General features: G+C 42.5%; 5 protein-coding genes across 6 annotated transcripts; all 5 read right to left on the reverse strand.

Annotated features, from left to right (window-relative positions):
- Positions 1-5,618: 5,618 nt before the first annotated feature.
- Positions 5,619-11,246, reverse strand: LOC123592810 (olfactory receptor 2S2-like). 2 transcript variants are annotated; one of them, XM_045468186.1, is made up of 2 exons: positions 11,237-11,246; positions 5,619-6,568 (listed from the first exon to the last, which is right to left on the reverse strand). In XM_045468186.1, the coding sequence occupies exons 1-2, from the start codon at positions 11,244-11,246 to the stop codon at positions 5,619-5,621; spliced, it is 960 nt and encodes a 319-aa protein (XP_045324142.1). The 2 variants fall into 2 exon arrangements, with proteins under 2 accessions (XP_045324142.1, XP_045324141.1); XM_045468185.1 differs by lacking the exon at positions 11,237-11,246 and having other exon boundaries at positions 5,619-6,578.
- An 8,998-nt stretch (positions 11,247-20,244) lies between these two features.
- On the reverse strand, positions 20,245-21,204 carry LOC123592837 (olfactory receptor 13C7-like). Its single transcript, XM_045468226.1, has one exon. The coding sequence runs from the start codon at positions 21,202-21,204 to the stop codon at positions 20,245-20,247; it is 960 nt and encodes a 319-aa protein (XP_045324182.1).
- Positions 21,205-29,614: 8,410 nt separating this feature from the next.
- On the reverse strand, positions 29,615-30,574 carry LOC123592830 (olfactory receptor 13C7). Its single transcript, XM_045468218.1, has one exon. The coding sequence runs from the start codon at positions 30,572-30,574 to the stop codon at positions 29,615-29,617; it is 960 nt and encodes a 319-aa protein (XP_045324174.1).
- A 12,314-nt stretch (positions 30,575-42,888) lies between these two features.
- Positions 42,889-43,922, reverse strand: LOC123592825 (olfactory receptor 13C7-like). Its single transcript, XM_045468202.1, has one exon. It carries the CDS (start codon positions 43,920-43,922, stop codon positions 42,969-42,971), a length of 954 nt encoding a protein of 317 aa, XP_045324158.1. The 3' UTR covers positions 42,889-42,968.
- A 5,591-nt stretch (positions 43,923-49,513) lies between these two features.
- Positions 49,514-50,568, reverse strand: LOC123592809 (olfactory receptor 13C7-like). The gene has a single exon (XM_045468184.1). It carries the CDS (start codon positions 50,468-50,470, stop codon positions 49,514-49,516), a length of 957 nt encoding a protein of 318 aa, XP_045324140.1. The 5' UTR covers positions 50,471-50,568.
- Positions 50,569-50,810: the final 242 nt, after the last annotated feature.

Genomic DNA, 50,810 nt, shown 5'->3' on the forward strand with positions numbered 1-50,810 from the left:
TTTAACACAATTCTCAATAACCATGCTGACTACAGTCATCAGACAGCAGGTTATGTGGCATTGACTTCTAATCCCAGCTCATTAGAATCTTGGTGACATTCTTAGCCAGGGGTGACTACGGAATGTTTTTTCTTTGTCCTTTTATGTTTATACTTTATTCTTGGGTAATATTCTGGCTCTCTGCCTCCATTCTTGTGTTCTACACAAGCAGCTAGCTTATAGGAAGACCTGTCTGCCTTTGTATACAGGATTTCCAGGCTCTCAGCTGCAATTGCCCAGACTCTATATTCAGAATCCTCATTCATAATATTTCTATAGCTCTTTCTTAATTGCAATGGTGCGTGTGTGTGTGTGCGTGTGAGCGTGTGTGTGTGTGTGTGTGTGTGTGTGTGTGTGTGTGTGTGTAAGCTGCTTCACCATGGAATTCTGCCCCAGCTTATCTCCCACTCCTCCCAGTGGCTCTCCCAGCCCTTCCAGAAAATGAAAAGTAAACATTACAGTTGGTGCCACAAGCAGGATTCCATAGTGACAAGGATATGCTGTGATTTCAGAGGCCAAGGGCAGTGGCTTCTGTTAGAGAAGCCATCCTGTCTACACCCACGAGCCGGGGCTGTGCACACAGAAGCGTCTGCCCGTGAACGATGTGCTGTGGCCACGAGTGCTGCACGGGATTTGCCCCGTGTGAGAGCTGCAGCCATGGAAGTCCTAGTGCCCAGCATGGAGCAGTGCTGAATGAAAGCTGGTTCAATTGGAGTGAACAGAACGACTAGGAAGATCTTGTGCACTGAGCCCAGAGCTCTGGGACCTGCCCCTGCCCGTGACATGGGTGTTCTGGGTGACTGGAGCAAGTCCCTAAGCCTGTTTCCCATGTGCATCATGAAAAGGCTGAACAGGTGCTCCCCAGAGTGTCCCAACTCTGTCAGACTTTGGTGAAGGTGACTGCCTGCTCCTTTGCATGTGTGGTATGGGTTGTGTGTGTGTGTGTGTGTGTGCTCATGCGCACACATGGTGGGGAGATCTGAATGCTTGGTCTCCCATCAAGATATGGCCAGCTGGAAATAGGGCTGTATCAGGCTTTGGAGGAGAGTTGGGATGGAAGAAAACCAGGAGCTCTGACACCTACAGCCCCAACTGGGCAGATGTCCACCTGGGAGAGCGAGGAAGGGAAGGGAACACGAGGTAGTTAGGAGCCTATAAACCGTCATACTGCCTCTATACACTGTTCTATGGCCTCTCTGGAGAGCAGTTTGCCTAGAAAAAGGAAAAACCTGGAAAGCCCACATAACTCAGCAGTTCCACCCCTGGGAGAAAGTTCTAATGATTCAATGAGTGGAGGGCCAGTATCTCTCAATAAAGGCATTTATCACAGCCATCTTTGTGAATGAACATAGGAAACAAAATAACTGTCTACCAATAAATACCTAATGATACCGCTTCATATAATGGAATGTTAGACATTAAAGTTACATTTATAATTTTTACACTATTACATTATTACATTACAACAATAAATTCAAAGGGAGAATACAAAATTGTACACACTGTTATGATCTCAATTAGGTGAACAATATGTATTGATAAAAGTGACTCACAAGAAATTATAGAAGAATCACTAGGGGGAGGGGGTTCCTCTTTTACATCTTCAGTATTATCCAATTTTCTAATATTATGGGCACAAATTGTATTTGGGGAAAAAATTCTCAGTACAGTAGTACCCCCCCCCCCCCACCCTGTCTTACTTACCGACATTTTGCATTCAGAAGTTTCACTTCCTGCCCCACCACCACCTCCAGGTGTGGTCTGGAAGCAGAAGATGGTCTTTCTGAGTATGGTGAGGTCAGTAGTAGCCTCACAACACCTAGGTCACTCACCTCACCTCATCTCATCGTGTGGGCATTTTATCATCTTGCATCATCGCAAGAAGAATGGGGGGGGGCAGTGTGCAGCATAATAAGATATTTTGAGAGAAAGACCACATTCACATAGCTTTTATTATAATAAATTTGTTACAATTGTTCTATTTTATTCCTGGTTATTGTTAATTTCTCACTGTGCCAGATTTATAAATTAAACTTCATCATAGGCATGTGTGTATAGGAAGAAACAGTATACACAGGGTTCAGTACTATCCGCGGTTTCAGGGATCTACTGGGGGTCTTGGGATGTATCCCCTGTGTAAAAGAGGAAACTACTGTATCTATAGGAAGAAAGTGAGAAAAATGGAAAGAACTAGCCACGGAATGGGAATCAGACAGGGTTGGGTCCCAGCTTGCCTGTCTTGCTCACCCTCTGACCCTGAGGAAGGCTCAGTCTTCCGGGAAATCTCAGCAGGATGGGGACGGGAACATGGCTGCCTCTTTCCCTGGGCTCTGGGCTCCTCCCGGGGAGGACTGAGCAGCAGTGTCAAGGCAGGGGCTTGGTCACTGGTGAGCTCTGCAGAGCACAAGGGACTGCCTGGGCTTAGCCTCAGCTGCTCCTCCCCGCTCCAGCATCTGCTGCTCATAGTCAGTTGCAGCTGGAGGTTTCTTAGAGCAGAGGCAGGGTGAGGAGGAAAGTCCATCTTTGGAAAATGCTCGGCAAAAGTCATGGCCACCACCTCTGTCCCCACCACAGCCCAGTGCTCCCTACCTGCATCCTGCTTGCAGCCACTTGTCTGAGTCTCCTGATCCCAGACACAGTTCTCAACTCCCCACTGTGCCCTGGGCCAGACCCTGGATGCCAGAGAAAGACACCAGACACTCCCCTGCTGGATTTCCTTGACCTCTGAGACCCTCTTTCTTCTTCTCTCCGCTAAATCCCTACGGCAATGTTAGCCCCTGCTGGTGTTTCTCTCCCATCCTTCCTCCTAGCCGTGCAGGCTGACCGTGTGTCTCAGCTAAGGACTCTTTGTGGAGAACACATGTCATCCTGGTCTGAGACACAGAAATCCCAATGGTACCTCTTCCCCAGCAGTGAAAGGAGTCCTCGGGCAGCAGCTGTGAACTCTACAGGGACCCTGTTAGTCCCAGAAGCAATTTAAAGTTTGGAATGTCAAATGTGCACGGGGTACAGGCCCTAAGCATACCTGGGGCCTCCAGGGACCACACACCCTGTCCCAGTTAGAGGTAACGACTGGGACACGGTCAAGGGGAGATGGACAAGAGCATACAGCAGATGCTGGCTTCCTCCAGAGCTTTCCCTGGGGTCTCAGAGAAGCCAGTGCTCGATTCGGGGACGGCGTACTTTGTCCCTATGTCGAAGTCCTAGATATCCAGAATGGGGAAGCAGGATAAATGTCTAACAGCAGTAGCAGGATTGGCTGCGTTCGTTGAGCGGCTCCCTTGTGCCCGTCACTGTGACGAACGCTTCACAAACACTGGTTTTAAGACGTTCTCCACTTCCTCTCCAGCACGTGCCTTTTCTTGTCTTTTTGATCCTAGGCATTCTGACAGGTGTGAGGTGGTATCTCATGGTGGGTTTAATTTGCATTGCCCTGATGATGAGTGATGTTGAGCATCGTTTCATGTGTCCGTTAGCCATCTGTAGGCCATCTTTGGAGAAATGTCTATTCAGGTCCTCTGCCCACTTTTAATCCAATTATTTGTGGGGTTTTTTTTTTGATGTTGAGTTATATTTTTTGCAAATATTTTCTCCCATACAGTTGGTTGCCTTTATGTTTAGCTTATGGTTTCCTTTGCTGTGCAAAAGCTTTTTAGTTTGCTGTAGTTCCAAGAGTTTATTTTTGCTTTTGTTTCCCTTGTCTGAGTAAACATATCCAGAACAATGTTGCTAAAGCCAATATTCAAGAAGTTTTCTTTAGGAGGTTTATGATTTCAGGTCTTTAATCCATTTTTATTTTATTTTTGTGTATGCTAAAAGAAAGTGGTCCAGTGTCATTTTTTTTTTTTTTGCATGTAACTCTCCACTTTTCTCAACGCCATTTTATTTTATTTTATTTTATTTTTAATTTTTTTAAAATTTACATCCAAAATAGTTAGCATATAGTGAAACAATGATTTCAGGAATAGATTCCTTACCATTTATTTTTTTTTATGTCTATTTATTTATTTTGAGAAAGTGAGCATGTGCGAGTAGGCAAGGACAGAGAGACAGGGAGAGAGCGAATCCCAAGCTAGCTCCTCTCTGTCAGTGGAGAGCCCATCAGGGGGCTCTATCTCACCAGCCATGAGATCACGACCTGAACTGAGTCGGACGCTTAACCAACTGAGAAACCCAGGAGTCCTGACTTTCTGTATTCTTTTTAAATAAGTCTGTCAGTGTGCAAAGAATTTAGTATAACTTGGCCTAAAACTGCTTCTATCCATCTACCACCATCTCTGAAACTCTCATTCATCTTCTGTCTATTGGTCTAGAAAGGAACAATGTCTGGCTCATTTCCACATGGTACACAGCACTGTGCAGCATTCATGGTACTACCACTACCATCTGTAGTTCTATTGCGTTTACCATAAAAAAGTACTCATTTATATAGTATCTTATCTAATTTGTCTAAAATCAAATGGTTAGGTTTTAAATATGAAGAAATAGACTGAGAAAGATTAAGCAACCTGCCCAAGGTCATAGGTAAGAAAATGCTTCCCAGTGTTTATTGTGCTGAGCGATGGAGGCTCAGAAATGCTACAGATTTTACATCTCTTGGACATTCACGGTGTATTTTAACATATTAAAGACTTTGAGAAGTTCTGGAACAAAGAAATGTGTCAAATTTCACCCCACTAAACTCTTCAAATAATTTTAGCCTCTATTTATCTGTCTCCTTCCTTCCTCCCTCCTTCCCTCCCTCCGTTCCTTCCTCCCTTCCTCCCTTCCTCCCTCCCTTCCTTCCTTCCTTCCTTCCTTCTTTCCTTCCTTCCTTCTTTCCTTCCTTCCTCTCCTCTCCTCTCCTCTCCTCTCCTCTCCTCTCCTCTCCTCTCCTCTCCCTCCCCCTCTCTCTCTCTCTCTCTTCCAGAATCTGAGTTATTATCTAACAGAAAACTAGCTTTTCTGTTGGGAATTGTATAAGTGGTAAACATCAAATTCAAACTCTATACTCCTTGAATTTAACTTAGAAGAAGTGTTTCATAACGTGAAATGCATTGAGAAAAAATAAGCCTCAATTTTCTCATAGCTGAAAAGCAATTCAGTTCATCAGGCTAGATTATTTCCACTCAAAAGCCCTCTGTGTGGAGACCTTGTCTTTGTCTCCTCTTAGTATTTCAGGCAAACTGAGTCTAATAATGAAAATGTCCACTTCCTCCTTGTTCCTGGCTGTCCTGGGAGTCCAGTAGGGATGAAAAAGTTGCTGTGAGAGCCGTCTCACCTGTGTGTACTGACTGTGTAGCTCAGACACAGCATGGGCTATTCGGCTTGCTCTAACGGTCCCTTTCTCCTCGGTTTTAGGATGTGTTCAGAATGTCTTTGTACATTACATTAGCGATTCATTGCCTGGCATCTGTTGAAGCTCTCAGATATTTAGCTAAAACTCAGAAGACACAATCTGAAAGGTTACACAATCCCTGAAAATGAACTAGAGGGCAAGCGATCATTTCAGTTAACATCACCTGGCTTTTGAGTGGCAGCTGCAATGATCAAAACCCTTGCTCCCTTGGAGGTAGGAACCACAGAGGACCCCTCCTCCATCACTGGGTGAAGTATTTCCGAGCCACCAGGTTCCTCACAGCAGCCTTCACGTCCTTGTTCCTGAGGCTGTAGATGACGGGGTTGAGCATGGGGGTCACCACCCCATAGAAGAGAGGGATGAGCTTATCTGAAAGGTCCTCTTTGTCTGCCCCCAGGGGATCCTTAGACTTGGGCTTCCTGTACATGAAAAATAAGGTCCCATAGAAGATGACCACCACAGTGAGGTGGGCAGAGCAGGTAGAAAAGGCCTTTTTCCTCCCCTCAGCTGAAGGGATCCTCAGGATGGTAGCAATGATGAAGACATAAGAGACGGAGATGAACAGAACTGGGACCCCCAGGAAGATCACATTTGTCACTCCCATGCTGATCACATTGATGGAGATGTCAACACAGGCCAACTTCAGGACAGCCAGGATCTCACAGGCAAGGTGGTTGATGACGTTGTTCCCGCAGAAAGGCAGCTGAATCGTCAGGGATGTGTGTACCACAGAAGCAGCCCCGCCAATTGCCCAGGAGCTGACAGCCATGGATACATAGACAGACCTGCTCATGACCACAGGGTATCTCAGGGGGTTACAGATGGCCACATAGCGATCAAACGCCATCATGCCCAGGAGCACACACTCTGTGGCTCCCATGGCAAAGGAGAGGAACATCTGCATGGCACAGCCTGAGAAGGAGATGGTTTTCCTGGGAGTGAGGAAGCCATCCAGGACTAGAGGGATGGAAGAGGTTGTGTAGCAGATGTCCAGGAAGGAGAGGTTCCCCAGGAAGAAGTACATGGGCGTGTGCAGGCGGGAGTCAAGGATGGTCACCAGGATGAGGACCCCATTGCCCAGCAGGATCACCAGATACATAGACAGGATGAGCACAAAGAATGTTTTCTCCAGCCTTGGGTGGGCTGAGAGTCCCAGGAGAATGAACCCCACCACGGGGGAGGACCAGTTGGCTTTTTCCATGTGATATCCCTTCTGTCATCAGCAAAGTACAAAAGCAGCACATCAGGCTTTCTTGAGAAGAGTCTCAGGCATCTAGTATGCCATCAAGTCTCTGCTACATAAGAGGAGAGCATGCGTGTGTAAGAGAAAAATGGCAGTAAGAGACAGTAAGTGGGAGTGTCCTTAGCTTTTAGATGAGAGAGGGTCGGGGGTAGAGCACAACAGAGCTTAGAGTAGGCTAGCACCAAGGAAAAGCCTCAAATGTTCCAGCCGACCGTGTGCGAGGGGTTTTTCTGATGTTTCATCCTCTCATGGCCCGAAAAAGCAACTGAGGCCCAGAGAGGGGTGTGACCTGTCTGAGTCTTCTGAGCAAGTTGCTGATAGAGGCGGGACTGGAGCCCAGTAGAGCTAATCCCCAGTCAAGGAGGACTTTTCCTCTGTTTTATGATCAACAGCTGGAAAATGATGTAAATTATTTCTTTCTATAGAAATTTCACCTAATCTGGGCTCTCTTAGATTCTCAGAGAGGAGAATCCCCAAGCTGATCCAATTCTTAGAATGGGCAAAGTTTTAAGCTTCTGTAAACTTTATTAACGTTTGGAAGCAACTTGTATAAAAGTGTTAACCCACATCCAGACGGAATGAAGCCCAGGTAAAGGCTCAGCCATAACGAGGATTGCTTCCTCAGCCTACCCAGCCTCAGCAACACAGACTTGACTGTCATCTGAACTGGGATCTGCCTATTTTCACACACACTAATAGAAATTGGGGGGAGGTTCCTTAGGGGGCAGAACTTTATGAAGCCAACACAAGGATTGACTGGAGTGATGGAACCCACACTATGGAATGGCAACTTGCAGCTCACTGGCCAGTTAACACAATTCTCTTTTTAAATTTTTTTTTTCAACGTTTATTTATTTTTGGGACAGAGAGAGACAGAGCATGAACGGGGGAGGGGCAGAGAGAGAGGGAGACACAGAATCGTTCTCTTTTTAAATTTTTTTTTTTTAACACAATTCTCAATAACCATGCTGACTACAGTCATCAGACAGCAGGTTATGTGGCATTGACTTCTAATCCCAGCTCATTAGAATCTTGGTGACATTCTTAGCCAGGGGTGACTACGGAATGTTTTTTCTTTGTCCTTTTATGTTTATACTTTATTCTTGGGTAATATTCTGGCTCTCTGCCTCCATTCTTGTGTTCTACACAAGCAGCTAGCTTATAGGAAGACCTGTCTGCCTTTGTATACAGGATTTCCAGGCTCTCAGCTGCAATTGCCCAGACTCTATATTCAGAATCCTCATTCATAATATTTCTATAGCTCTTTCTTAATTGCAATGGTGCGTGTGTGTGTGTGCGTGTGAGCGTGTGTGTGTGTGTGTGTGTGTGTGTGTGTGTGTGTGTGTGTAAGCTGCTTCACCATGGAATTCTGCCCCAGCTTATCTCCCACTCCTCCCAGTGGCTCTCCCAGCCCTTCCAGAAAATGAAAAGTAAACATTACAGTTGGTGCCACAAGCAGGATTCCATAGTGACAAGGATATGCTGTGATTTCAGAGGCCAAGGGCAGTGGCTTCTGTTAGAGAAGCCATCCTGTCTACACCCACGAGCCGGGGCTGTGCACACAGAAGCGTCTGCCCGTGAACGATGTGCTGTGGCCACGAGTGCTGCACGGGATTTGCCCCGTGTGAGAGCTGCAGCCATGGAAGTCCTAGTGCCCAGCATGGAGCAGTGCTGAATGAAAGCTGGTTCAATTGGAGTGAACAGAACGACTAGGAAGATCTTGTGCACTGAGCCCAGAGCTCTGGGACCTGCCCCTGCCCGTGACATGGGTGTTCTGGGTGACTGGAGCAAGTCCCTAAGCCTGTTTCCCATGTGCATCATGAAAAGGCTGAACAGGTGCTCCCCAGAGTGTCCCAACTCTGTCAGACTTTGGTGAAGGTGACTGCCTGCTCCTTTGCATGTGTGGTATGGGTTGTGTGTGTGTGTGTGTGTGTGCTCATGCGCACACATGGTGGGGAGATCTGAATGCTTGGTCTCCCATCAAGATATGGCCAGCTGGAAATAGGGCTGTATCAGGCTTTGGAGGAGAGTTGGGATGGAAGAAAACCAGGAGCTCTGACACCTACAGCCCCAACTGGGCAGATGTCCACCTGGGAGAGCGAGGAAGGGAAGGGAACACGAGGTAGTTAGGAGCCTATAAACCGTCATACTGCCTCTATACACTGTTCTATGGCCTCTCTGGAGAGCAGTTTGCCTAGAAAAAGGAAAAACCTGGAAAGCCCACATAACTCAGCAGTTCCACCCCTGGGAGAAAGTTCTAATGATTCAATGAGTGGAGGGCCAGTATCTCTCAATAAAGGCATTTATCACAGCCATCTTTGTGAATGAACATAGGAAACAAAATAACTGTCTACCAATAAATACCTAATGATACCGCTTCATATAATGGAATGTTAGACATTAAAGTTACATTTATAATTTTTACACTATTACATTATTACATTACAACAATAAATTCAAAGGGAGAATACAAAATTGTACACACTGTTATGATCTCAATTAGGTGAACAATATGTATTGATAAAAGTGACTCACAAGAAATTATAGAAGAATCACTAGGGGGAGGGGGTTCCTCTTTTACATCTTCAGTATTATCCAATTTTCTAATATTATGGGCACAAATTGTATTTGGGGAAAAAATTCTCAGTACAGTAATACCCCCCCCCCCCGTCTTACTTACCGACATTTTGCATTCAGAAGTTTCACTTCCTGCCCCACCACCACCTCCAGGTGTGGTCTGGAAGCAGAAGATGGTCTTTCTGAGTATGGTGAGGTCAGTAGTAGCCTCACAACACCTAGGTCACTCACCTCACCTCATCTCATCGTGTGGGCATTTTATCATCTTGCATCATCGCAAGAAGAATGGGGGGGGCAGTGTGCAGCATAATAAGATATTTTGAGAGAAAGACCACATTCACATAGCTTTTATTATAATAAATTTGTTACAATTGTTCTATTTTATTCCTGGTTATTGTTAATTTCTCACTGTGCCAGATTTATAAATTAAATTTCATCATAGGCATGTGTGTATAGGAAGAAACAGTATACACAGGGTTCAGTACTATCCGCGGTTTCAGGGATCTACTGGGGGTCTTGGGATGTATCCCCTGTGTAAAAGAGGAAACTACTGTATCTATAGGAAGAAAGTGAGAAAAATGGAAAGAACTAGCCACGGAATGGGAATCAGACAGGGTTGGGTCCCAGCTTGCCTGTCTTGCTCACCCTCTGACCCTGAGGAAGGCTCAGTCTTCCGGGAAATCTCAGCAGGATGGGGATGGGAACATGGCTGCCTCTTTCCCTGGGCTCTGGGCTCCTCCCGGAGAGGACTGAGCAGCAGTGTCAAGGCAGGGGCTTGGTCACTGGTGAGCTCTGCAGAGCACAAGGGACTGCCTGGGCTTAGCCTCAGCTGCTCCTCCCCGCTCCAGCATCTGCTGCTCATAGTCAGTTGCAGCTGGAGGTTTCTTAGAGCAGAGGCAGGGTGAGGAGGAAAGTCCATCTTTGGAAAATGCTCGGCAAAAGTCATGGCCACCACCTCTGTCCCCACCACAGCCCAGTGCTCCCTACCTGCATCCTGCTTGCAGCCACTTGTCTGAGTCTCCTGATCCCGGACACAGTTCTCAACTCCCCACTGTGCCCTGGGCCAGACCCTGGATGCCAGAGAAAGACACCACACACTCCCCTGCTGGATTTCCTTGACCTCTGAGACCCTCTTTCTTCTTCTCTCCGCTAAATCCCTACGGCAATGTTAGCTCCTGCTGGTGTTTCTCTCCCATCCTTCCTCCTAGCCGTGCAGGCTGACCGCGTGTCTCAGCTACAGACTCTTTGTGGAGAGCACCTGTCATCCTGATGTGAGGCACAGAAATCCCAATGGTACCTCTTCCCCAGCAGTGAAAGGAGTCCTCGGGCAGCAGCTGTGAACTCTACAGGGACCCTGTTAGTCCCAGAAGCAATTTAAAGTTTGGAATGTCAAATGTGCATGGCGTACAGGCCCTAAGCATACCTGGGGCCTCCAGGGACCACACACCCTGTCCCAGTTAGAGGTAATGACTGGGACACGGTCAAGGGGAGATGGACAAGAGCATACAGCAGATGCTGGCTTCCTCCAGAGCTTTCCCTGGGGTCTCAGAGAAGCCAGTGCTCGATTCGGGGACGGCGTACTTTGTCCCTATGTCGAAGTCCTAGATATCCAGAATGGGGAAGCAGGATAAATGTCTAACAGCAGTAGCAGGATTGGCTGCGTTCGTTGAGCGGCTCCCTTGTGCCCGTCACTGTGACGAATGCTTCACAAACACTGGTTTTAAGACGTTCTCCACTTCCTCTCCAGCACGTGCCTTTTCTTGTCTTTTTGATCCTAGGCATTCTGACAGGTGTGAGGTGGTATCTCATGGTGGGTTTAATTTGCATTGCCCTGATGATGAGTGATGTTGAGCATCGTTTCATGTGTCCGTTAGCCATCTGTAGGCCATCTTTGGAGAAATGTCTATTCAGGTCCTCTGCCCACTTTTAATCCAATTATTTGTGGGTTTTTTTTTTTTTTTTGATGTTGAGTTATATGTGTTCTTTATATATTTTGGATATTAACCGAATATATTATCAAATATGTTGTTTGCAAATACTTTCTCCCATAACTTAAAATTTTTAACTTTAAAAAGTTAAACAGTTTAGCAAAGACCACATCTCTTGTAAAATCCAGAGCTAGTATTTCAGTCTCAATACATCTGATTCTCTTTATCATCATTGGATATCCTCCTCCTCCTCTTCCTCATGATTGTCACCACATTAGTAGGCATTACTTGTACCTGAAACAAAATGTAAAAGGTATAGAAGAATGTATAATAAAAATTAAGTCTTTTTCTCGTCACCTAGTTATGTTCCTTTGAGGCAACCAGTATTAGCAATTTCTTGTATGCTTTTTTTTCCCAGAAATATTCTATGGATATTGGTCAGTGAGAAAAGCAAGATATGAAGACAGTGACAAATTTTGCGCAAATATACACTGTTTTAATATCTTGATTTTCTCAGTTAATATATATTGGAGCTATATATCTGGAAAATATATCATTTTTATACATGTTTTATATTTCTTTCTTTCTTCCTTTCTTTCTTCTTTCTTTCTTTCTTTCTCTTTCTTTCTTTTTAATGTTTATTTATTTTTGAGAGAGAGAGATAACATGAGTGGAGGAGGGACAGAGAGAGAGGGAAACAGAGAATCTGTCAGTGCAAAGCAGGGTTCAAACCCACAAACTGTGAGATCATGACCTAGCCAAAGTCAGACACTCAATCAACTGAACCACCCAGGCATCCCTGCCTCATTCTTTTAAATGGCTGTATGTATTCCAGTGTTAAGAATGTGTCATCATTTAATTAACCAATCTTATATTGATAGACTTTTAGATCTTCCAGTTTCCCCCCATCTTATGCTATTACAGTCAATGTTACAACAAATATCTTTGCATATTCATAATTTAGCACATGTGGTAAAAACATATCTGTTTATGTACATTTGTAATATTGACAAGTTTACAAATTCCTATCATCAGCTTATGAGAATGTCTGTTTTCCACCCTCTGATAACATATTACTTTGCTCTCTCAAGAACTTCTTTTGGTCTTTGCTAATTTAGAGATGAGAAGTGATATCACATTGTACTATTTAATACTTTAGATATTTAAAACAATTTAAAATGTGAAATATAGCACACACATGTAAATGCATATGAAGGTATATAAAACACATATTTTTAATTGAAAGAATAAAGGAAAGCAATGATATCCTAATTTAAGGAGTAGGACACTGCCAGTACCTTGGAAGCTCCCTGGGTATTCTTTCCCTGTCCATCCTCCTCCTCTCCTCCCAGAGACAGCCACATTCCAATTTTAGTTATAATCATTTCCTTGTTTTTCATGAGTTTATCATTTGTGTATACATCCTTAAACAGTATAGTTTAAGCTTTCCTCTTTCTAAACTCCATATCAATTCAATTGCTTGTAGGTATTCTTTTTAACTTGCTGCTTCTGTCAATATTATGTTTGTGAGGCTCATTCATATTTACGAGTGTAACTAAATTCATTAATTTATATTGCTAAATTCCATTATATGAATGTAGCACAGCTAATTATACATTCTACTTCAAAGGATAATTGGGTTGCCTCCTAGTTGAATGCTACTATAAATATTTTATATACTTCTCCTTGGTACACATATGTCCAATTGTCCTGCCTACATCTGTGACCCATCCTTTCTCTAGTGATCTGTAATAGCTTCTCTGTTATACATCAAATGTCCAGACATGAAGGGGTTCATTTCTGGGATCTCTATCCTTTTCCAAATGGCTTACCTGTCTGTTCCTGTGTTGATGCCACACTGCCCTAATTAATATTGCTTTTTAGTATACTTTGATATCTTGCAGGGTGAGTCCCTTTATCCCCACCCAATACTTCTTCAAATGTGTGATGACTGTTTTTAATTCTTTGTTCTTCTATATAAATTATGGACCCAACTTCTTGAATTCTACAGTAATTATTTTGGGAATGTATAAATTGGTTTTACATTTATTCTATAGATCAATTTGAGGGGAACTAATATCTCCATAATATTGAATTTTCCAACCCATTAAATGGAAATATTTCTCTGTTTTAATATTGTTCAAAACATGTTATAATTTATACTTTTATGCATGAAGGTCTTGGAGATCTTTTGTCAGATTTAACCCTGTATGAGGATATTTATATTTTAACATAAATATATTAATTTTTATATTTAAATATATAAATACATATATATATTTTTTAATTTTTTAAAATGTTTATTTTTGAGAGAGAGAGAGAGAGAGAGAGAGACAGAACATGAGTGGGGGAGGGGCAGAAAGAGAGGGAGACACAGAATCCGAAACAGTCTCCAGGCTCCAACCTGTCAGCACAGATCCCAAAACAGGGCTCGGACCCATGAACCATGAGATCATGACCTGAGCTGAAGTTGGATGCTTAACTGACTGAGCCACCTAGGCACCCCAATACATATATTTATATTTCTTTATGTCTTTAAAAATATTTCATAATCTGTTGGTAGAATATAGAAATACAATATTTGCTTTTGTATATTGATTTAGTGTTGAGGAACCTTGCTAAACTCTTTTAAATATTTATAAAATTCTTTTAATGGTTTTATTTATTTGCTAGAGAGAGACAGAGCCTGAGTGAGGGAGGGGCAGAGAGAGAGGGAGACACAGAATCTGAAGCAGGCTCCAGGCTCTGAGCTGTCAGCAGAGATCCCAGTGTGGGCCTCAAACTCGCAAACTGCGAGATCATGACCTGAGCTGAAGCCAGATGCTTAACTGACTGAGCCACCCAGGCGCCCCAACTCTTTTAAATATTTATAATATATCTTCAAGTTATTTTAGATTTTCTATATAGTAGGCAATAATAACACCAGTGAACAATGAAAGTTTTTTTCTTCCTTCAAAATTGTTAGACTTGTCTCTTGGCCTACTGCACTGGCTGGGACCTCCAATTCAATGTTGAAAGGTTTTTTTTTTTGTTTGTTTGTTTGTTTGTTTGTTTTGTTTTTCACCATGAATGGGCATTGGTTTTTCAAATGCTTTTCCTGTTTCACTCATGTCAGTTTTTTTTTTTTTTTAATTTAGCTTGTTAATACGACAGATTGCATTGACTGATCTTTGCTTATTGAACCAGCCTGTCCTTCCCTGGTGGAGGAGATCCCCCTTGCTGCTAGAGAGGATGAATTTCAGCTCCCCACTAGAGCTCTGCTGATTGATTCCTTCCTGGCTGGCAGGGGCAAGGGTATATAGTTACTACTCCCATGTCCTCCACTGACACCATAAGAAGGGTGGCCTCATTACCATAGGCACCAGTTCTGACTCTCCTTTAGACCCTCTCTGATACCACCCAAGTGGGAAGGAAAAGGGGCACCTCATTATGCAGGGTTGGGGATGAAAGTCTAGGCTTCCCACATGCTCTCCACTGACACTGCAAAGTGGAGATTTTTTTTACAACTTAACGGAGATAAAAGTCCCATGTCTCTGGGGCGCCTGGGTGGCTCAGTTGGTTAAGCGTCCGACTTTGGCTCGGTCATGATCTTGCAGTTTGTGAGTTTGAGCCCCACGTCGGGCCTGTGCCGACAGCTCAGAGCGCCTGCTTTGGATTCGGTGTCTGCCTCTCTCTCTGCCCCTCCTGTGCTCACGCTCTCTCTCTGTCTCTCAAAAATAAATGTTTAAAAAAAAAAAGTCCCATGTCCTTGCTCAGTCTCCTCTGATGCCACATTCAATTTAGGATTTTGCATCTATGTTCATGGATAGTATAGGCCTGAAAGGAGTTTATTCCTTTTCTTTTATTTGAAAAAGAGCCTGGGATTTGACCAAGACTGGTTTGCAGTTTCTTGTATCTCAACTGAGAATGACCTACCATGTTATATAAATGTAGAATTGCAGATGGAGAATGCAGTGGTCAGCAAGAGAGGGAGACCATATAAAGATGCTTTTCTCTGGGCTTTGTAATTGTTAAGACTTCCTAGGCTGCTAGACAGAAAACTTATTCCAACCGGCTTAATCCCAAAAAGAACTTTAATGTTCATACAACTGAGAAGTTCAAGGGTGGATTCAGTCTCAGGCATAGCTGGAATTAGGGACTCTACATGTCATTAGGACCCTGGGTCTCTCCATCTGTTTCTTATCTCTACTTGTTTTTTCCTGGCTTCATTTTAAACGCTGGTGGACAGATTTCCTCATGTGATAGGGAAGAGAGTTGTCAAGAGCCTAATTCACAGTCTTCTGTTTGAGTCTCCAGGTGAGAACCGAGCCCTGGCCAACACCTACACAGCAGCCTTGTGGAGGACTTGGTTGAACTCCTGACTTACAAAACCGCAAGATTATAAATGTGTATTGTTTTAAGCCACTAAGTTAGTGATGATCCTCCATGCAGCATAGAGAGCTAATACAAGACCCTTTCTCTGCATGCTCCAATTAGAAATTTCCTGAGGAATGGCTCTGGTTAGTTTGACTTAGGTTACATGACTTCCATTAGACCCGATTGCTGTGCCAAGAGCTGGTGTACTATGATTGGCAGCCTCATTAGAATCACATAAGAGTGAGAGCGAGCAGTTCCCCCCAACACCCAAAATAATAGGTGCACAGTACAGGATATAGCTGACCTCTGTGATGGCATTCTTAGGGGGTTCAGGTGTGTCTTATGAGTGCTTATAGTGGACATTGCAAATTTGCAACCTTTAGCCAAATCTGGGTATAGATCAAATTTTGTTTGACCCTCATAATACTTATCTTGATACCATTAAAGAATTTTGAGGGACACTCAGTTCAACTCTGCAAACACCAGAGGTAAGCATGGAACCTGCAGCTGGGACAGCATCTCTGCAACCCCTCCCCCACTCCTACATTCCTTCCTGGCATTCTGTTGGAAGAAGCAGTCAGGTCCTGCTTCCACACTTGGTCCTTTCCTGCAGTCCAGCATCTGAAATGCTCTGATTTAAGCTATTTGGGTGATTACATTCTTGACCTGTTATCTGTGATTATCTGTGTTGCTTGATTTAATCATGTTTGTAATAAATTTCATTGGCTGCTGTAATCTCTTGAAGATTTAAGACATCATCCTAACCTGAGATAAATGGTCACTGATTGTAATGAGGTGGAAATTAATCAGCACATAAGCAGAGCTCTGAAAACCTCCATTTGTCAGTGGTCTGTTCTAGACTCCTTGGTTATCTCCAAAAGCAAGGGATGAATAGAGGCTGGTTTTCTTTGCTTCTGTAACCTTTAGGTCAGTGAGCCTTCACCTTTGCCTCCAAGCCCTGAGCTTGAACCTTCTTTCCCAACTAACAGCATGTGCTTGCTCTAAGGATGGGAAAGTGAATGGAGCATGGCTCATCCCAACCTGTTGGCAAGGGGGAGAAAGGCTTTGAATGAGAGCACTTGGAGGATAGTTAAATGTCCTAAATCTTACATTCAGGGCACTTCCTTCCTCCAAAATGAAACTGTTTCTTTATTTCTTCTGTTCGTGTGTGATTATAAATACATGATATTCATATAGTTCTTTTATTCTTCTTTATATATTTTCCCAAGGTATTTAAAAATTTTTGTGACTGCTGTGAATTATGTACAACCACTCTAGTGTACTTTCCTACTACTTCTAGTAGCTTTGACATTTGATTAAAATTTTTGTAGTTGAACAACATCTGTGAATAGTTTTCTTTTTTTTTTCTTCTTCTTTTCATTATTTTTGTCCTTTATTTTTCTGGTCTCATCTAATTAGTTAGACTCTGCAGAATGATGTAGACATTGAAAGCAGGTGTTCTAATCCAAGTTGTAGACATGCTACAGGCCGACGTTCTGATATTTTCTTTCATGTCAGGGATGGTTTCCTCTATTCAAGTCTGCTACTTTTAAAAAGTCAGAAATAAATATTAAATGTTATCAAATGACTTCTCAACATTTGTCAATGAGATCACTTTTTCTGCTTGAATCTATTAATAAAACGGTTGCAATAGATCTAACATTCCTAATGTTACAAACCCTGAAACTCCTTTAAAAACTGGGTAATGGGGGCGCCTGGGTGGCGCAGTCGGTTGAGCGTCCGACTTCAGCCAGGTCACGATCTCGCGGTCCGTGAGTTCGAGCCCCGCGTCGGGCCCTGGGCTGATGGCTCGGAGCCTGGAGCCTGTTTCCGATTCTGTGTCTCCCTCTCTCTCTGCCCCTCCCCCGTTCATGCTCTGTCTCTCTCTGTCCCAAAAATAAATAAACGTTGAAAAAAAAATTAAAAAAACAAACAAACAAAAACTGGGTAATGTGTATCATTTGTTTAATATACAATGATTTTAATCTACTCAGATTCAATAAATGACTTTTTTTTTCATTTGATCAACTTTTTTTGTTCATTCACAATCCTCTAATTCTTTCAAAAGTCTTCATCCTAATGCTTTTCTACTCGTCTTGTCTCTTAAAATTTCAACAAGCATATTAAGACTTGTATTTCAGTATCAATGCAGTGAATTATACTTATAAGATCCCCCTTCCTGATACATCCTTCATAAGATGAAACCTTAAATGGGTTGTATCTTTACTTCTCTTTCTTAATTTCTCAGCTTAATAAAGTCATCTAGAATTGTAACTGGAGTTATACCATTGCTTTGTTATCAGTGTTTCCCTCTATGTGTTTTCTAATAATTCATATATTTGTCTTGGCAAATTTGGTATCAAGAGTTCATTAGACTTTATTATTCTTTTTTTTTTTTAATTTTTTTTCAATGTTTATTTATTTTTGGGACAGAGAGAGACAGAGCATGAACGGGGGAGGGGCAGAGAGAGAGGGAGACACAGAATCGGAAACAGGCTCCAGGCTCTGAGCCATCAGCCCAGAGCCTGACGCGGGGCTCGAACTCCCGGACCGCGAGATCGTGACCTGGCTGAAGTCGGACGCTTAACCGACTGCGCCACCCAGGCGCCCCAAGACTTTATTATTCTTAAGCATTCGATCATTAGCGTCTTACATACCATATCTGTCACATTCGTTCAATTATTTATTTTAAACTATTTGTTGGGAGAACTTTATAAATAAAACTTCTTTTTCAGAAAGAGATTATAGGGGTACGTGCTTTCTGTGTGTGCACGTGCCAAAAATGTCTTTTCAAGTCTTACATTTGTGCAATGGTCAGGGTGCATAGAATTCAGGACTCACAGCCCATTTCTGTCAGAACTCAGAAAACCTTGTTCCACTGGCATCTACATTTAGGGTAACGGAAAAACAGGCCAATGGCAGCCAGATTCCTATCCCTTGTTAGAAAATATGCTTTTCTTCTGTGGAAAAGTCTATAGAATTATTTTAACATAGATGAGAATCAAAAATTATCCTTGTATCGACTGTATATAGGTGTGTCTTTTGCTACAATTCTTACCTGGTGATTCATGAAACTTTTGTGAATGAAACTTTTATCTGTTCAGCGGAATGTTTTTTCTCCTCCTTAATTACTATTTGCTTTTTATCTGCTCTGTTTTCTCCTCAAGAATTACATAATGGATCCCCCTGGTCTATCTTTTATGTCTCTCATCTTTTCTCGAATAACTGAACCCTCCCTTTTTTTTCCCTCTGAAGACTAGGAGAGAAATTTAAGTTATTTTTAATGTAAAAATTCATTTTAAGCATTGTTTTATCTACTTTTAAATACTTTCTACTGAGTTTTATTTGATAAATAATGTGGATTTTTCCCCCTAGGGTCATGTTTTTATCTCCCAGTCACCTTTTCTTTTAGCTTCTCTTTGGCAAACTGCTTTTGTTTTATTGACTCCGTAGCCTCCCGAGTTCCACTGAGACTTTTCTTCACTGCGCTTAACTATCTTTTTGCAATAACTCTTTGTCAGCAAAGGCTGTTTGTTTTATGGTTAGTTTATTTCCTCCCTATTGGATTAAAAGTTCATGTCAGCTAACAGAAGTTTTCTATTCCACTCATTCTTTTAGCTGGACTTCTAGATTGATGACTATTGGGAACTGGCTTGGAATTCCTCACCAATCATGCGGATGACTCTTAGATGTCTCCTGGTGAACATCACCTTCTTCTCCATCTGACTGCCATGTAGTGTCATGCCACGATGGTCACTTGGCTGCATGGTTGGTCAAGCTAGGTCAGGAAATTAATAGAATTCATTTGATTCTCCTAAATACATCTCTGTTTCCAAATCACTCTGATGACCTATGGGAGGCCACTGCTATCCAGGGACAGAAGCCAGGGATGAATAACATCTTCAAAAAGGGGAAAGAAAAAAGGCCAGAGCCTTTGACCCTGGTATCAGTTTTGCCACAACCTACTCACCCTCTTCTTTGCTCCAAAAGCGTGAATGATTTTCTGGTAGGGACTATGATTAAGGATAAGAGGTTAATTATGGAGACATAGGAAGAGAACAATTCAGGAAACAATTTGAGGAATTAATATGAAAATAAGGAGAAAGAAACAATGAGGATAAAGATAAAAATATTACTTTTGTTTAATATGGAGTAAGATGTGTTGAAAGGTAACATGAATCAAGGACCCATCCAAATATGTTCAAAGAAAGAGGCCAAGGAGCAAATGAATTACAGATCTATTGATTAGAGCTTTTTTTTTTTTAATGTTTGCTTATTTATTTTGAGAGAGAGAGAGAGCCCACAAGCTGGGGAGGGGCAGAGAGAGAGGGAGAGAGAATCCCAAGCAGGTTCCACACTGTCAGCAAAGAGCCTGACACAGGGCTCAAACCCACAGACTGTGAGATCATGACTCGAATTGAAATGAAATCAGACAATCGACTAAGCCACCCAGGTACCCCTAGACTAGAGCTTTTTGTCAGTTAAAAATAAAACTGGAAAATTACTTTCCTGGACATCAATAAGTTCAGTAATGCATCACAGAGATAGATAACTATAAGGCTTGACCAATAGCATATACCTTTGTAGAATTGCTTATAGAATGGGGTAGAAAAGTCCTATTAAATACTTCCTATTCATATAAAGCCTTCTGTGTCATTAGTTTTGTCTATGTACCCTTGATGAAATTGGCACTTTTTCTTATCCCCTGAGACACTTAGGTGAGAGAAATTATATAATAGAGATCTATCATGACCCTTCCACCATCACTGGATGAAGTGTTTCTGAAATACCAGGTTCCTCACGGCGGCCTTCACGTCCTTGTTCCTCAGGCTGTAGATGATGGGGTTGAGCATGGGGGTCACCACCCCATAGAAGAGGGAGATGAGCTTATCTGAAAGGTCCTGCTTGTCTCTCCCCAGGGGGTCCTTGGATTTGGGCTTCCCATACATGAAAAGGATAGTCCCATAGAAGACCACCACGACTGTGAGGTGGGCAGAGCAGGTGGAGAAGGCCTTTTTCCTCCCCTCAGCTGAGGGGATCCTCAGGATAGTGGTGAGGATGAAGATGTAGGAGATAAAGATGAACAGAACTGGGACCCCCAGGAAGATCACATTGGCTACTGCCATACTGATCACATTGATGGAGATATCAGCACAGGCCAACTTCAGGACAGCCAAGATCTCACAGGTGAAGTGGTTAATGACGTTGTCACCACAGAAGGGCAACCGCATTGCTAAGGATGTTTGCACCATGGCGGTCGTGCTTCCAGCTGCCCAGGAGCTGGCAGCCATGGGCACGTAGACAGCCTTGCTCATGACCACAGGGTACCTAAGGGGGTTACAAATGGCCACATAGCGATCAAATGCCATCATGCCCAGAAGCACACACTCTGTGGCTCCCATGGCGAAGGAAAGAAACATTTGCACAGCACAGGCTGAGAAGGGTACAGTTTTCCTGGGGGTCAGGAAGCTGTCGAGAATGAGGGGGACTGAGGAGGTTGTATAGCAGATGTCCAGGAAGGAGAGGTTCCCCAGGAAGAAGTACATGGGCGTGTGCAGGCGGGAGACAGACACAGTGACCAGGATGAGGACCCCATTACCCAGCAGGATCACCAGGTACATCAGTAAAATGAGCACAAAGAACGTTTTCTCCAGCTTTGGGTGGGCTGAGAGGCCCAGGAGAATGAACCCCATCACAGGAGAAGTCCAATTGGATCTCTCCATGGTGTATCTTCCCTCAGAAAGCCAACTTCATGATTCTCTGATGCCTAAAGTGGCCAGAAAGCCAGTGAGGAAACTTGCCTTGCTGAGCAGCTGGAGAACAGCCTTGGCAATCTGGGTCTCTTTACATTGTTCTAATAAAATGCAGAGAAATTAGTCAAAATCTACTTTGTGATATTTGGCTACCCATGGAGGTGTTTGACATTTCATAAAATTGGATTTAATTTTCTGAATCACATTTAAGATTAACATCACATGTTTACTTCAGGCTATACCATGTGTGGCTGATCCATTTTAATCAATTTTGTGAGAAGTGCTATACTCCATTTGTATGAATTTTTATTCTTTTGGGACATAAGTCTGGTGGAAATAACAGATCTTCATTCTCAATTGCTGATCCAAGCAATTTTAGATACGAATTTCCTCCTCTTTTTTAGTTCTCTCTCACAGTCCACAGGCCCCTGGGATATTTATTCATGCATTCCTTCACTCACCTGCCAAGCTCTTTGGAGCACTTACCAAAAGAATTGTACTTCACCAGTCACTCAATGCATGGGGATTATCAACTCCCTTTTCCTCTCTGGGCCTCTGTTTTCCTAATATGCTCTTTGGAATGGGATATATTTAGAGATATTCTATCCAGGGACAAAATGATCTCATGAATTCCTCATTCTTCACTTTCTGTCCCACCACTAAGATGTCCTTCTCTCTTTCCTTCAAGTTCACCCCATGCCACTTAGTCACAAGGAATGAAGCCAGGAATTGGGCTGGGCTCGCAAGAGTTTACATATTCTTTTACAAATTCTCCCTTACCTTTTCTGTAAACAGGTCAATAAAGAACACCACTTTTCTGAGGTCTTGGAATAGTCCAGAGGCTGAACATAGCCAATCTGATCTGAAAGTAGCAGACAGAGGAATTAGCACCTGAAATGGATGAGAGCTAAGTTTTCTGGTCTTCGTTCTGGGTTTGGGTAAAATCCACAAAGGACCGTGTATTACGTACATGAAGCCAGTTAAATTCCACCCCGCTACTGGGATTATTCTAGTCCCTGAAGTGATTTAAAGTTTAGAAACTGAAGTGACAAAGTTTAGAAACTTTATACATCTGGGATTATGTCCCCAAGATCCAATTATTTTGAAGTCCCTCCAGAAATACTTTCTTCCCCCTCCTTTCCTTTATACCCATCCTACTGAGCTATTGGAAAACATTAGAGAGGACAGGTCATCCTGGTCCTGCCAGAATTAACATAAACCCCAGTCAGTGAGAGCTCTCAGTAGAACCCATGATAGGTCTAGGAGAGTGTGAAACTCACTACACAGGACAGATCCTTGTAGCTCAATACCACTGGCATTTCCAAATTCAGGATCTTGGGGTTGGAAAGAATCAAGTGACCTAGAAAGTTTCTTCTTGTCTGTGTCCCACCACATAGAGTACGAACTCCTAGCATAGGCTAGGCCTCTACAGGGCATTGGGAGAGTCCTAAATGAATCTGGTCCTAGCTCTTGCCATGAGAGTTTCATAGGTATAGCAGCTGTGTGCCTGAAAAAGTCCACTTGATTGCAGAAGTGATGTCCTGTTGTTTGAAGTCTTTCTTACGATCATGTGTTTTATCTTCTCCAGAGAAGAAATTTTTGTTGGGATCGGTAAGGGACAGTTGGCCAATGTCATGGGATGAGGGAGGGGGTATAGGGACTCTGTTTCTTATACATTTTTTTTTTTTTTGCCTAATCCTCCTGTTTTAGTAGCACCCTTTCACCCCTGGACCTAGAGGATGTGGTGCAATGGCTGCTCAGTGCTGGAGATCTGGTTGCAGTGCAGTGCTCTCCTAGTTTCTGGCTCAGGATGTAGGTCTTTTAGATCTGCAGTGGAAACGACCACATCCACTTTCCAGCCTTCAGGATGTTATCACACTGCTGTCCCCCTTCTTCTTAATCTTGTGGATTTTGTCACTTTAAAAAAATGAAACAAAACCAAAAAAGTTAACTATAGTTTTTGTGGGTTGCAAGAGGGAGCAAAATTAGGTGCATGTGTTCAGTCCTCCTTTATGCCTCAGTTCTGATTCTGTGCAGTTTCCAGCATCCCCTATTATTTTCTTATTTATGTTAGTCATTTATCTTGTCTGTTTCCATCTGCTAGAGTGCAATTTTCACAGAGGCAGGGATTTTTTTCTACACCGTTTACAAACGTATCTGAAGTATAAAAACTGAACCTGGCTTACATTAGGCATTCAATGAATAGCTGCTGAGTAAACTAGTAAATGAATTTGTGACCTACCCTTAACTTCTCCTTTGCTCCATGTTAACCCTTCTTTTTATATTTTTACTTTTATCCCATCTTTTTCAATTTCTATTTTTGTAAACATTTAATAATGTATATAATATCTTGGTACAGGAGAACATTTATGTATTTTATAAATAAATAACAGTGTAAATTATAAGGAAGCATGATTTTAAAACCTAGAGCACCGCTGACCCCAGATACCTAGCTTCTGGCTATGGTTCCACCTTTTCAAATGTTTAACAAACCTGTCTTTTCTAAGTGGCTCTTAAATATTGGAAACATCTATCTTTTTTTTTTTTAATTTTTTTTAACGTTTATTTATTTTTGAGACAGAGAGAGACAGAGCATGAACAGGGGAGGGGCAGAGAGAGAGGAGACACAGAATCTGAAACAGGCTCCAGGCTCTGAGCTGTCAGCACAGAGCCTGACGCAGGGCTTGAACTCACGGACCGTGAGATCATGACCTGACCCGAAGTCGGACGCTTAACCGACCAAGCCACCCAGGCGCCCCTGGAAACATCTATCTTGAGCAGAACCAGCTTGCAGAATTCAGAATTTCTGGCCCTATTCAGAGAGGATCTGCCATCTTACTTGTCTGAACTACATACCTTCCTTTGTTGCGCTCTTCCTGTTTCAGAAAGTCTGAGCTTTGAGATGCCTTGAGGGTCTTGTTTGGAGTCTCTCTCTCTCCCCAAGTTGGATTTCTCCTGCAACTCTTCCACAGACTGTCACCCCTCAGTACGACACATGTGAGCTTGGGTCTCTTGTGGAAAGCTCAGGATCAAGTGGAAGGGCTCATACCATTGCCTCAGCTATTATGATCGGCCCCAATACTGACAGCCACACAGGAATCGGGAAACATATCGCAGGGACAGCCTGACTCACTTCTGCTGTTTACAGGAGCTGTGTCCACATTAGCTCTTAACATTTTATTATGTTGGTATAACTTTGTTGGTGGGTGGACTAGGGATACCTCAGGCTCTGACACAGCCCATCCAAAAGATATTGCTGAGGCCTGTTGGTCTCATCATGAGAAAGAATTCAAGGACAAACAACACGGCAGATGAGCAGCACAAACAAGAGGGTTTATTAAGGTAAAAGTACACTCTTTAGTTGTGAGAGTGGGTGAGCTTAAAGGGGAACTATGCCCACTGGAGTTTGGATTTCCATCTTTAATTGACAGTTGTTAACAAAGGGGTGGAATATTCATTACTTGAAGGTGGAGATTTTCTTGGAAGCAGGGTGGTCTCTTCCAGGAATGTGGGTTATATAACTTTTCTTCCTTACTTGGTCAGGGGTTTTCTGTCATGGCACCCTTAGGGAGGAGACTTTGTCAGCCATTTTGGGCCTGTCTGGTTTGATCTGGTTTCTTATGGCTTTGTTTTGCTGTGCTGCCAGGATAGGCCTTTGACTTTAGCCATGACTTCCTGTTTGGTGGCTTCCAGGCATCCTGTTAGAACCTAACTAATTGCTTTAGCATGCCTGCGTGGCTCATTCGGTGAAGCATCCAACTTCAGCTCAGGTCATGATCTCACGGTTTTTGAGTTTCAGCCCTGGTTCCGGCTTTCTGTTGTCAGCATAGAACCGACCCACTTTGGATCCTCTGTCTCCCTCTCCCACTTACACACCCCTACTCTTGTGTGTGCTCCCTCTCTCTCAAAAATAAATAAAACATTTTTAAAAATAAATGCTTAAGAACCTAACTAACTGCTTCTAACAACTTTAAGCCCTCTCCATACTTTGAATATTAGCTCCATAGTCATTTTCTTTAAGAAATTCTTATTTCTTTCAGTGGGGAATGGTATTTAGAAACTCAATCTGGGTGCCAAGGGTGCTTTTGAGTTTCTCATAGTTTCTAGGCCTTTCAATGGGAACAGATAATATGTGTAAACATAAAATATTTATATGTATATAAAATTCATACTTATAATTTCTACAGAATTTTTGCTTAACCTCATTGATTAAGATTGTCTTCTTATTCCTTCCCATATACATCACCTATGTGATGAATCCTCCAAAAAACCCTCAAAGGTTGGGGTTCAGAGAACTTCTGTGTTGGTAAACATGTGAAGATGGGAGAGAATGGGGAGGGAGTGGAGTCTCTGAACGCTTTCTCATATCTTTCCCTATGCATCTCTTCCATCTGGCTATTCTTGAATTATATCCTTCTATAACATATCAGTGGTCCAGTAAGTAAAATGTTTCTCTGAGTTCTGGGAGCTGGATCTAGCAAATTAAGAGGAAATTAAGAAGGAGAGGGGGAGGGGGAAGCAAGAGGAGCATTGGAGAGGGGAGAGGGAACCAAAGAGTAAAACAAACTAATCATAACGTGTAGTCTTATTTGGATTTTAGTTTAAGTACACACACTGAAATAATTACAGCATTTATAAGACATTTGGAGAAATATATAATCCTAGATAATTGATGATATCAAGGAATTAAGGTTGATTTATATTTTATAAGAGTATTAGTCATTTTTAGAGGTAAATAAAGAAATACTTAAGGATGATATGCTATGGGTATCTGTGATTTGTTTCAAAATAATTCAAGAAAGGGAGAAATAATTCATGGGCATATAGATGAACAAGATTGGTCATGAATGGATCATTGTTGGATCTGGATATGAATTCCTAAGGATTTGTTTTATTATCTTCTCTACTTTTCTCTAGATTTAAATTTTTCCATAAAATTAAAGAGAGAGGAATTCTCTGAGTCTTAGGTCATGTATTATATGATGCTCTTTGAGCATTTTATTTGTCATTTCTCTGCAGACCAGCTTTCTCTTTCTTGCAAGACACATGGCCACGTTAGTCCTATGTTATGTGGTCTCTCAGCTCAAGAGCCCTATGCCAACTAACAAGGGTCTCTATATTCACATTCATATTCCTTGGAGAGAAAATATGATTAGCTTTGTTTTGGTCAAGAATGCAATCATCTGTGCCCAGCAGAAGGGGCATGACTGTCCTCTCATCATATGCTAAGGAAGAAACATGTCTGCCTCTGGCAGAGCTTTCTAGTTAGTATGCCATAGGCTCCAGATATGCCAAGCTGAGTCCCCCTGGGGTCACTAAGCAGAACATGTTGTGACCTAAGTCCCCAGGTTAATTTCCTTCATCATGAGTAGACCCATCCACTTATCCCAGGGTGCCATACAAATTCATTATTTTCTATGTGGTTCATGGCAAATAAAATGGGAATGGGAAACACTGAACTAGGGAGGTGGGCAGGACAGGGGTGGTAAGCCAATTTCAGAGAGGTTAACTACAATATAAAACAAACTTCAGGGGCGCCTGGGTGGCTCAGTCGGTTAGGCGGCCAACTTCGGCTCAGGTCATGATCTCGCGGTCCGTGAGTTCTAGCCCCGTGTGGGGCTCTGTGCTGACAGCTCAGAGCCTGGAGCCTGCTTCATATTCTATGTCTCCCTCTCTCTGACCCTCCCCTGTTCATGCTCTGTCTCTCCCTATCTCAAAAATGAATAAACGTTAAAAAAAAATTAAAAAAAAAATAAAACAAACTTCAAAGTAAGTTGATAAATAGAGGAATTGGAAACTAACTAATATCTGGTTCTAAAGCTTCTGATGCTAACACAGCTGATGCAGTTTGAAGGGGTTCAGAGCTGATGGCCAAGAGAGAATTCTTGAGATGTCTTCGGTGCAAAAAATGTGGTTTTATTAAAGCATGGGGAGGACCCATGGGCAGAAAGAGCTGCACTGGGGTTGCGATGGGTGACTGATTATATACCTTCAAGTTTCAGGGGGGTGGTTAGGAATAGCGTAAGTCTCTAAGGAATTTGGAAGCAAAGTTTCCAGGACCTTGAGGGGCTAGCTGTTGTTAGGATAAGGTCGTTTACTACTCTCTAGTAAAACCTTAGTCATGAGACCCTTTAGATGTGTATCAGTGGCCCATATGTTTGGAGAATGATCACTAACATATATCTTAGGGGGAGTAGAGATAAAGGAAGTTTCCAGAGGAATTTTCATATGCTAAAGAAGACTCACAGGATCCTGAGGGGTTGAGCTAAGATTGCCTTTTTTTCCTCAGCAAAGTGTCAACATGGAGGCAACTGAGATCCTTGAGGAAGGTCACTCTGTTTCAAGGACTTGTCAATGGGCTATAAGCTGTAGGAATATTTAATTTTATCCACATTTCTCTCTGCCTTTGTTTCCCACATCACAACTATTCTACATGAGTTTTGTAATGATTGCCAGCGGGGTAGGGGGGAGGTGGTTGGTCCATAGATTCTGAAGAGAGAATATATGTATTACATAAGCAATGGAGTTTGCATGATGACACGGTTTGGGTTTGCCAGGAAACAGACTCTGGTATGGAGATTGAGGTGCATCATGTTTATTAGGGAGTGCTCTTGGGATCAACACTGGTGGAAGGGAGGGATAGAAAGCCAGATTGGGCAGAGGGAGGAGTTGGCCTGTGATGTAGTCTCAACAAAGGCCTCAGTCAACCCTGTGGGGAACTCTGGCAGTAGGGCCACCTTTCAGAGTTATCCTGAGTGGGGGGGGGGGGGTAAGACATTTATATCTCTTCATCAGTTAATCATTGGATATGGGCTGCCCTGAGGAAGGGGGCATGACCTTATGTGAGTCCACTCTTCAGCTAAGAGCACTCTTTAGCTAATTCCTGAAGAAGACTTCCAGCTGAAAGCTCTCTGATGGCAGCACTTTGGGAAGCTAAGGAGTCCTGTAGAGTCCTATGGAAAGATCTGGGTAGAAACTAGTTACAGTTCTCTTAGTCAAAACTAGTGATATTGAAAAGGAATTTTGCTCTACAAGTATGTTTCATTTTTAGGTCAAGTCTTGACTTACAAAGGTTGGAGTTGATCCCAAGTTGATGTCATCCTCTCTGTAGTGAGCTAAGATGGACATAGATAGGCTCTGTGCTCAATGAAGAAAGGCAAACTCACACCAGAATGAGACAAATAATACCAGGTTTGAAATGGTGAGACAGGAGCAGCCTGAGAGGCTAAGGACTCACATAGGCAGTGACTAGTGTCCACGTTTCTGACCAGTGTGGCCAGGAGAGCACTGTGGGGCCAAAGAGGGTGGCTGGCCACATCCCGGACAGGAGAAGCCCGGGACACCCAAGAAAGGCAAGCAGGGAGAATTTGTTTTCATCAGAAAATTTTGATTCTCAGGAAAAAAAAAAGAGACATCCAGTTACCTCAAGGAAAAAGAGACTTTCAAAGTTCACTTCCTTTTAGTAGCTTTGCTCCTTTTTGTGTCTCTAGTGACTGAGATCATCACACATTACACCTCTGGACCCCTTCTTAGGTGCATGGTAAACTGGCTCTGCCTTTCAGTTTTATCGCTCCACTTCTCCTCAGTCAGCCACCTTGCTCCATCTTCTGCTGGTCACATGATGCTCCTGCTCTGCTCTCCCCCATAGGTCCATCTTCTAACTCTCTGGACTGTAGGGCCAGACTGTGTACTTAAATACCTAAGACTTACTGACAGCAGGAAAATTAAGCTTAAAACCAGATACCAGCTATTAGTACTCCTGGGCTAAGAACTTCCACATGCATTTGCAGGATCCAGCTTACTTGCTGTCAGTGGAAATACTCTACATGGAATCTACATGATCCCAACTCATCTGAGCCTCAGGGGAAAGAAAGAGCCAACTTCATTCTCATCTCCAGTCTCAATCCTGCCACTAAGAAAAACAAAATTGAAAGAGTGCCATTTTATCTCTAATGCTGATAATTTTTTATACTATTCTGCCATGGAGTTTTGCCCCACACTGTCTTCCTTGCCTCCTTTCCAGAGAAGGATCTTGGATATTTATGTAACTCAAAGGTACACTAAGCTGTTTTTCCCAAAACAAATGGGCAAACTTCTCACAAGGGTGAATTCACACGTGCCCAAAAGGGAACCAGCAAAATCATTTGTGTTTTCAGCAGCACCTGCTTCCGACCCTTCAAGTCCCACCCCATCAGGTTTTAGGTTTTATTGTTTTTAGAACTTGGGTCCAGTAACAGCCAAAGTTCTCCATTGCATATGGAATTCTGTTTTCTGGTCATCATTCTTCATATTTATCTTCCTTGGAGGACACATTCTTCTGAGATTCATGGGTGCAGGCAGCCAAGAGCACAGAACTACAGGGACATTTGTCCTCCAGACCTCACTGGGTGAAGCATTTCTGACTCACCAAGTTTCTCACAGCAGCCTTCACGTCCTTGTTCCTCAGGCTGTAGATGATGGGGTTGAGCATGGGGGTCACCACCCCATAGAAGAGGGAGATGAGCTTGTCTGAAAGGTCCTGCTTGTCTGCCCCCAGGGGGTCCTTGGATTTGGGCTTCCCATACATGAAAAGGATAGTCCCATAGAAGACCACCACGACTGTGAGGTGGGCAGAGCAGGTGGAGAAGGCCTTTTTCCTCCCCTCAGCTGAAGGGATCCTCAGGATAGTGGTGAGGATGAAGATGTAGGAAACAAAGATGAACAGAACTGGGACCCCCAGGAAGATCACATTTGTCACTCCCATACTGATCACATTGATGGAGATGTCAGCACAGGCCAACTTCAGGACAGCCAGGATCTCACAGGTAAAGTGGTTGATGATGTTGTTCCCACAGAAGGGAAGTCTCATTGCAAGGGACGTTTGAACCATGGAGGCAGCACTTCCAGCTGCCCAGGAGCTGGCAGCCATGGGCACATAGGCCGCCTTGCTCATGACCACAGGGTACCTAAGGGGGTTACAAATGGCCACATAGCGATCAAATGCCATCATGCCCAGAAGCACACACTCTGTGGCTCCCATGGCGAAGGAAAGAAACATTTGCACAGCACAGGCTGAGAAGGGTACAGTTTTCCTGGGGGTCAGGAAGCTGTCGAGAATGAGGGGGACTGAGGAGGTTGTATAGCAGATGTCCAGGAAGGAGAGGTTCCCCAGGAAGAAGTACATGGGCGTGTGCAGGCGGGAGACAGACACAGTGACCAGGATGAGGACCCCATTGCCCAGCAGGATCACCAAGTACATCAGGAGGATGAGGACAAAGAACGTTTTCTCCAGCTTTGGGTGGGCCGAGAGTCCCAGGAGAATAAACTCCGTCACAGAGGCAGTCTGGTTGACACTTTCCATGGTATGTCTCCTCCTTCAACAGAGGAAAACAGGTATCCAAACTCAATGTTCTTTGCCCTGCATAGGCCGAGGGCATATGATCTAAAGTTCCAGTTAGGCTGGGTGATTGGATAATAGTCTTGAAAGCCCACAGTCTCTATTTATTTCCAAGAAAAAGAAGCAATAAAATCAGAAATTACTTTGGGACCATAGGACATCAAGTTTACAATGTTTAAAATGGTGATTCTAATAATTTAATGAATTTGATCAGAGATAAGACACATAACACATTCAGTTTTTTTTGGTTCTATGTCCATATGGCAGTTCATCTCATTAAACTTTGATCAGAAAAGTGACATTAAGTTTGCTCCATGCTCTCCAACTTTGTGCCCGTTACTAGTGAAATGATTAGTTGTGAATCCACAACTAATTTCCTCTCCAGGTCATTCTCACAGAAAACATACTCTTGTTCCCAAGATCTCCTTTCTCATGGGCAATACTGGCTCCAGGGCTTTCCATCCATCCATCTGTGTCTGAACATCCTTCCACCTACTTTTTGAGCACCCAGTAAGTGGGTATGACAGTTCCTATGAGGAACAGGGGTGCTTCATAACCCAGGCTTAAGTGAGCTCACAACTTAACAGGAAAGGGAGGCAAAAGATTCAGAAGAGACTAGAGTATCCATAAGGGCACCCAGGGTATTGATGGAAATAGGGTCACAGAAAGCTCTTTGGTAATATAAAATCCAGCTGGACTTTTAAGGACAAAAATAGATGGAAAGACAAGTGTGTGTGTTGGGTGGGAGGGAGTCTCAAAGTAACTTTGTGCTCTGGAAATGCTAATACATCCCAAATAGTTTGAATCTGATGTTCCACGAAGCTACAGGACTGGCTCTAAAGATGCAGAGTGAAATCGCAGTTTATGGAAATCTAGTTCTCTTAGATAAGTAGAGCAGTGCTTTTTTTTCTTATCATTCTACTGGGTCACCTTTCCTCTAGGTGAGCATCCATACAGGAATCAGTGGGCATTACTAGTCCTTGAGCCTTTTGACTTATCTGCTAGATATGTCACTCAGACTAATATTCTGTCACTGATTCTGTTCCCCAAGTAATTTAGTCCAACCCTCTCTCCCATTCGAGATAATTTTCTATGCCCCACAGATGCATGGCTTTTTAGTTTCAGCTTGATATCTTCTAAGAATGAAGAGCTCATTACATTCCTAAATGGTGTACTCCATTATTTGCAGAGCTCTAGAGTATTAGAAAATTTTTCTTCACACTGAACCAAGAAGACAGCTTCCTAAGAGTTCCTTATTCATACGGTGGTACTCAGCTTCCTTCTGGAATTGCAGTGAATTTGCAGAAAGTCATCAGGTCTGTAAGCCAGAGATTTGGGCTATATTCTTCTTAACCTTCTAACTTGTTGTTTAGACTTCAGTACTTCCTTCCCTCTCTTACACCCTTAGGTTACCCTATTCTGTGTTGGAATGAAAAGAGATCAATGGTGTTCAAACTTTTTAGTAAAGATAATTTCTTTTTTTAAGGGAAGAGAACTTTTGCTTTCTTAAATTCAGAGCCCTAAAATATAAAGCAGAACTGCTTTTGTTGAAGTGGGGAAGGAGGGCTCAGGAAGTCTGGGCTGCTGAGCCAGTGAGGCTCCTTCAAGGCCAGGCTACAATGATGCACAGCTCCAGATCCCATTTACATCGCAGGCAATATAAATGGTGCCCTCTGGAGCCTAACTCTGGGACAACTCCAGACCTTTCCATGGCTACTATGTGAATAATGCTCCATGGAGATACAGAAGAGGCTCTGAAACCATGGAACCATCTCATTTCCAGGGGTGTCTCTAAAATTAGATGATCACATTAAATGAGACTGAAAAGTTTCAGAGGCTTCCTGCCATCTAGGTTTTTCTAATCCAGGAAGAAGATATTTGTGTGGCCCTCAGTCTTTGCAATACCACTGAAACTACTTCATGTCTTCCCTTTTCAAGTCCCAACCTTTTTGAAAAATCAAGTGAGAAGCTGGAAATGTTACTGTGCTAACGAAAGGTTGAGTATTACTCTGATAAGAACTCTCACTTACCTTTATCAGGAACCTACTGAAAAAGGGTCCCTACAGCTTGGGAATAGTGCATGGGCCAGAAATAGCAACACTATTTTGAAAGGCTCAGGCTGAGATGTCCACCTCTGATTTGAAGAAGGGATGAAAACCATTCATCCCATCTGTCTTGATTCTGTGCTTTAGGCACAATCTACAAAGGAACAACCAGTACATGCAGAAGGCGATTTGAAATCAGTGCTGTAATTGGGACTATTGTGTTCCCTGAAGTGATTAAAAGTTTGGAAATGGAATCATACAAAGTCAGAAAACTTTTTATACTTCTGGGAAAATGTCCCCAGGATCTAATTATGCTGAAAGCACTCTAGGAAAACTTCTTTTTCTCTTCCCTTTGTTCCTGCTAGAACTTTCCATTCTTAGGCCACTGAAGAATATCAAGGGAAACATTTCCATGTCGTACTTGAATGTCTACAAACTTCAAAATGCTTAAAATTCTTGAAAAGAGCAGCTGGAGAGGTATGAATTATTTATAAACAGCCTATGTTTGTGGCATTAAGAACCAGCAGCTGCAGGCATAATGCTTCTGTATCAAGTGCTCAAGGGCATGGCTTTGGACACTTGGGGGGAACTTCCACCGAGAACCCTAAGGAGACTTCAGGAAAGAGGAGATTTCTGGCCAGGCCTTGAACAATGAGGGAGAATTTACACATGAAGATATAGGAAAGGGGTGGTGGGAAAAGGAAAACCATCTTGGGGACAGAGCTTGGCACAGGTCTTGGGCTTGAGTATTTCTTCCATAGCTTCAAAAAGTCATTTGTTTGGAAAGCATCATGGAATAAGAGATATGGAACAAAGTCCAGGGAAGTTGTGCCTGGGTGGTTCAGTTAGTTAAGCATCCAATTCTTGATTTTGGCTCAAGTCACAATCTCACAGTTCATGAGTTTTAGCCCTGTGTAGGGCTCTGTGCTGACAACCCAGAGTCTGCTTGGGATTCTCTCTCCCTCTCTCTCTGCCCCTCCCCCAACTTCTCTCTCTCTCTCTCTCTCTCTCTCACTCTCTCACTCTCAAAATAAATAAATAAACTTAAAAAGAAAAAGAAAAAGAACAAAGTCCAGGGAAAACATTCTATGTCTTCTATGTGGGTAGAGTCTGGCTGCAGCCTCTAAGATGGCCCTCACGGATTCTTGCCTACTGTTATTCATGGCATTGTGTAATTCCCTTCCCTTAGTGACTTGATTCTAACCAAAAGACTACACTGTCTTTCTGGGTTTAATGAAGCAAAATGTCAAATTGGAGAGGCCTGTGTGGCAAGGAACTGAGGGCAGGAACTGAGGCAAGGAACTGTGTGGCAGACAGTGTAGAACTGAGATCCTCAGACCAACTACCTTCAAGTTACATGGCCAACAATCATGTAGGTGAGCTTGTAAATAAAACTCTTCCCTCTTCCCCAATGAAACCACCAGAAGAGATCCCAGCCATTGTCAACATCTTCATTATAGTTTTGTGAAAGACCCTGAAATGAAAGACCCAGCTAATCAGTGCTCAGATTCTTGACTTACAAAAACTATGAAACAATACATGTGTGTTCCTCTAAACTAGTAAGTTTTGGGGCGCCTGGGTGGCGCAGTCGGTTAAGCGTCCGACTTCAGCCAGGTCACGATCTCGCGGTCCGTGAGTTCGAGCCCCGCGTCGGGCTCTGGGCTGATGGCTCAGAGCCTGGAGCCTGTTTCCCGTTCTGTGTCTCCCTCTCTCTCTGCCCCTCCCCCGTTCATGCTCTGTCTCTCTCTGTCCCAAAAATAAATAAACGTTGAAAAAAAAAAAATTTAAACTAGTAAGTTTTGTAGTAATTTGTTTTGCAACAATAAATAAATAACAATAAATAAATAAATGGATTCATGGAGTGAGCTGTGAGGAAGAAGCTAGGGAAAGGAAGAGGTGACACATCTAGAAGAGATGACACATCCCAGTGAAAGGGAACCTTCTGTTTTCCCAAAAGGCTATCTCATTGCCAGAGGACATTAGTGATCAGAAGGATTTTCCTCATTCTGGACCAAAGCTTGCCTATCACCCTCCTTCTCACTTAGCTCTTGGGGGTTGAACAGGACATGGTTGCTTCCTCTTGTGTATCATCCTTTCAGAAGTCAGAAGACAATAAATCACTGTAGACATGTTCAGTAGCACTGAAGACATGAGCCTGAAGTAAGCACAGCATTCCTTCCACAGTGATTTTACAAATAGCATACAGTAACTAAACAGTAACTAAATAAATATATGGTGAAACCATGACTCAAAGCCATCCTGCAAACCAGTCCCTATCATCAGATGACATGGCGCAAGGAATCTCGGGCCCTCAAATGACCTTGTGACAGGGGCTTTTCACTATGATTTAGAGCAAAGTAACAGTAATAAATGCAATAACAAGCCACCAATAGAATACACCTTCCTGTTGTGTTGAAGCTTCTAGGAAATTCTTTACACAAATTTGTGCCTTGTCAATAGCAGTCGTGATAACAAATCCATACATTTACACAGACTGATAGAAAGCTGTTCACTTTTGGGGAGTAAATTTTACTTACAGTGAGATATATACACCTTGAGTGTATGATCCAGTGAGTTTTGACAGATGTGCACACTATGTAGCCCAAATCCAATCAAACTAGAGAATACTTCCACCACTGTAATGAGTTTTCTTATGCCCCTTCCCAGTCAGTCCCCAATACCACCACGCCCAGAGCAATTTCCATTGTTTTAATACTTTTCACCTTTTTAGAAACATCATATTAATAGAATCATGCAGTAACTATTCTTTGCCTAAGTCTTTATTCAGAATGTTTTCAAGATTTATCCATGTTGTTAAATGATTTAGTGGTTTGTCCTTTTTTTTTTTTTATTGCTGAGTAGTACTCCATTATGGATATCCCAGTTTGTTTACCCATTCTCCTTGCTGATGAACATCTGGGCTGTTTTCCAGTTTTGGCTGTTATGAATGAAGTCATTATTAACATTCTCATACAAGTCTTTTTGTAGACATGTGTTTCAACTTCTCTTGACTAAATACCTGAGAATGGGATTGCTGGGTCATAGCATAGGTATATACACTTAGTTTTATAAGAAATAGACAGATCTTTTGCCAAAGTACACCATTTTACACTCCTATCAGTAATGTACAAGAGTTCTCACTGCATCACATTCCCATCAGTGTTCCGTGTTGTCAATCTTTAAAATTTTAGCCAACCTCTCAGTCAGTTAAGTGTCTGGCTTCGGCTCAGGTCATAATCTTGCGGTTCATGGGTTTGAGCCCTGTGTCAGTCTCTGAGCTGTCAGCACAGCACAGCACAGCTTGTTAATAAATGTACATTAAAAAATTAAAAATTTTAGCCAAACTGATTGATGTGTAGTGGTCTCATTGTGATTTTCCTTTGCATTTTCCTGATAACTAATGATATCGAGCACTTGATCACTTGCCCATTGTTCCTTCATATAGCTTTGTCAATTATCTGTTCAAGTATTTTGCTCATTATATACTTTGTTGTTGTGTTTAAAAATAATGGTTTGTAGGAGTCCTTATGTATGTTATTTTTTAATTATTTTTTAATGTTTATTTATTTTTGAGAGAGAGAGAGAGACAGAATGTGAGCAGGGGAGGACAGGGAGAGATGAAGACACAGAATCCGAAGCAGACTCCAGGCTCCGAGCTGTCAGCACAGAACCCAATGCGGGGCTCAAATTCACAGACTGTGAGATCATGACCTGAGCCGAAGTCAGATGTTTAACCTACTAGGCCACCCAGGCGCTCCCCTTATATATTTTAGATACGAGTCTTTGTCAGATGTGTGTATTGTGAATATTCTCTCAGTGTGTGTGGCTTCCATATTCATTTTCTTACTAGTGTCTTCTGCTGAGCACATGTTTCAAATTTTGATGAATTCTATAATTTTTCTTTTTTGGTTACTCTTTTCCATATCTTATCAAAGAAAATTTTGCTTACCCCCAGTCACAAAGATATTTTTCAATGTTTTATATAAAAAAAGTTTATAGTTTTAGCTTTTATGTTTAGGTCTATATTCCATAGTGAATTAATTTTTTATTTTTGTGTCTAGTTCTATCAATTACTGAGAAACAGATATGAAAATCTCCCATTCTGACTATGGACCTATCTATCCCTTTAATTATGTCCATATTTTGTTTTATATTATTTTGAGGTTTTGTTACTAGGTGAAATACATTTATGATTTTTATGTTTTCCTAATTTATACCTTGTCATGATGAAATGTCTCTTTTTATGGTAATATGCTTTATTCAAGTCTACCTTATCTGATAATTATATACCCTCCAGCTAACTGTTTGATATATTTTTCCATCCTTTTCTTTTCAACCTAGATGTGTCTGTATATTTAAAATGCTTCTTTTAGACAGAATTAAGTTGTCTTTCTTTTTTACCCAGTCTGATAGTCTCTGTATTTTAATTAGTATGTTTAATCTATTTCTATTTAATGTAATCATTGATTAGTTGGGTTTAGATTTACTATTTTGTTATTGTTTTCCACTTATCTCATCTATTTTTTGTTCCTCTTTTATTCCCTTCCTGAAATCTCTTGGGTTAATTGAATAGTTCTTAGAACTAATTCCATTTTAATTCATCTATTGAATTTTTGGCTTTATCTCTTTTCTAGTGGTTGCTTTAGGGATTACTGTATACATCTGAATATTTTAGTTGTCTCAAAATTATTACTCAAACAAGAATATATAAATCAGTCAGAAAAACAAATTAATAAATCAACTGCAGTGCCAGACTACTTCTGCCAGAATATTCTAGGTACTTGCTACTCAAGGTGTAGTCTAAGACCAGTAGTGACATCACTTGAGATCTTGTTAGAACTACAAAATCTCTAGTCGCACTCTGGATTTACTGAACCATAATCTGCATTTTAACAAAATCCCCAGATGATTCATATTAACATCAAAATTTGGGAAGCACTGTCATCAGTAATTAACTGACATTCTGGGGTAACACAGAGCACATATTAGACCCATCAGACTCTTTATTTGATGATGTCCATCACTTCTTGGAATCCATCACACCATGATCATCTTTGGTCAACTTGGGTAGTTTTGTTTGGTCCTGTTGTGAGTACTACTCCCCGATTGGCCACAACCACACAACCAGTCTTTTGTTGTACTATCAGCTGCTTGGCTTTCTGCATTATTCTAAAACCTGATACTTACCTAGCCCCCTCTAAATGGAAAATGCACAATGCCTTTGCTCCATGCAATGCCGCATTTATTTTATTTATTTATTTATTTATTTATTTATTTATTTATTTATTTATTTTCTGTTAAATTCTTTCTTCTAACTCCACAGCTATGTTGTGTTTGCATTGGAATACCTTCTGGACTGAAATGATAGCTCTCTTGAAAGCCAGACAATCTGATTCAGAATCTCTGTGATATATGGTCCTACTGTTGGATACATAGTAGTCAGAGGTTGAGTTTCCTAGTTAATAGATTATGGATTCAAAGTATGAATTTTAGTGGGACACAAATATTTAGTCCATAGCAGCCCTCATTGGGTAAAAGCAGCCCTATCTCCTCCTGATTACTAGGATCAGTTATATGTAACTAGGAGTGACTCTTTGCCTTGCCTTCTGGTCTCTTGGCATAAGAAGCCCGACATGACTGGGGGATAGCTATAGCTTTAAGTTTAGTAGATATAACAGAATAGAAAGTCCAGATATTAATCCTTACGTGTATGGTCAATTGACTTTCAACAAAGGTGCCAAGGCAATCCAATGGGGGGAAAGATAGTCTTTTCAATAAATGGTCTGCAACAATTAGATATTCACATGTAAAAAATAAATGAAACCCTTTCTTCACACCATACAAAAAGTTAACTCAAAATGGATCACAGACCTGAATGTAAAACTTAAAAGTATACAACCTGTGGGGTGCCTGGGTGGCTCAGTCGATTGAGCATCCGACTTTTGATTTCATCTCAGGTCATGATCCCAGGTTGTGAGATTGAGCCTTGCATCAGGCTCCACGCTGAGTGTGGAGCTGGCTTAGGATTCCCTCTCCTTCCATCTGTCCCTCTCTCCCACTCGTGCACTCTCTCTTTCTCTTAAAAAAAAAAAGCTATACAACTTCCAGAAGGAAACATGGAATAAAATCTTTGTAACCTTGGATTAAGTAAAGAATTCTTAAATAAGACATCAAAATTTATTTTTAAAAACTGATTATTGTACTACAGAATTAAAAACTTTTGTTTTTCAAATGACACCATAAAAATGAAAAGACAAAAAAGACTGAAATATTTGTAATTTGTATATATGATAAAGTACTTATATCCAGGTTACATAAAAAACTCTTATGCGTGGCTCAATAATGAGAAGATAAACAGCCCAATTTAAAATATCTTCACTAAAGAGGTACATGAATGGCTAATAAGCACATGAAAAGATGTGCAACATTAGTAGCCACCAGGGAAATGCAAATTAAAACTACAGTGAGCTACTACTACACATCTACTATAAGAGCTACATTGAAAATACTAATAAAAAAAAAAAAAGAAAATACTAATAACACCAAGAGTTGGTGAGGATGTAGAGAAACTGGCAATGTTGTACACTGCATTACTGTGGGAATTTAAAATGATACAGCCACTTTGGAAAACAAGCTAGCAGTTTCTTAGAGTTAAACTTATTTGTACCATTCAACCCACCAATTCCACACCAAGTTGTGTACGTGAATGTTCGTAGTAGCATTATTCATGATAGCCCCAAACTGGAAAAATCCAAATGTCCATCAATGAATGAATAGATAAACACAAGATGTCAGATCCATGTAATTCTAGTCTGTGATACAAAGGAGACTACTAATGCATGTTATAACTAGATGAGCCTCAAAAACATGCTAAATGAAAGATGCCAGACACAAAAGACTATATATTGTATTGCTCCATTTATCTGAAATTTCTAGAAAAGGCAAATCTTTCTAGAAATGAGTAGATTAGTAGTTACTGGGACTGGAGTTGGGGATTGATTGACTACAAATGGGCATGAGAGAACTTTTTGAAATGATGTAAATGTTCTAAAATTGGTTTGTAGTGATAATTGCACAATTGTATAGATTTATCAAAAATCATTGAACATGACTTACAATGGGTGAATCTTATGGTAGGGAAGTTACACCTCTATTAAGTGCTACAAATGTTTAATGAGACTCTTTCTGTGTCCCCTGGTGGAAGCAACACTTCTCTGGGAACTAGGACACTTACACCTACAAAGCCTAATGTTACAGTGACTGAAAGTAAAAATTCCCCCAGTAGCTAACTGGAGGTGATGTCATCAGGGATACTCTTGCTACTACCCATGATTCCTAGACCATGTATTTTGCCTTTTGGGAGCACAGAACCATAAAACAGCCATTAATTTAGGAGCCATATACCCCATTCTTGAAGAATATTATCACCAGGCTGGTGCCTTAGCAATGCTTTCAAAAGGCCATTATGTCATTCCCTCAGACAAGTTATTTCTGGATGGTGCAGTATATGGAAGGATCAGTGGATCTCATAATCATGATCTCACAATGACACCAACTTTGCTAAACAAGCCTTGGACCAATGAAATATTACACAGGATAAGTCAAACCCTCTGTGAGTTGTCAGATGGTGATGTTAGCTAATGCCCTTCAGAGAGAAAAGGTAACCCATACTCAGAAGAGGTGTTGATTTTAATCAAGATGAATCACTGCACTTTCAAAATGGAAATGGCCTAATGTAATCAGCTTACTGCCAAGTGGCTGAATAGTCTCTTCGAATGAGGGTTGGTCTCTGTTGCTGAGAGTTTGAACAATTAGCTGCTGAAGTAGCTACATCAGCCTTTGTGAGTGAGTCCCTGTTGTTTAGCAAATAACCTCCTGCAATCATGGCTACTCTGTTCATTGTACCAATGATAGAGGTGGAATGACATCAGTTCCCTGAGTCATTCTGTTTGGTTGTTGAGCCTAGTGGAGAAGATGGAGGCTCTGAAGATGCTCCTAGTACATGAGCAGCTAAGGAGATGAGAGAAACCAGACTCAGCTTCAAATACTGAAATAAAAACTGCTGTAAGACAGTGTGGGACTTTCCCTCCAGTGGATGGAAACACAGATCCCAGGAAATTCACAGGTGGAGATCACTTGAGATTTAGTACTCCCCCTTCATTGTGTGGAAGAATATACCTGAGATTCTTCAAGAGCAGAGAATACACTCTTGGTCTCTCAGCTCTATGTGGCTGGTCAGGGATTTAAACCTAAACATTTTATATTACATCAACCTCTGGACATGTTCCACATTTACAGGTGATGGGATCCACAGAGAGCAAAGCCACTGTAGCAGAAAGGGAGTACTGATTACAAGAAGCACTGCATATTGAGTTCACAACAGTTGTCTCAAAACTGAATTCTTTAAGACTTCTGTGCATTATAGCCTAGCACTCCATTTGCACAAGGCACATGATAGAGAATATCTACTTTATACATTAGTAATCATATTAGATATGACTTTTATTGCCCTCTTTCAAAGAAAGTGACTTAATCTAGATTATTCAAAAATACAATCTAATATAGAGGAGTGTCCTTTAGAAACAAAAAGGCAGGAATACAGGCTAGGCCTAGGAAAAATTGGAAACTGAGAACTGGAAACATATGAGGAAGCCCTCAATCATCGGTTCTTTGGCTGTTCTTTCTTTTCTCTTTGCAGACTTGTTTTCTCTTTACCACCCCAGTACACGTGGGTGAACATAATTACCCCAAAACTCCCAAGTTTGTATGTTATGGATGCAGTGACTCATTTCTTGGGTATTAACAACAATCCCCAAAATGTGGCAGAAAGAATCTGGTTGGTCGAGGTAGGGTCAGTGTTGCACAGCTCAGACATGCATAACTTACCTGTGTGGATAAGGAAGAAAGGTGACAGAGGAAATGCCCAGAGAAATGAGATTCTTGACTCCTAAGCTAGAAAGCCAAACAAAAAGGCACTATAATAATATATCAGAAGTGATTCAGTTAACTGTGGAATTGAACTGTCTTCGTGTCATAAGCCTTCCTCAGAGGAGTTATTTAACATATTTCATTAATAATAAAAATGTTCATTTATTGAGAGGATATTCTTTGTTAGCCCTTGTGTATCACATATGTATATATATTAAATTAAAATGAAATATATTTATTTTTTATTAATATAATTTATTGTCAAATTGGCTTACATACAACACTCAGTGCTCATCCCAACAAGTGCCCTCCTCAATGCCCATCACCCATTCTCCCTCTCCCCACCCCCTCCTAAGTGAAATATATTTAATCCCCACAACAATTCCATGGGGTTGGCTTCATTATGTACATTTTACAAATTAAAAAACTAAGAATCTATAAGATTAAGTAGCTTTTTAAAAATGTATCTGAAGTTACACAGGCAGGGGCACATCCACAACAGTCAGGCTCCAAAGTCCATGCTCTTAAACCACAAGGGTAATTACCAGTGGATTTGTAGCATTGGTGCCAGTGTCCAGTCCAAATCCTGAAGAGACAGAGGAAATTGAGTTTGAGCATTAGAGTCTGGATGGTTGCAAACATTAATTCCAGGGAAATAAAGGGACTCAGAATATAAACTTTGCATTGCAGTAATAATTAACTGAAGAGTGCTAGAAATTTTATTCTTGGCCTACAGTATCTGGAGTTTGATTAGTGTTGACACAAAATCCTCCTTCACAAATTTGGGTAGGAATAGATGTGCTTTATGTACAATAAAAGAAGATGGAGCCAAAATAAGCTCAGGATATTAAGCAGGAAATAATTAAACAGGAAGCACTCTGGGCCCCCTACAGGGTTAAATGGTATCATTTGGGATGTCTTGGTGTTGGTAATTTTGCAAAATGGCAGGTTGGTTTTCAGTTTGGACACCAATTAAGAAGTGACTTTTCCTCACTGCCATACCCCCCGCCCCCTTTGCATAGTAGAGCAGAAAACAACATAATGGGCACAAATTGCAGCTGGTCAGCACATGAACAAAGAAAGTATGTTTTTCTTACAAAGTTTTCCATTTTTATTTATTTTTTTCATAACAAAAATAAAATATAAGAGTTACTTATCCTTGTTTCTAGGTGATGTAGCACAGTCCTCTCCCTTCTTCATTCCAAAGATTTGATGTTCATTGTCAATCACTCAGGAAAGTCCCATCCTGACGAGCATTGTTTGGGCAGTTTTGTGATGAGACTGGTGTGTAGGACCATCGAACAAATCTATGCTTATGAAGCAGTCATTTCCTAGGAGATCTGTGTGCACAGAGCCACAAGGTATGCTGCTTCCCCCTACTCTCACTAGGCAAAGCATTTCTGACTCACCAGAGTCTTCACAGCGACCTTCACATGCTTGTTTCTGAGACTGTAGATGATGGGGTTGAGCATGGGAGTCAGCACTCCATAGAAGAGGGATATAAGCTTGTCTGAAAGGTCCTGCTTATCTGCCCCCAGGGGGTCCTTGGATTTGGGCTTTGCATACATGAAAAGAATGGTCCCATAGAAGATGACCACCACAGTGAGGTGGGCAGAGCAGGTGGAGAAGGCCTTTTTCCTCCCCTCAGCTGAAGGGATCCTCAGGATGGTAGCAATGATGAAGACATAAGAGCCAGAGATGAACAGAACTGGGACCCCCAGGAAGATCACATTGGCCACCCCCATACTGATCACATTGATGGAGATGTCAGCACAGGCCAACTTCAGGACAGCCAGGATCTCACAGGTGAAATGGTTGATGACATTGTCCCCACAGAAGGGTAATTGTACTGCAAGAGAGATCTGCACCAAGGAGTTGGCTCCACCAGCCACCCAGGAGCTGATAGCCATGGGCACATAGACAGCTTTGCTCATGACCACAGGGTACCTAAGGGGGTTACAGATGGCCACATAGCGATCAAATGCCATCATGCCCAGAAGCACACACTCTGTGGCTCCCATGGCAAAGGAGAGGAACATCTGCATGGCACAGCCTGAGAAGGAGATGGTTTTCCTGGGAGTGAGGAAGCCATCCAAGACAAGAGGGATGGAAGAGGTTGTGTAGCAGATGTCCAGGAAGGAGAGGTTCCCCAGGAAGAAGTACATGGGCGTGTGCAGGCGGGAGTCAAGGATGGTCACCAGGATGAGGACCCCATTGCCCAGCAGGATCACCAGGTACATCAACAGGATAAACGCAAAAAACGTTTTCTCAAGCTTTGGCTGATCTGACAGCCCCAGCAAGACAAATTCCACTACAACAGATTGGTTTCCCACTTCCATTTTAAATTCTCTCTTCTACCCTCAGGAAAACTGAGGACAGCAAGCACATGTTTATAGGGATCAATACGTGGGGATTTAAATGACAACTTATAATTAAATTTATCCTTTGGTATGCCAACTTATAATACTAACATTGAAATTACAAAAATCATTGTCCACTGAAGTTACCTTAAAAGTCAGAATATGTCAAATCAAAAGCAGGAAGAGCAGACCCTGGAAACTTAATCAAATCATGATATATGATAGAATTTTAGACAGATCAATAGTGTTGACATACTTGAAGGAAGGGTCTACATGGGAACCATAAAAGAGGAACCCTGAAGTTGTACTGTAATGCATGGGTCCAGACCACTGATTGGCTCTTCTGGCCAGCCCTGACTGCCTGTAATTGTCCCTGCAGTGTCCTTAGGGGCTTCCGGCTGTCATACTCAGTGGTGATAATCACTGACATCACTTCACTTACTCTAATCCTGTGCTTATACAATAATTTTCTGACAATAATTTGATGCCACATGGAGTCCTACACGGAGAGGATGTGATGAGCAGAGGCCAGGAACATTAGAATCTGTGTAGCATTTATATTTGTTACTTGATGCCTAGTTTATACTTCATTTCTCATGAGTTTGGTTGATCTTCCTTCATTGCACTGTCAATAGGGACTCTCTGGCTAATAGTTCATGGAGACCCTAACAAAAGCACTTCTACATCCCCCCTCTTTAACCATGGCCTTTGTCCACAGCATTGCAGTTTCCCTTAGTCTGTTCCAGCCCCCAGTGCTAGGGAGCAGGGGTAGAATCCAAGGACAAATGTCCTTCATGCCTCCCAGTGTGAGCATTTGTGACTCTATAGAGTCACAACTCTATAAGTCACAACTCCTCACTCAGACCCTTTTATATCTGAGTTGACCATTAAAACCACTGCAATACCACAATAATGCTTTCTCTCCAATAGAAGAGCCGACAGTTCTACCCAGGCTTGCAGAGGGGTCACCCCAAAGAGGCATTGCACATAGGATGTGCTCCAGTCATGTAGACCAGTTAATCCAATATATTAGACAAAACCTCAAACCTTGGCTTCTCATGTTAAACATGAAGAAACAGAAGCTCACATGTGCTCCGTCATTTGTGCTAGAGCAGGTCTACTGAGGAGCCAAAGACCCACTATGAAATCCTGATCATCCTCACTTTCCCTAGGACACTCATGAAAAATAGAGACGTCACACCTTTCTCTAAGATATCTGCCTTGTAACAGAGCTTGGGTAGGGGGCTGTCCCTGGGCTTCACATGTTGCATCTGTGACTATTACCCTGTTGCTGCTAGTCTGAAGCTGTCCTCATGCAATTATCAGAGGACATTAACTATGGGCACTGAAAATACTTGGAAAAAAGAGATCTGTTTTTAGAGATATTAGTACTATTGGCTGCAGAATCTCAAGCTTGGCAGAAATGTCAAAAATTAACTGGTTTGCCTCTTTCCCCTCGATTGTATGAATGTCTATGAAATGCAATTTTCCCATTTCTGCTTTGAACACCTTGAGCTATATGAGTGCATGGCTCCCATTCCTTTGTGAAACAGCCTTGATTGTTGGAAAGTTTTCCCTTACATTGAACAGAACTTCCTTCTTCTAATGTTTTCCCATACCTTACCTCCTACTGCCCCCCACTGGCCTAAACTCCCAGGACATGCCTGCTCCCTTCCCCTATAAAAGCCCTTCAGAGACATGGGAGCTATGAGCTGGTCCCTACTCACAACTATCTTTTCTCCTCTCCCACCTACTTGGAGAAATTTTGGCTACAGAGAGAGCTCAGTATACATCCAGTATGAGGATGAGGCCATGGTGGGGTCTGGAGCTTACCTAGACAGGAGGTTTCATGGCAGGGAGGATGCTGGAAGGCTCCTGGCTTTGGAGGTGTTAGCTTCAACTGCCCACCTTGACCATCCCCTGTCTAGCTCTATCTGTTGAGGCTGTGCCTGGAAATGTGCAGCAAATTCTGTTTAGCTATCTTGGAGCTAAGCAGTCCCTTCAAATTTCACAGAAGGTAAAGAAAATTCAGGGTTGGCCATAACCAAAGGGGCTCTAGCTGCTCTCTTTGCTGGCCTTCTCCATGCCTGGTGAGATAATAGCAGGAAGGACACCTCAAGTTGCTGCTTCCCAGTGGCCCTGCAGTCATGCCCAACCTGCGTGATCGGGGCAGACACACTCTGCTCTCTGCCCCTTGCCCTCTCTGTATAGGTTCCGTCAAAGAACCACAGAGGAATTTAGAGTTCTGGTTGTTTGGGGGCAGTTTTAATCCCAGAAGCAATTTAAAGTTTGGTGGAGGCCTCACAGGAGTTTACAGCCTGTGTCCCATGAACTCAATTATATACATTGTAGACAACACTATGTAAATCTTAACTCTCACTACAAAGAAATGTTCCTTAGATTAGAAATTCCCGTCCTGTCCTTGCTGACCTTCCTGGAAGTAGAGGAGATAACTAAGGTCTGACTATGCTTTTACCACAATGGTATCTGTTAGAGGGGGCTCTGCACTTGTCTTTGCAGGACTAAGTGTCCAAACAAGAGATGAAAGCTTGCCTAGACCCTCGCAGACACACTGGGCATCCACATGCTCCAGTAGCTGACCTTCGCTGCAGTCACCCAGCACTCATCCTGGGCTGATCAGCTCTAGCCCTTGCCCTCAAAGACAGGAAACATGTACCACAAGCCAGCACCAGGCGCTAGAAATGACAAGGATGGCACCTCTGATCTCCAGAAACTCCCAGTGACAGCTACAGTTTGAGAGATGATTGTCAAGTGCCCCTAAGCTGTATGGGAGGCCAGAACAGGCAAAAGTCAGAAGAAGGAGGTCAGAGAAGCTTAGGTCCCAACTAGGAAGCGATTCTTCCTGCCCCCCTGCCATACTATAGTATAGCAGGGAATAAGGATTGTGGATTGAAGCAGAGGACATGAGGGCAGAAGAGAGCTCTAGGGTTGGTGAGAAAACAGCAGAGTCTACCCTTAGAAGCAGCTCTGGAGTCACAGGCCAGGCAGCTAACTAGCATTTTGCTAAGAGCTTCTGTTTAGTTGGAAATCTTTGGTGACAAGAAACAAGAGAACCCTTCAGGTCACCTCAACTGGAGTCCAGGAGGTGAGAATCAGGCAGTATGGAACGTGGCCATGCCTGCTCGGCAGGGCCTGAGAACAGGAATTTTCCCATATAAGTGGATAAGAGGGAAGGCAGGGAGGAGGTAAGGAGCCTTGGATTATAGCCTAATCTCTATCAAAAGCAACTGACAAAGACTGGTCTTAAAAGAGAAGGAGGGTGATTTGCTAATAAAAGACCCTGGGAACTAATTTTTCCTTGAGAAAAAGATGGAAGTTGGTATCAGTTTGTTGTATACTTTTGTCACCCACGTGGGAATCATGTAGTCATCACGGTCCACGTTATCACAGGGGAAATGCACAAAGATCTCATTATAGAGTGTGGGTTCGGCTCCTCTCCACCAATGCTTTTGTCATTTTCATAAAGACTGAAGAAAATAAGTCCTGGAGCCCCCTGGTTGGGGACCTCTACGACCCACAGACCACTGCAGGCTTCTGGCTGGAGACTAGCATGTTGGGACTTTCTCTTAAGGAAAGGTTTCAGCCCTCTGAGCCCTCACTTGAGACCCTCTATAGAAGCCTACCAGCCACATGGCACATCTCTGAGTCCAAGGAGTGCAGGGGGACAAGAGAAAGTTAAAGGGTAGGTGGGGAGAGACATCTGTGTATCTTCTTTAGTACCTGCATGCCGATTACATTTTTTAGGCACTGCAGACAAATACATTGGGAACTAGAGGGTCCACCTCAAGACTGCTCCCAACCTTGGCACTCTTACTTTTGGAGGTCTCAACCCACATCATGTCAAAATGCACCTGTATCCCACTTTATGTGTAATTTTGTGGTAAATTTGAAGTTATTTTTCTACTTCTGTTATTAGAATTACTTGGCATACAAGTGACTCAATTTACAATTCTATGGTTTCTCAACAATTAGCATAAAAACTCTGGAGTGTTTGCAAAGCTAAGGTAACTAACTACATACACATTGTTTAAAAATAAGATTAATGAATACAGTACATTCATTTATCCATTACTGAGGTTAACATAATATTCCCTTTTTTGGGCACACAAATAAACAATTATTAAGTTGTTTTTTTTTTTTTTAATTTTTTTTTTTTCAACGTTTATTTATTTTTTTGGGGACAGAGAGAGACAGAGCATGAACGGGGGAGGGGCAGAGAGAGAGGGAGACACAGAATTGGAAACAGGCTCCAGGCTCTGAGCTGTCAGCACAGAGCCTGACGCGGGGCTCGAACTCACGGACCGTGAGATCGTGACCTGGCTGAAGTCGGACGCTTAACCGACTGCGCCACCCAGGCGCCCCAATTATTAAGTTTTTAAAGAATTTCTGTTTGTTTGTTTTGTAGTTAAGAGCCAACAGGTTTTCCAGCCCTCAAACATCTTTGTACTTAGAAAACACCCCATAAGGCCTGACTACTGCACCCTCATGCCCGGAGGGTAAAACAGCTCTGCTGACTCTCTGCTTAGGAGTAAAGACATTTGGGGGCGCCTGGGTGGCTCAGTCAGTTGAGCGACTGACTTTGGCTCAGGTCATGATCTCACGGTTTGGGAGTTCAAGCCCCACGTCGGGCTCTGTGCTAACAGCTCAGAGCCTGGAGCCTGCTTTGGAGTCTGTGTCTCCCTCTCTCTCTCTCTGCCCCTCCCCCACTCATGCTCTGTCTCTCTCTGTCTCAGAAATAAACATAAAAAAATTAAAAAAAAAAAAAGGAGTAAAGACATCTGTACAGTAAGTACAAATTAAGATCTGTTTATAGAATAAAAAGTAAGGAATTTAACTTAGCAAATCATTTTCGGGGAATAATTCTTTTCCTTGAACAAATGGAATTTGCCAAGTTACTTTCCTCGGGAGCCAGGGTGCAGGAGACACCTGGGAACGCAGGCCCATCACACACAACTCATGCACCAGTACTGAGATTTGATAATTTTCTGTTGTGGGTAAGCTTTCCCAGGAAATTGACTCTGGTGGGGAGATTTTCATGCAGGATGTTGACTGGAGAGTGCTCTTAAGATCAATACCTGTGGGGTGGAGGTGAAGGAAGCAGGACAGTGCAGAGGAAGAACTTGAACTGCCACGTAACTCTCATGGGCCAAGGGCAAGCCAGTGCAGCAACTAACTGAATGTTGTTTGCCACCAGTACTCCCAGTGGCTGGGGTAACAGGAGCCAAAGCCCCTAAGGGAGAGAGAGGCGGGGTCTGGGCAGTACACTCGCCACACCACCCACTATACACTCTTAACCAGTACTTCTCAAGGCTTAACACGCACATGAATCTCCTGAGGGATCTTGTTAACATGTAGATTCCAATTCAGTTAAGTCTGGAATGGGCCCCTTCCGCATGTCTAATAAGCTCCCAGGTGCTGCTAACACTGCTGCTCCATGGACCACACTATGAGCAGCATGGCTCTGAATTCAATTTGCCCCTCACCTAGCATCACTTTGCATTGACTTTCTCAAGTGAATCAGAGTGTGTGGGTCACGACATATCCCAGCATCACTGGGTGAAGTGTTTCTGAGCCACCAGGTACCTCACCGCGGTCTTAACATCCTTGTTCCTCAGACTATAGATGATGGGGTTGAGCATAGGAGTTAAAAGTCCATAGAAGAGGGAGATGAGCTTGTCTGAAAGGTCCTGCTTGTCTGCCCCCAGGGGGTCCTTGGATTTGGGCTTCCCATACATGAAGAGGATGGTTCCGTAGAAGACGACCACGACTGTGAGGTGGGCAGAGCAGGTGGAGAAGGCCTTTTTCCTCCCCTCAGCTGAGGGGATCCTCAGGATGGTGGTGAGGATGAAGATGTAGGAGACAAAGATGAACAGAACTGGGACCCCCAGGAAGATCACATTGGCCACCCCCATACTGATCACATTGATGGAGATGTCAGCACAGGCCAACTTCAGGACAGCCAGGATCTCACAGATGAAGTGGTTGATGACATTGTCCCCACAGAAGGGTAATTGTACTGCAAGAGAGATCTGCACCAAGGAGTTGGCTCCACCAGCCACCCAGGAGCTGATAGCCATGGGCACATAGACAGCCTTGCTCATGACCACAGGGTACCTAAGGGGGTTACAAATGGCCACATAGCGATCAAATGCCATCATGCCCAGAAGCACACACTCTGTGGCTCCCATGGCAAAGGAGAGGAACATCTGCATGGCACAGCCTGAGAAGGAGATGGTTTTCCTGGGAGTGAGGAAGCCGTCCAGGACTAGAGGAACTGAAGAGGTTGTGTAGCAGATGTCCAGGAAGGAGAGGTTCCCCAGGAAGAAGTACATGGGCGTGTGCAGGCGGGAGTCAAGGATGGTCACCAGGATGAGGACCCCATTGCCCAGCAGGATCACCAGATACATAGACAGGATGAGTACAAAGAACGTTTTCTCTAGTTTTGGATGGGCAGAGAGGCCAAGCAAAACAAATTCTGTCACAGCAGATTGGTTGGATGCTTCCATTTCAAACTCTCTCCTTTATCCCTAAAAATACTGAAGGCAGAAATTCTTGTTGGTTTTTTGATGGCTTGCTTGAGTCAGTACATGGGGATCACAGCATCATGTCCCTAAAATTATAAACAAACTTAATCTATATATGGGATTCAACTACAAAACCAAGTAATCTCAAGTAAGGCTGTGTAGCAGTCAAAAGCATCTAGAGCAGAACTTGGAAATCTAATGAAATTTCATGAAACAAAAAAGACATTTTGATATTAATATACCTAAAGCAAAAATGGTGTGTCTGCATATGCTGTGTGTCTTCCACACTTTCCAGGGAAACAGGAGCCTCTGACTAATTCTG

The sequence above is a fragment of the Leopardus geoffroyi genome, chromosome D4, assembly GCF_018350155.1.
Source record: "Leopardus geoffroyi isolate Oge1 chromosome D4, O.geoffroyi_Oge1_pat1.0, whole genome shotgun sequence".
NCBI lineage: Eukaryota > Metazoa > Chordata > Mammalia > Carnivora > Felidae > Leopardus > Leopardus geoffroyi.

Bases quoted from the DNA above. Each gene is read 5' to 3' on its own strand.
- LOC123592830 (XM_045468218.1), bottom strand. From the start codon at position 30,574: ATGGAAAGTGTCAACCAGACTGCCTCTGTGACGGAGTTTATTCTCCTG.
- LOC123592825 (XM_045468202.1), bottom strand. From the start codon at position 43,922: ATGGAAGTGGGAAACCAATCTGTTGTAGTGGAATTTGTCTTGCTGGGG.
- LOC123592809 (XM_045468184.1), bottom strand. From the start codon at position 50,470: ATGGAAGCATCCAACCAATCTGCTGTGACAGAATTTGTTTTGCTTGGC.
- LOC123592837 (XM_045468226.1), bottom strand. From the start codon at position 21,204: ATGGAGAGATCCAATTGGACTTCTCCTGTGATGGGGTTCATTCTCCTG.